General features: G+C 42.2%; 2 protein-coding genes across 3 annotated transcripts; both read left to right on the plus strand.

Moving 5' to 3' along the window:
* The first annotated feature begins 6,212 nt into the window (after positions 1 to 6,212).
* Positions 6,213 to 32,361, plus strand: LOC123929178 (myosin-2). Its single transcript, XM_045984546.1, has 39 exons — positions 6,213 to 6,253; positions 7,807 to 8,030; positions 8,122 to 8,265; positions 9,713 to 9,869; positions 10,958 to 10,985; positions 11,069 to 11,183; positions 11,268 to 11,360; positions 11,763 to 11,826; positions 11,947 to 12,045; positions 12,875 to 12,978; positions 13,534 to 13,672; positions 14,031 to 14,149; positions 14,238 to 14,387; positions 15,505 to 15,675; positions 15,777 to 16,086; positions 16,705 to 16,778; positions 17,619 to 17,706; positions 17,800 to 17,917; positions 19,167 to 19,290; positions 19,379 to 19,515; positions 20,924 to 21,179; positions 22,729 to 22,971; positions 23,065 to 23,241; positions 23,324 to 23,469; positions 23,554 to 23,644; positions 23,730 to 24,119; positions 24,958 to 25,084; positions 25,763 to 25,881; positions 26,022 to 26,218; positions 26,915 to 27,098; positions 27,176 to 27,341; positions 27,442 to 27,566; positions 27,739 to 28,047; positions 28,134 to 28,337; positions 28,978 to 29,103; positions 29,194 to 29,364; positions 29,448 to 29,552; positions 29,668 to 29,763; positions 32,156 to 32,361. Exons 2-39 carry the CDS (start codon positions 7,827 to 7,829, stop codon positions 32,306 to 32,308), a joined length of 5,823 nt encoding a protein of 1,940 aa, XP_045840502.1. The 5' UTR covers positions 6,213 to 6,253; positions 7,807 to 7,826; the 3' UTR covers positions 32,309 to 32,361.
* Positions 32,362 to 37,527: 5,166 nt separating this feature from the next.
* Positions 37,528 to 60,279, plus strand: LOC123929179 (myosin-1). 2 transcript variants are annotated; one of them, XM_045984547.1, is made up of 38 exons: positions 37,528 to 37,731; positions 37,823 to 37,966; positions 38,084 to 38,240; positions 39,551 to 39,578; positions 40,330 to 40,444; positions 40,529 to 40,621; positions 40,756 to 40,819; positions 41,495 to 41,593; positions 41,686 to 41,789; positions 41,939 to 42,077; positions 42,258 to 42,376; positions 42,467 to 42,616; positions 42,729 to 42,899; positions 43,664 to 43,973; positions 44,070 to 44,140; positions 45,301 to 45,388; positions 45,471 to 45,588; positions 45,888 to 46,011; positions 46,100 to 46,236; positions 46,329 to 46,584; positions 48,938 to 49,180; positions 49,275 to 49,451; positions 50,282 to 50,427; positions 50,507 to 50,597; positions 50,685 to 51,074; positions 51,672 to 51,798; positions 53,447 to 53,565; positions 53,710 to 53,906; positions 55,176 to 55,359; positions 55,635 to 55,800; positions 55,889 to 56,013; positions 56,432 to 56,740; positions 56,827 to 57,030; positions 57,333 to 57,458; positions 57,549 to 57,719; positions 57,986 to 58,090; positions 58,214 to 58,309; positions 60,127 to 60,279. In XM_045984547.1, the coding sequence occupies exons 1-38, from the start codon at positions 37,528 to 37,530 to the stop codon at positions 60,277 to 60,279; spliced, it is 5,820 nt and encodes a 1,939-aa protein (XP_045840503.1). The 2 variants fall into 2 exon arrangements, with proteins under 2 accessions (XP_045840503.1, XP_045840504.1); XM_045984548.1 differs by having other exon boundaries at positions 43,664 to 43,970; positions 44,061 to 44,140.
* Positions 60,280 to 67,001: the final 6,722 nt, after the last annotated feature.

A 67,001-nucleotide genomic window follows, 5' to 3' on the forward strand; every position in this document is an offset into this window, starting at 1 on the left:
CTAGCTTTTTCTTTCTTGAGTTGTTTTTGTTTGTTGGCTTGTTTTTGAGAGGGGGATGATTTTGGCATAACAGAATAAACATTATTTTTTATTTAATTTTTATTCTTGCCACTAGGATAAAGAAATCAGGATTTGCTTAACTGCATGCTTTTTTTCTTTCCTAAAAATTGACTTTAAATCTCATTACAATTGAGTAAAAGAAAATTTTCTGAGACAAACATTAGATAGATTTTATTTTAAATCATGTGCGTGATGATTTTAGTGCTCAATGGTATAGCATGAATTCTAAATTCAAGGCCATGTTGTTTTGGTCAGTAGCCCCCAATCTGGGGAGCTAAATATTGATTCAATCCAAGTCAAACTCTTGCGCCCGGCATTCAAGGCCCTTTGCTATCATGTGCTGTGTGTGGGCTTCGGAAGGCTGCACCGGAGCTGGTGGAAGACATAGTTGTTTCCAGTCTCAACAGGGTCACTGGGAGGAAGGACCATGTTCAAGGGAGAGGGTGAAGGGTTAGATGCCCTGACAGTATGATTTAGTGAGGTCAGGGTAGGGAGGGATCAAGGACAGAGGAGGAGCCCAGCAGTGGATACGGGGATAGAAAACCAATCAGAGTTCAGATCGAAGGGAAAATAAGGAAACTTGGTTGAGGGGGGGTGGTGGGATGGGTTAACGGTCCAAGAAAAAAAGCAAAAAGCTCATATAGTAGGTGCTCTGGTCAGCCTTGTTTGCAGTTTGGGGACAGAATATTTGGTTCCTAATGAGTTTGTCATAGAAACAGCTTTTGACATGTGTGGCTTCAGTCTGTCCCTCTTTACTTGTCCCTTACACAGGGGTTGACTCCAGTCAGACCAGACCACCCCCACTTTCTCACACAGACTTCAGACTTCCCCTCTTTCCACCTCTGCCCATTCTGTCTCTGTTCTTTGCACCTCACCTAGAACTCCTTTCTTCCTGAACTTGCTCCTGTCAAATCCAACCCATTCCTTACAAACCATCGGAGATGTCATTTTTATGAAGTCTGATCCCTCAACAGATGCCATCCCCTCACTAAAGAAATCTGCGTGTTCTGTCACTGTCAGTGCAAAGGGGTGGGGGAGAGCAGAGCAGCTACTCCATCTCCTCTCCTCAGGGGCTCTATACTTAAAATTTTCCTGCATTCAGGAATAGCTATAGCTATATTATTGGTACATCAGTTCACCTTCTGCACAATGTTGCAGGACACCTGCTTGAAGTTAGCAGGAAGCTTACTAACCTATGTCTTAATGGTCAACCTAAAGGAGTCAGGGTAATTCTGGAATGAGCAACAGTCAGAGTTACATATATTAGGCATTAAAACCAGTGGGGAGTGGAGCAGAAAATCTTTACTTCAGTTCCACTGTGATTCTTCAAGCCATTTCACACCCCCTCTGGATCATGGTTTCTTCAAATGTAAAATGAGAAGAGTTTATCTGCCCTGTCCATGTTCCAGAAGTTGGGAAGAAAAAAAGTGAGCTAATGCTTAGAAGACACTTACAGGCTGTACAATGCTATGTACATAGGGACATTAGCAAAATAATGTTCTTTTATCCTTTAGGTATTCAACTAACACGTATTGATGCCTACTATGTGATAAGCAGGAAGAAAACAGAGACCATACACATACTGAATATACCTCTTAATTAACCTGATACAACTTGGTAAGTGAATGCTAAGATATGCATAAGTGCATTTTCCTCCACATCTACCATTAAGAGATAAGTTCTCGTCTTTCATTCTTTTGTTGTTCTTTTTCCAAATTTCTAGACTACCCCTTTACCTATATTATTTTTGTAATTAGAAAAAGCAATAGTTTAGCCTTAAGGGAGTTCTTTTTGCTTCTCCCAGATTTCACCATGAAAGCTCACCAAATTCCCTTACTTACCCAGAGATTATGTGCTCTGTGCTTGAAGAACTATGGGATGATTGGCACCAAGTGTGGTCCACACTTCCTTGTTCCCAAGGGCTAAACTTGGATGCTTTGTATGCAACAAGCCTTGGGATTTTTATATTTTAGTGCAGCACATTCCCAGAAACTTCCTGAACAATTCCACCCCTGAGTGCTCACAGACTCAGGCTTTCCCTCTTTCTATTTCAAATTCTGACTGAGTAATTAATGTATGATTTGAAAGCTCAATGCAACTACTGAGAAGAGCCATGTAATAGCTGACAAAATCACATTCTAAACGGCTTATGAATGATCCTCATCATTTCTCTCAAAAACTTTAAATTATGAGCGCTCCTCTAGGCCCTTTTGCTAACCATTTGCCATTTTTCTTTTATTAAGCATATTTTCAGAAAATTCTACAGGTGACACTTGGAAGTACAGATTCCTGCTGATGGGACGTTGAACATAGGGGCTGCTGGGGCAAAGGTATCAAGTTCAGACCAGAAGACAAACACTACTGGAAAACATCATCAACGCCCACGGTTTTCAACAGGCGAGCTGCTCCGTCTGGGATCCAATCTCTGGAAAAGAGAGGGAAATGGCCAATGGAATACTGTCTTCTTGGATTCTGACTCTTCTGAGACTTAATCTCTCATCTCTTTAATTCTGGGGTCATGGGGTCATGCGTCTTTCAGTCTCATCTGTTCTTTTTTTTTTTTTTAAGACTTTATTTATTTAGTTGAGAAAGCGAGAACACAGAGGGAGAGGGAGAAGCAGATTCCCCGCTGAGCTGGGAACCTGATGCAGAGCTTGATCCCAGGACCCTGAGATCATGAACTGAGCCGAAGGCAGATGCTTAACCGACTGAGCCACCCAGGCACTCCAATCTGGATTTTAATATACATAAGACATACAAATGATACAAAAGAGAGGAGGGTATTCCCTGGTGGCAGTGGGAGCTCACCTAAGAGCCTTGTGTGTGGTAACACTCTGCAAATATTTTCTGGGTAACCAAAATGATCATGAAACAAGCAATGAAGGAAACCACGTCACCGCCACCAAGTTCAGAGTAAGAATAAACAAAAGATGGGGGCCATCATAACCACAATGGTTAATACCTGTTGAGTTAGTAATGGGTGCCATATACTTTTCTAAGCTTCTAAGCATGTTATTATCTTATTTATTCCTCAAAAACCCTTATGGGGTATTATTTCATCATCCATTTTATAGATCTGGAAACAGAGCTTTGGAAAGGTTTAGTAAATTTCTAAGGCTACTTGGTTGGTGTGTAGGCAGAAGTCAAATCCAGGATCCAATTCCAGTTGACAGGGACAAGAATGATCAGGATAAAGAAACCTGGGGCATCTGAAATTTGTAAACCATAATGTGGGGGATGCCTTCCATAGGTTCCTACCATTCTAGGTGTTGATAAGAGTCAAATAGATGCATAAAATATGGCTCCCTCCCTGCAAAGAACTTGTACACTGCATTTTTTTCAAGCTGCGATCCCCCGTTCTGAAGGTGACCTTCACTGAAGGAGCCACTTCACTGGGGCTTTCTTCAGTTCTCAGTTATATTATAACCTCCTGAAGACGGGGTCAGTTGCTACTCTTCCCTTTGAACTTCCTTGCCCTACACAGATCAGCACTCATTCTTCAAATCCTTCTGTTACTGAGCTGTCAATAGACATAAACATGACAGATATCCCAAAGGGTAAGTAAGCACTGGAAAGCAGAAATCCCCTAACTCATTAGAGCAAGGGTCAAAATTTTGGTGAAGTCAAGAAAAATGACGGAAGTGAATGTATATCTTTGATTTATTCATAGAGTGTAAAAGCAGATTGTCCTGACTGACATATTCTTTAGGCTCTGGTTCTCAGGCAACATTTACCAGTCACAAATCATGAGCCAGTTGGCACAGGGAACAATGGAGGTGTATTTCTCCCCCATTGAGAATAAGGCTTCTCATTTTCTTTTTTTTACATCAAAAAAGTAATATATTAGACAGCCTCTGTCTGTAAATATGGTACTCACCAAAGGATTTTACCAAGTGGGGAAGCAGAATATATCATTGTGAGGTGAATGGGAAGTGATGGACATTTTGCAAAGAACACAAAATAAAAAAGAGTTAATGATGCATAAAGATAACGTGCAGGGGCAGCAGGAATGGAGTAAGAAAATATCAAAATATTGGTCTGGGAACTACAAATTGCTGCTGAGTATAAGGCAAGAGAACCACAGTTCATCTGAAAGCAGAGGTGTCCAAGCAATGTGTCTTGGCATCAGAAAGTTACAGATGTGCCATGAAATGTTGATCCCTTCGGTCTAGAGGTGGCTGGATGGGCCAGGAGGCCAGAACACCGGGAGGTGGTCTCTGGCTATGAGAAACCTACCCGGGGGAGCCAAAAAGTGTGGCCTGGGCTGAGCGAGAGTCTGAAAGTGTACCCTACAATCTCCAAAGGAGGCAAGCACAATGGTGGTGTTTGCCATGTGCTGAGTGGAACCAAGGAGGACATGGATTTTAACAGCCAGCTGAGAGTGTGACCCAGCTACAGGCAAGAGACCCCTGGAGACGCTGGGAAGGTTGGTGTTCCAGGATGCCTGGGATAGGGCACGCAGCCCAGAGTGCAGCCAGCCAGGGCACTGGAAGGCCAAGTAGGTTGTCCTGGTGGAGGGAGCTCTAGACCTTACACTTTAATACAGCAGACACTTCTGTGTGTTCCTGGCTGATGTGCCATTTGAGTGGTGACCAACTTAGCAGCATGGTGACCCTTTTAACACATAGACTTTGGAAAACCAGAACTTCAACATCTTTGGAAATACTTGATACAAAAGTGAAAGAGTTCAAGTGGATTCAGAATTTATTCTCACTGTGCTAGAAATTTCAACATCGTATTTGTCGGTAAAGAAGAAAGAAGAGCTGGGAAAATGTTAAGATATCATTTCAGTAGTTGCAAAAAATACATATATGTGGTTTTACATTTTGATTGCCTTCCTGCACAAACTTTCCCCACGATGATAATATGTATATCATATGCTATCATTTTCAAAGTTTTGATTGGGAAGTGTGTGTCATAATTTCAAGTATAAAGTCACATATAATCAATTTTTGTTCATGGAATCTAGCTGAAATTTCTCCTTGAAAGTTTAAGAAAGATCTTATTTGGAAGTTTTAGAGGCACTCAGTATTTAATATTTTCCTTATGTATCTCATCCTTATATCACACAAAGAAATGTAAAGAAATATAAAGAAATGTTCTTATCAAGCCCTTTACAGATAGAACCAAATCACATCCATCATTATTATTCTAGTGTAACTACACTAACATATCACTACTTTCTGGCGGTGTTGACATGGAAAATGTTGGGAAGTAGTCCCCAAAGCACCTTTTACTACTAGAAAATCTTCAACCTTTCTCCCCAGAGCCAAGCCACACGAGTAAGCAGACTGGAGAAATGTACTGTATGGAGGACCAGTTTGGGCCAAAGCAAAACAGCTAAAGAGTCAGGATATTCCCCCAAACCGCAAGAATATTGGAACAAGGAGAGGACCGTCTTTCCTTTTAAACTCTAGAAGACATGTAACCTAATTTTGCAGGGCTGGGAAGGAAAGATCGACAGGTGAAAATTCACCCCCACAAAATCAAAACAAACATTGTGTTTTATTTCTACCGTCGAATATGTGAAATATGAAAGGTGACGCAAGGCAAACCTGAATGGCGTGCCCAGCTAGGCCAGAAAGAATTTATGAGAGAAGCCAGTAATTCTGGCTGCCTTGCCACTGCCGTTATCCACCAGCCTGAACCTTCCTTTCAGATCATCTTCTCAAATTATCCATAGGAGATTTATTCACATACTCAATAAGAAAAATATTTCTAATTATATCCAGCCATTCTTAAGATGAATGAGAATTATGCCGGGGTGCAAGGCTGCCAAGACTTTTTCTGCCAAACAATTCCTTTTGACTTGAGAAAGAACAGGCAGCTGCATTGTTTCCATAGCTATCCATATAAAAGAGCCCTTGGAATGAGGCTGACTCGTCCTGCTTTAAAAAGCTCCAAGGTAAGTGGGAAAGGGCAACGGGCTTTCAAGAGGGACACTGACCACGCTGCCCAGCGTCAGCTCCGGCTCCTCGCTCGGGTACAGCTCCTTTAGATACTACACGTTTTTACAACAGTGACTTTTTGTAGCCTTCTATTGACAACAGCCAACAAGCCACAGATGGGATTTTGTATGTGTGTATGTGTGTTGGGGGAGAGGGGCACTTTTGGTTAACTAATACAGTGCTTTCCCTCCGTTTTTTATAGAACTGTCTTGTTTCCAGGCTACGTCTTCTCACTTGCTAACAAGGTAAGGTTTGGACTAAGCAGTCCCTGGAGGAGAAGGTGAGAGGTTCTGGGATGGAACTGTGTCACTTAGCAACCTTTGAGAAAGTGCTGGTCCCAGGAAATACCTTAATAACTGTACTTCAGGAAAGGTGCTGGAAAGAGAGGGAAGGAGGACTTGCCTTTCAGAACAATGCACTTAGAGTCATTCAGAATGCAATCATTAACATTAACCATTTCTTGCTTAACAAGGAAACGGTTAATGGAGTACTAGTTTGTCGACAGAATATCATTCTGTAGGGAAAAGAGATCTGCAATAAGAGTCTCTTGCCAAAAATCTCAACTTTGATAAAAACATATCCTGCTATTACAATTCATTAAGTAAACATGATATCCAACAAATAGGCAAGAAGGTACATAGGGAAAAAGCCTCCTTAAGCTGCTTAAAAACCTGTAAAATGTTCCCTTGCCCGGTGTTGACTGTTGCATGAAGTTAAAATGCTGTGAGCCTTTTGTTAGGCACATAAAGGTATTAATATGGCCAACAACTACACCCCGCGTTTCTGGAGGGAGACACCAGTGGGTAGCAGATCAAAAATGACTTTCAAGTAACTGGATCCTGTGATGACGGAGCGGCCAAATCTTTCATTCTACTGATGCCGCTGGCAACCTGCAGATAACAGAGAATGGAGCAGTCCAAGACTGCCTTCTCCTCCAGGAAATTTGAAAGGGCAAAGGTAGCCCTTCAATGCAGAAGAATTAGGATAATATACTGCATGTCAACTAAACATCAATAAAATAAATTTAAAATAAAAATAATAATATGAGGATAACATTTGCTATGGCTTTTACCCTCAGTTAACTTAACCGATTAATTGGATGATAATATGCCAATTATAAGATATAATAAGCAAAGAAATTCTGTTAGGCAAACACTGATTAGCACACAACCCAAGAATAAGAGGTAAACAAAATTATCATCCCCCAAAACGCCTGACCTTGGGCACTTCTGGCTAAGTATCTAAAGGAGGAAATGAAGTTCTCTTGCAATCTAGGACAAGAAATGGAATTTTCTTCCATTACAGTAAATGGCACTTTCCATCGAGATAGGAGCCTGCACTATTTGAGACTGCTTTCTCAGTCATCATGTAACTTTGTTCCCAAAGTAGCTGTCCAGGATCTCACAGGCTGTGAATTAAGAAAGGCAGTTGCTGTAATCCCTCTTCTAGGAGGGAGCCACCATTTCTCAACAAGTTCAAGGGATCAAGGGTCACCAGCTCCTCAGCAGCACGCGGAGACCATGCCCAGCTCCCGGAGGAGGATGCTAGTCTTGGATGTTGAAAGAAAATAGTGCGTGCCAAGCCTTGAGTACAGGGCTGGTTATAGAGTGACCCTCAATGCATTTGAGGCTTGGGATTAAGTTTGTTTCAGTAATGACAGCATGGTGAACAGGGCGCCTGCCTGGGGGAGATTTCCAGATAGGGCAGTTTCCATGAACTATCCCCACCAATATATAGAGATATACTGATACACATGACAGTCCAGAATCTCTAATGTGAAATGCTTCGTCTCCATTAGGACCTCTGAGTTCAGCAGCCATGAGTTCAGACCAGGAAATGGCCGTTTTTGGGGAGGCGGCTCCATATCTCCGGAAGTCTGAAAAAGAGCGCATTGAGGCCCAGAATAGGCCCTTTGATGCCAAGACGTCTGTCTTTGTGGCGGAGCCCAAGGAATCCTTTGTGAAAGGGACCGTCCAGAGCAGAGAAGGAGGGAAAGTGACCGTGAAGACCGAAGCTGGAGCGGTGAGTGGAGCCCCTGGAGCTGGCCCCTTTCTATCAGTTCTTGTGTTTGGTCTCCCCACCGACCTGAACCGTTATCGTCCCCGTTTGCCAGACTCTGACAGTGAAAGATGATCAAGTCTTCCCCATGAACCCTCCCAAGTACGACAAGATCGAGGACATGGCCATGATGACCCACCTGCACGAGCCCGCCGTGCTGTACAACCTCAAAGAGCGTTATGCAGCCTGGATGATCTACGTGAGTGCCTCCTCTCCCGCCCAAGTGGTTTTTATCGCCATATCTTGGACCTGCCAGCCCGTTACTTCCACTGTCATATAAATGGATCAAAAGCAGTGACCCATTTTGCTTTCACTAGTGCTGTAACTAGTCTCGCACACGTTAACTAGCTAGCACAGCAGTTAGTTAATGAGTTACAAGGTTCACTAGTGCTGTTGTAAGGTATAACACAAGAGCCAGTACTTGATCCTTTGTCTTCCCATCCAAAGCTGGGCAAGGCCATTGTCCATGCGGAGTGGGTTGGCCACACATCCTCTGAGCAAACACGGGAGCAGCTACTGTTTATACCTCAGCAACCCCCCACCCCATTCTAGTTGTAGAATCATCCAGGGGGAAATGATACACTTATACTTTAATGCATAAAAATTTTTTTAAAGACCAAATTTTGCTCATTTTCAGAAAGCTTCCAAAAGGACAGCAATTTGTATCTGTGTGTAAGGGTCCCCTGTACACGAAGGCTACCCCCTGGAGGAAGCCTCCCATCTTCCCCAGGGGGAGTGGGGTGTCCTAGTCAAATGGTCTCTGCCGCAGGCCCAGCTCTGATGGTGGCTGTCCTGCACCATCCATTCACACGTCTTCCCCTAACACCGACTGTAGACCGGGAGCTTCCCAAGGAATGTACCTCACCCTTCATTCCGGGTGCCCTGCAGTGTTGTGGCACATAGTACACACCCGGTAAACGTCTTAGAATTGAACTTATTACATCACGTTGACATTTTTGTGTAGTTCAGCCTGTGCTGACGCTCAGCCAGACATCACCCACCCAGGTGTCCCTGGAGATTAGGGTTAGCATCCGTTCTGACTGGTCCATGCCCGTTTTACCCCAGTTGTTTAAGATTTTGAAAAGTTCCCTGTTTAATCATGATGTATTTACATCATTTTGGGTTCTGCGTCTTTATAGCTTAATAGTATTCTGCAAATGTTGCCCCAGGATTGCTGGATTCTTAATTACATGCCTGTATCATACTGTCTTAGGATTGCCACAGTTCCCCTAAACAACTCCTTATCATTGGGCACTTAGGTTGTGTCCAAACTTCTGTTTTCATGCACCTGAACGATCTTAATGCTGCAAAGGAAATACACACATATCTCCTAAAACACAGTAAAAATGTCTCACCCTACACATAAAAAAAAAATCCTCAAAAACAAAAAATCAAAAAAATCTTTGGAGCTCCTATTGTCCGAAAATCATTATGGTTAGTCCCAAGAGGAACAATAAAAAGTCAAAACTGTGAGCCCTTCCCTCAAGGATTTTGCTATCTCACTGTTCAAAGTTCCAACTAATTTTCATGCCAATGCCTTCAGGAAATGTAGGGTGCTTCCTTAAAGTGCTCCTTTGAGTCAGAATTCGTTTAACAAGTGAATTGCACACCTGACAGGAAAAGCTCTTTCTCATTCCCTTGGGTAGACCTACTCGGGCCTCTTCTGCGTCACCGTGAACCCCTACAAGTGGCTGCCGGTGTACAACCCGGAGGTGGTGACTGCCTACCGAGGCAAGAAGCGCCAGGAGGCCCCGCCCCATATCTTCTCCATCTCGGACAACGCCTACCAGTTCATGCTGACGGGTGAGTTAAATGCTTTGTGTGTGCATAATCTTTTTGGAACCACAGGAGAGAGACACTAACAGTCTCAGGATGCTCTTTGAGCCCCTCGGTTGAGCTGATGTATCGGTGAGGGAGGCGGTCCAGGAAGGAAGGGGTGTAAAAGATGATTTGCAATCCTTACCATCACGCAATTGCTCATGGTCTCTTCCACTTCTAAAAGGCAACAGGGGTTGGCTGTAGTGAGAGAATTTGTTTTTGAATGACTCAGAAACTAGAAAAGCTTGAGCACAAATGACAAACATTGTTTATGTGTGTGCACACATGCAATCACACGTACAAACTGTGCTCCCATTGCCAAGAGCCGAAAACCGAAGAGTACAATCTGCCCTTGTGGTCTTATCCTCAATATCAGAAACTGTGACCAACGAATGCCCTCTCTGTTAGGGAGGGCATAAATGTTCCTGTCCTGAGCCAGCCTCCACGCGCTCCAGATTTTAAGGTGTATTTGGTTTTAAAACAGCTTTTCTATGAATCTTCTCCCTGGAAGACTGCCTCAGCCAGCCCAGTCTTAGCTAATTGGGAAAAGGACTTAGAGAACTTGTCTTCCAAGAGAGTAGAACAGTAAAACAAACCTTTCCCTCACACTATGACTAAAGCCGTGATTACTTCCAAAGCTACCAGCTGTGCTGTATTTACCCCATCCCGCATGTTAAAATGCCTACTTTTCATGACTTCTTACACCTACAATAAACACTCACTGTTCACTGCTAGAGTTGTCATCTAAACCCGAGTGAAGCCTCAGTCCACTTCTGGTATGTCCTCAGTGACAGAATATTACAAAAAAAAGAAAAAGGCCTGGTGTTTTGTTGCAGTGTTCTGTTTAAACAGATGTACGTGTGCTGAAGTCAGGGGTGGGGGGTGGGGAGGTACCGGGGTACATGGAAGGGGCACTGGAAAAGCCCTAGGGATTGCAAAGGCCAGTCTGAAAAATACTAAGTTTATTCCATTTTACTTTACTCACTGTTTACAAAAATACAAAAACAAACAAACAAAAAACCCCCCAAACCGCCAAAACCCAGTATTAAATGTCTATGATTTCTCTTTTGTAGACCGAGAGAATCAGTCTATCCTGATCACGTAAGTAAATTTTATGCTTTCTTCTCACGGCTGCAATGGTTGCCAGGTTTGGAACTTCATCTCACTTAGTTTTTGTTTGACAGCGGAGAATCTGGTGCAGGGAAGACTGTGAACACCAAGCGTGTCATCCAGTACTTTGCAACAATTGCAGTCACTGGGGACAAGAAGAAGGAGGAACCTACCTCTGGCAAAATGCAGGTGGGTCTGCGGGCAGACTCTAGATTCTCAGGGCTCTTGGGAAGTCTGGAGCCCCAGAGGTAAGGACCACTCTTGCCTTTGCAGGGGACCCTTGAAGATCAAATCATCAGTGCCAACCCCCTACTGGAGGCCTTTGGCAATGCCAAGACCGTGAGGAATGACAACTCCTCTCGCTTTGTAAGTTGCAGACACAAGTACAGACACTGTTCACTCTTCATGGTGTGTGGGGTGTTTGTGAATACGTTCTTTGAATCTTTTTCATTCACATTATACTGCATAGGGCTTCTCCTTTCCCTCTGAGCATGTAATAACATGGATTCGAGTCCCATCTAAAAAGATATGTGACCCTATCTATATCTGAGTTCTTTCTCATCTGTCATTACCGACAATTATTTATAATATGAAAATCAAAGGTAAAATTCTTTTACCTGAAGAAACAGGAGATATACCTTTTCTGCCTCATACAATTAGTCTCTGGATTGATTTAATATCAACCCATTAGCAGTCCAAGTACATTGAGTCTTCCAAAGATTTTATATGATTTGAAAGCAAAGTAGTAATGTTAGTTTTCCTTTTAAGGGTAAATTCATCAGAATCCACTTTGGCACCACAGGGAAGCTGGCTTCTGCTGATATTGAAACATGTGAGTGCTTGGATCTCCCTTACAGTCACTTCTGCTTCCTATAACCTACAAAGTCAACCCAAAGTAAAATGTACATCCCACGTGAATTTTTGTATTGCCCTGTTGGTTATTTCCTTTCAGATCTGCTAGAGAAGTCTAGAGTTGTTTTCCAGCTTAAGGCTGAAAGGAGCTATCATATTTTTTATCAGATCACATCGAACAAGAAACCAGAACTAATTGGTAAGAAATGTCATTATCCCTTTCTAGAATGATTGCACCAGCCCCTCTCCATGCATGGTCCAGCCTAGTATTCCATGACTGAATTTTGTCAAGTTTATCACCTTGATTTCAAAAGTAGTTTTGTGAGTTTATTGTGATTATAGAAATGAAAAGCAAAAATTGAAGATAACACCTTCAAATCCTATCACTATGAAATAACCACTGTGAACACTTGGGTGAATATCATTTTACTCATTTTCTGTACATACAGATACTCAGACATACAGTAACTGGACTCCTACTTCAATGTTCTTCTGTGATATACTTTTTTCATCGAGCAATACCGTATCATGGTTTTTTTTCCATGTCACCAACTATAGCTCCACATTATTATTTCTAGTGGTTGCATTGTGTTATATTCTAAAGATAAGCATAACTTATTTAACCATACCTTTTTTTTTAATATTTTATTTATTTGACAGAGAGAAATCACAACTAGGCAGAGAGGCAGGCAGAGAGAGAGGAGGAAGCAGGCTCCCTGCGGAGCAGAGAGCCTGATGTGGGGCTCGATCCCAGGACCCTGGGATCATGACCCGAGCCGAAGGCAGAGGCTTTAACCCACTGAGCCACCCAGGTGCCCCTTAGCCATACCTTTTAAAGGATATTTAGGTTGTTTCCAATTCTGGATTTTAAATAGTCAGCACTGTGCTAATCATTCTTATAGCTATAACTTCTCCTGTATGTGATAATCTTTTTTTGCTTCACAGAGTGTCTTAGACTTTGTCTAGACATCTCTTGTTTTAATGAAATGGATCATTCTGTGTACCTTTTCTCTGTTCCATGTACTTAGAAATGCTTCTGATCACCACCAACCCATATGACTACCCATTTGTCAGTCAAGGGGAGATCAGTGTGGCTAGCATTGATGATCAAGAAGAACTGATGGCCACGGATGTAAGTGCAACACAACAAACTCAGAATGATGATGTTGGGTTAGAGCAATGGTCCCTCCAGATAAATATTCAGTTTCTAGTAGAAATAGCAAAAGAGGGTTCAAAGATGAACACGGATGTGCCACCTGAAGTCAGCCAAAAAGATGAATATGTGCCCCCACAACACGTGACTTTTAAAGATCTATCATTTCTGAATTTATCTAAACCACATGTTTTTGGTAATCTACATGAATGAGATCCATACCACTTCTCAAAAACAATAAGTTCCTTAAGTTTACTATCTTGTTCTCTATCTTAAGTTTCCTTCTTCAATCTGGTAGGGTTTGCAGATATAGGGTCTGCACCTATAATTCTAAAGCTCAGTGCTGACATTTGGTTGATCAACTCCCACTAGCCTTTGGTTAAACAACAGCCCTCTCTAAAGTGTTCCTTGCACCCCCATCAGCAATGATAATTTCCTCAATTTGACCAACATGTCAGGAATCAGAATGTAAACAATGCATAGTAAGCGTGTGGATCATACACCTAACAGTTATTCTCTTGGTTATATTGGCAGAGCGCTATTGATATTCTGGGCTTCACTAATGATGAGAAAGTCTCCATCTACAAACTCACAGGGTCTGTGATGCATTACGGGAACTTGAAGTTCAAGCAAAAGCAGCGGGAAGAGCAGGCAGAGCCAGATGGCACCGAAGGTAACCAACTAAGTCATCCCCGATTTTTTGTTTGAAAATCACATTCTTAACTTGTTACCCTTGAGTTTTTCAAGGAAAACAAAGTCATTTTTAAGAACTGAGTTTTAAAGTATACCCAGATAATATAGCATGTGAAGCATTGTGTTAGATAGATGTTCTCTATCATCTATGAAGGTCCTTAGGGCACACTACCCACAATGAAAGTCTTGAACTTAGTGAAAAAGAAATGGGCAAGAATGCTCAAAGAGATATTCTGAAAACACTGCACAAAATGTCTGTAGCTTAAAAACAATTTTTTTTTGAGAAAATGTGTTGCTCTGGGCCATAATAACATTGTTTTATCCCTTCTTCCTTTCAGTTGCTGACAAGGCGGCCTATCTCCAGGGTCTGAACTCTGCTGACCTGCTCAAAGCCCTCTGCTACCCCAGGGTCAAGGTCGGCAATGAGTTCGTCACCAAAGGCCAGACTGTAGAGCAGGTAGGTGCATAATTCAAATTCACCAGCAGGAATCAAGCATTTTTACAGTCCTCTGATAACCTCAAGAGATATATTTTTGTTTTTCAAGGTGACCAATGCTGTGGGTGCTCTGGCCAAAGCCATCTATGACAAGATGTTCCTGTGGATGGTCACCCGTATCAACCAGCAGCTGGACACCAAGCAGCCCAGGCAGTACTTCATCGGGGTGTTGGACATCGCTGGCTTTGAGATCTTTGACGTGAGTTGGTAGCTGGTTGGTAAGGGGATTTTACAGTGAGGCAACAGAAATATCAATAAGAAGAAATCTGTGAATATTATAACCCTCTCTCACTACTCCCAAAAAGCTATGCTGAACCTTAGAAGAGAATGATGGGGTAACTACTAAGCATTTGCTGCAGTGGCAGTCCCCCTTCTATGAGAGACCATGCACTTGATGAGCACTCTGAGTTGTTATGGGACCCAAAGAGGGTCAGGAGCTAGCTTAGTGTCAGGGGGAGGAGGGAGCCCTAAAACTCCCACAGCACCAAATGAAGTTAACATAAAATGTCAAAGTAATCCTGTGAAACATAGAACATGTTCTGAATATATGGTGGGGGAAGTGATTGAAAAATAGTTAGACAAGATAAGAAGAACAGAGAAAAAAGAATAGTAACTTATAAAGTCAGCATTTATTCTCATTAATGGGATATTGTAAGATAAAAAATTCCTATTTGATGAAATATAGTTTTCCTGCTTATAGTTTTAGGAAGTTTATCTCTTTCTCATTATAACAGCAAAAGTCGGACATTGTAGAAAATACGCCAAATCAAGGGGAAGGGTCGCTTATTAACACCACTATTTATATCAAGCTAATGTTAACATTTTGGTGTCTGTTTTTTTTTTTTTAACACTAGTGTGTTATCGCACTGTATATGATAGCTGGTATCTTGATTTTGTTTTAATTTCCAATGAAGAAGAACAACAGTGTCAATTATTGTCCACTTGCAAAGCAGACACTGGTGATTTCCATACAACGGAGACCCCTCAAAGCCAACTCCTAATGGGTTGCCCATTAGCTCTTAATTTTGTCAATGGAAAATGGAGAAGAAATGTAATAAACATGAAATGATGAAGTGGGAATTCAGAAAAATCCCTGAGTGAGCTTAAGCCAGTGCAGGGCAAGAGCATTAATATGATCTAGGATTCTGTAGTAAAATGGCAGCAGAGGAAACAGTAGATTTCATAGTGCTCTCCTGCACCATGATTTTGATATCTGTAATCTAAAGTCTATTTGACATAAATTTTTAAATTAAGAAGTCCTACATTTAAAATGCTCAACTTGCTCAAGAGAAAAGCGAACACATGTATTTATTTAGTACAACAGCCTGGAGCAGCTGTGCATCAACTTCACCAACGAGAAGCTACAACAGTTCTTCAACCACCACATGTTCGTGCTGGAGCAGGAGGAGTACAAGAAGGAGGGCATCGAGTGGACCTTCATCGACTTCGGGATGGACCTGGCTGCCTGCATCGAGCTCATCGAGAAGGTCTCCTGAACTGTCCACTCAGTAACGTCTTTTCGTAAACTCCCTGGCTCATCTTACAGCTCATATTTACCCTAAACACATTTTATTTTGCTTTAATCCAGCCCATGGGAATCTTCTCCATCCTGGAAGAGGAGTGCATGTTCCCCAAGGCCACAGACACCTCCTTCAAAAACAAGCTGTATGAACAGCATCTTGGAAAGTCGGCCAACTTCCAGAAGCCCAAGGTTGTCAAAGGCAAGGCTGAGGCTCACTTCTCACTGATCCACTACGCTGGCACCGTGGACTACAACATCACCGGCTGGCTGGACAAGAACAAGGACCCGCTGAATGAGACCGTGGTTGGGCTGTACCAAAAGTCTTCGGTGAAAACCCTAGCTTTCCTCTTCTCTGGGGCTCAAACTGCTGAAGCAGGTAACATTCAAGAAATCTAACACTTTCTCTAGGTATTCCAAAAAGTGCTGTTAGTTCAAGGCTGATCTCATAACCCTGCCAGAAGGATTGCAGAGCCAGATCCATTGTTCTTCCAAGTTTTGACTAAGTAGGCTGCGTTGCAATCATACATTTGTGTCTCACTTACTGCAAAGGGTTAGAGAGGAACTGTTATGATCTCAACTAATGAAAAGCCTCGGTTTCTATGAGTCTCTCCTACTTCTTCCTCCACATCTGCTGGATATTGAGTATCTGAGGATATTTAAGGCAATAGAATGACAACCTTCTGCCTATCTAGACTAGCTTCTATTGATAATTTTTGAAGTTATTTTGTCTCCATATGTCCTAACATTGAGGATCCATTTTTATATGGTGAAGTGAATGCCCTTTACTTCATCTTCTAATGGAAGAAAAAAATTACAAAAAGTGGATACAAGCTTAGTTGATAGCTAAGTGTCATTTGGGCTCCAGTGGAGAGGCCAGTAGTGTCCAAAAACTGCTCCATCAGATGCGTGCAGAAATTGGCAATAAACAAGCAAGAAATAGCCCTGTCAGTTCAAAACTACACTTGAATGACACCTTTTCTTATTTGCTCTCCAGAGGCGAGTGGTGGTGCCAAGAAAGGTGGCAAGAAGAAGGGCTCTTCTTTCCAGACCGTGTCTGCCCTTTTCAGAGTAAGGAAGAAACTGTTTTTGACACGCCCCACTTACTTTAGGAATTTGTTCTTAAAACCACAGAGATCTTTCCACAAGTCACTGAGGAAAAGACTGACACTGATTAATGGTACCTGTTAATCTAGTTTTGGAGAGAAGACGTTTAAATTACTCAGAAATTATTAGCTCATCTTTCATGCCAAGGAACACAATGCCAAATATTTTATAGGAAATTTCATAAAACGGAATATTCTACCATTCATAGTCTAGCTGAGTCATAAGACTAAGCAATGAATGACATGGTACTCAGAGAGATTAAATTAACAGTAAAGCTAATGAAAATTTAGCAGCTAGCCATAAGGAAATTTAATAGGGTATTCTTGTCCTTAATCTGGCCAGTCCTCAATTATAGCTGGTAAGATTGTTCCCCTTTAGATAACATTTATGCCCTAAGAGTTAACTGGTTTGGAAAGGGGAGCTATGTTTATGAGAAAAACTTTCAGTGTGGTGCAGGCTCACATGTCCTCCCTGGAGAACCATGGGGCTGGGTAGAAGAAAGTGTGGCCATCTTGTATAAGAAAGCAATGGCCTTGTAAGTGTATGTGGGAAGCCATGGACCAGGGAGGAAGTACGGTCTGTGTCAAGCTGCTTCCCATGTGTAACTCCTGCCAACTCAAGGGGAGAAAGAGGTAATGAGGAGAAACCTACATCTCTGGAGAAGGATAGCAAGCTATTACTTTACATGGAAATGATCCATACTGGTCATTCAACTCAGCCATAAATATTGAACTTATAGACATCGCCAAATGCCCACAGCCATGGCGAAATTTGGAGATAACAGGCTTTTTCCTGACCTTATAGGAGAACTTGAACAAACTGATGACCAACCTCAGGAGTACCCATCCTCATTTTGTGCGCTGTATCATCCCCAATGAAACAAAGACTCCCGGTAAGAAGCTCTAGAGTGAAGGCACAAAGCAGGACTGCCACGTCTCCTTTAAAAACAACAACTCTGCAGTGTAATTCATATGTATACTTTCAGGGGCCATGGAGCATGAACTTGTCCTGCACCAGCTGCGGTGCAACGGGGTGCTGGAAGGGATCCGCATCTGCAGGAAGGGGTTCCCGAGCAGGATCCTTTACGCAGACTTCAAACAGAGGTCAGACTCTCTGAATTATGGTACATCTTGAAGTTTAGTATAAATATATTTATTGCAAACAAAAATAATTTGGTGGGGCATCTGGGTAGCTCAGTGGGTTAAAGCCTCTGCCTTCAGCTCAGGTCATGATCCCAGGGTCCTGGGATCGAGCCCCACATTGGGCTGTCTGCTCCACAAGGAGCCTGCTTCCTCTTCTCTCTCTCTCTCTGCCTGCCTCTCTGCCTACTTGTGATCTCTGTCTGTCAAATAAATAAAATAATAATAATAATAATAATAATAATAATAACTTGGTGAAAAAATATGCCTCTATTCATGTTTAATTTGCCACAGAAAAGAATGAAAAGTCATAAGCCTCAAAAACACCCTTATAATATAGATATACCACCTATTTTGCACTCCAGACTTTTCATGGGATTTATTGAGCTCCTGGTACAGCTCGTAGATAAACACATTAACCTCAGTAATTAGGAGAACTACCATTTTTTTTTCATGTGTAACATGTAAGTACTATTAACACCTCCTCTTATAGATGAATAAACTGAGGCTCATGAAATTAAACTATCTGTCCAAAGTCACATGGGTGCTGGTAGCTAGGCTAGGAAACTCTGAGGCATTTTCTGTTACTTCCTTTCTCCCTGGTTTCCCAGGGTTTCCAGAACCATCACAATACAAGCTCCTCAGCAACTCTTTCCCCTTCCTAGATAAGCCCATCTTGGGAATCAAATAAGAGGCAAAGGGACAAGAGGCTGGTGGCAGTTCCAGGGAGCTGCCCTCTCCTAAGGCTGGGCCTGATGGAGTGGGCAGAGAACTTCAGTGTGTAAAACCCAAAGCACCATTACACATTTATTGGAGTGATCAGGACAGTTTCTCCTACCTGAACTGGACCTTCCTACCCAATTCCTCGTAAAAATTTTCTTTCTGGGATTCAGGATCATAAAAATCAAATGAATCTAGCCAGGAAAACATGTCACATTTCATTGGTCATCTACACCTAGATGCGAACAAGATTTCCTGAGAACAAGTTCTAATGACGCAGAAAGGAAAGTCTGCAACTGTGCAGGAGGGTGGAATGGAATGAAAACTATTGGTGCTAGCCTGACCATCCATGTACCTAAAGTCCTCCCTGAGAACAAAGAAGGATACTTTTCTTTAAAGCTCTGATTTTCTAAATAGAGGTCATTTAATGTTTATCTGCTATTAGTGTCATCATAAATCAACTTTTTTAAAAAAACTGTATTTACTTAAACAGGTACAAGGTATTAAATGCAAGTGCTATCCCCGAAGGACAGTTCATCGACAGCAAGAAGGCTTCTGAGAAGCTTCTTGCATCCATCGACATTGACCACACCCAGTATAAATTTGGTCACACCAAGGTAATGGTCTCTAAAGCTTACTTGATGCTGTCTGTGTCCCTATGAAGTTTCTGTATAGTGTCTGATCTGCAACTCCTTCCACGCATAGGTCTTTTTCAAAGCTGGTCTTCTGGGGCTCCTAGAGGAGATGCGAGATGACAAGCTGGCCCAGCTGATTACTAGAACCCAGGCCAGGTGCAGAGGGTTCTTGGCAAGAGTGGAGTACCAGAAGATGGTGGAGAGAAGGTATAAACATAATTTGTTTCCTTATTCCCATATTTCTGCTCCAGAAACACATTAAATTGGCATCACCCAGATATGATAAGGCCATAAACATAAGTAAGAATGAATAAAGGATCCTATACTGAAGTGGGGATAGAGATATACCAGAAAATTGAAGTTAGGGATCATTACCATGAAACATATTCTGACTATCCAGGTTAAACAAAGAGAGAGAAAGCATAGAGCGTGGCCAGTTCCTATCTCACAAGAAAAAAGACACCAGTAAAAAATATACCAGTGTGAATTTAGTGGGTAGATCATTAAATTAGATATACTGAGCTGAACAGCAGACAGTGTTTTCAACAGTGATTTTATACAAGATGCAGAAACAACTTCTTCCCTCTGATCATTTCTATTATCAAGCTATTATGATGTAAAATATTAAGGGCATTTATCTGTGAAAGATTTTTTTTCAGTAAGTTAACACAATGTCATCAAGGTATGTGGCTTTCTGGTGATCTGATCTGATGCAGGGAAAGAGTTCTAAATCTAAAGATCCAGGTGTCACAGACTGCGGAATGCATGTGAATGGGCCCCACAGTGAGAAATGCATTTTATATGGGCATATACACATTCATATGTTTGTGTATGTAAATATATATGTAATTTATATCAAACAAATTTTATTTCTCTATCCTGTAGTTATGTTAATATTTTATATTGTAATCTATTTTTATTAAAAATAGTATGGTCATAACCCACTGTGTGTGTGTGTGTGTATATATATACACATATATATATACATATGTATGTATTTGGGCAGTTGATTGCCTATCTAGGTGGTAATTAATCTTTTAAATAAATTAGATTTTTTAATGTGATAATATTACAGAGTAGAATGCAAAATTCACACAACACATAAAATGCAAAACCAGAGATTCTTCACAGCAGTTCTGTTTTTAATGAATCCCTTTGTTCCGTGCCCTCATCCATCAGGAGTCTTGAAAGTGATTTCACCACTGCTCTTAGTGGTGTTCCAGAAGGAAAGCTTGAGAAACACTGATCTACAGAAGTAGTTCTCAAAGGGTGGTCCTTAGACCTACGTCACCAGCATCTCTTGCAAACTTGTTACAAATGCAAATTTTAGACCGCCTCTCAGATCTTCTGAGGGAATCTCTGGGGATAATGTTTAGGAACTAGCATTTTATCAAGTCTGTCATGATCTTTATGCATATCAAAAGTTTGAGGGGCACTGATGTAGAGAAAGGAGTGATTACAGAGTCCTTGGCCATCATCCCCAAATAGAATTTCTTGCATCTGTGCTTTTGAAGGTAGGAGAAGCACATGGTGGGGGCAGAACCTCCAGCTCCTGCTGCCAAGACTTCAATTTCTTTATCCACACAATATCTAATTTTCATTAATTAAATTTCAGGGAGTCCATCTTCTGCATCCAGTACAACATCCGGGCCTTCATGAACGTCAAGCACTGGCCCTGGATGAAGCTCTTCTTCAAGATCAAGCCGCTCCTCAAGAGCGCAGAGACCGAGAAGGAGATGGCCACCATGAAGGAAGAGTTTCAGAAAACCAAAGACGAGCTTGCCAAGTCAGAGGCCAAAAGGAAGGAACTGGAGGAAAAAATGGTCACTCTCTTAAAAGAGAAAAATGACCTGCAGCTCCAGGTTCAGGCTGTAAGTAGTGTGGTCATGGTGGGTGCTGCTCATCGGGATGCAAGCGCCTGAACTCTGGGCACTGGTGGTGGTGTGTGCTGGGTAGTCAGTGTGGGGACACTCACTGGAAAGGGAAGGTCAGAGCACTCTGATGGTTCTAGTACAGTCCATATATCCCTTCATCGCCCAAACCAGGACTGGGGCAATAAGGTAGAACCGACCACTGTCACCCGTTCTCCACTACTTCATCAAACTATAGGACTTATGACTTATTTTCCCTTTGACATCAGTCCTTGAAAGTGATTTTCACACAGAACTATCCCAAATGAAATATTTAGGGGTGGATAGCATGTAGAGATTGATTTTTTTTTTTAATCTCCGAAACTTCCTTTAACTTCTCAATATCCAGGAGTTTTAAATCATGATATGTACAGCTGACAGATGTCAGTGTTCTCCATCACATTTTACAGAAGTGTTGTTTGTCACTGACCTCCAAAATTCAGATTCACTCTTTCCAGTCCATGTGAATAGTCAATGCCCCATGGCACGCAGACCGCTGCCTTGGCACCCCCAATGCTCTGCCTGTTCCCAGCTCTCCCTCCATCCAGCCCGCTCACTGCTCATTCCTGCACCAGTCATTTGAGAAGTGCCTCCATAACTCTGAAATGTAATTTATAAGACTGTCTTTCATTCAGAGTGAACTAAATTGGTCTGGTATCATCTACTCAACACAAAATCATATATTTCTCCTGTTGATTAAAGTAAGTTTCTTCTGTCAAGTTTGGGCAGTGTAATAATTCTTTCTTCTAGATGACGGAAGGAAAAAGAGCTGTTTTTCTGACCCAGCCCCTTCCAATCTATCCAGAATGCACTTCTGTTGTCCCTGGAGAATTACTTAGAATCTGTCCTATACCGCTATATCCACTACATGAGCACATTGTGCATTTTACTCTTACGTATTCAAAGGCTGGTATGGAGGCTCACTGATGAATGTATTTATCAGTTTCTCGCTCACATTCTGTCCACTCCCAACCCTCGTAATTGGAAACATGGCAGGTTGTCAGGAATTTCTTGATTACTTTATGCCTCAACTTGAATGTCGAAAAATATTATAACCACAATCTTCCTCCAGTACTACAAAGAGAAGCAGTTCATTAACAGCTGCATCCTGAATTCCCCACTGGAATGCCTTCTCTCTTTCTGCTCCATCCCCCAGTGACTCGATTTCTACAAAATGAAATCCTGCCCACCTCTCAAAGTGTAGTTCAAATGTCACTTTATTCAAGAAACCACCTCTAAAAGAATTTCTCTGATCTCTTCCATCACAAATGCTTTCTGAATTCATGACAGTTTTTGGGGGGTAGGGGGAGGCTTTCTAATCTACTAGAGAATATACTATTCTAAAAGAACAGGACATTTTGTTTTCCTACAATGTATCCTGGATTTCACACAGGAGGTGGTTCAAAACCTAAATCCAAAGAACCAACAGCAGAGATTGACATTGTGACACTGTGACACTGTGAAATATTTCATTCTTTCTTTCCAATTTTGATTTTGTTTCCAACTCAAGGAAGCTGAAGGTTTGGCTGATGCAGAGGAAAGATGTGACCAGCTGATCAAAACCAAAATCCAGCTGGAGGCCAAGATCAAGGAGGTGACTGAGAGAGCAGAAGATGAGGAAGAGATCAACGCTGAGCTGACAGCCAAGAAAAGAAAACTGGAAGATGAGTGTTCAGAGCTCAAGAAAGATATTGATGACCTTGAGCTGACCCTGGCCAAGGTTGAAAAGGAGAAGCATGCCACGGAGAACAAGGTATGCGTCATATTCTGTTCTACCATACAGACGTTCTGCCACCCTACTAACATGCTTTAGCACAGCTATCATTTCTTTTTTTAATTTTTTAAGGTGAAAAACCTCACGGAAGAGATGGCAGGTCTGGACGAAACCATCGCAAAGCTGACCAAGGAGAAGAAAGCCCTCCAAGAGGCCCACCAGCAGACCCTGGATGACCTGCAGGCAGAAGAGGACAAAGTCAACACCCTGACCAAGGCTAAAATCAAGCTAGAGCAGCAAGTGGATGACGTAAGTCTAAGATTATCAAGGAAATTATTTTCTTCGAAAGGAGGCTAAGCATTCCTTTAGACTAAATATTATTTATATTTAGCTTGAAGGGTCCTTGGAGCAAGAAAAGAAACTTCGCATGGACCTAGAAAGAGCTAAGAGGAAACTTGAAGGTGACCTCAAGTTGGCCCAAGAATCCATAATGGACATTGAAAATGAAAAACAACAACTTGATGAAAAGCTCAAGAAGTAAGTGTCAAAGAATTGCTTATGACTTTGTTTTCAATGGGCGGATATACACTCAATTGTTATTTTTTGCCATTTTCCAAAAAGGAAAGAGTTTGAAATGAGTAATCTGCAAAGCAAGATTGAAGACGAGCAAGCACTTGGCATTCAGCTGCAGAAGAAGATCAAAGAGCTGCAAGTACGCTCAGATTTCTATCAGTCTGGCTCAGAGAGGCATAGTTATGACACAGAGAAGCTAAGTGTGTGCTTTTCACCACCCCCAGGCCCGCATCGAGGAGCTGGAGGAGGAAATCGAGGCAGAGCGGGCCTCCCGGGCCAAAGCAGAGAAGCAGCGCTCTGACCTCTCCCGGGAACTGGAGGAGATCAGCGAGCGCCTGGAGGAAGCCGGTGGGGCCACTTCCGCCCAGATTGAGATGAACAAGAAGCGCGAGGCCGAGTTCCAGAAGATGCGCAGGGACCTGGAGGAGGCCACTCTGCAGCACGAAGCCACGGCGGCCACCCTGAGGAAGAAGCACGCAGACAGCGTGGCCGAGCTTGGGGAGCAGATAGACAACCTGCAGAGGGTGAAGCAGAAGCTGGAGAAGGAGAAGAGCGAGATGAAGATGGAGATCGATGACCTCGCCAGTAACGTAGAAACAGTCTCTAAAGCCAAGGTACCAGAATCTGGAAAATTGTTATTAGTGACAATGATCAGGGTACTTTACACACATTATGTCATTTGTGTTTTTTTTTACAATAATCTAGGAGATAAGCAAGAAAGATACTAGTATTTGTATTATTTCTACTTAACATATGAAGAAACTGCAATTTAAAGAAGTTAAGCACACTGGCCCCATCACATCAGACCAGCTTTTAAACAAAGGTCACCTGCATTCTCTCAGGCTCCAGATGGAGAACTAGGTCTCCAACATTCTCAGTTAAAGGATATGCTAAGTTTCACTACACACAAAGGCAATCATGTACATATAAACATGCTTTTATTTTTTTAAAATATTTTATCCATTTATTTGACAGAGAGAGAGATCACAAGTAGGCAGAGGCAGGCAGAGGGGGAGGGGGAGGTAGCCTCTCTACTGAGCAGAGAGCCCAATGCAGGGCTCGATCCCAGGACTCTGAGATCATGACCAGAGCCGAAGGCAGAGGCTTAACCCACTGAGCCACTCGGGCGCCCCTAAATATGTTTTTAGAAATATACACCATGCAATTCTTACAAAATCTTAAATTTTAGAACACAGGCTTTAAATTTTTTGTGGGTTAACAGGGCACAGAACTTCACAGTTTTTTAAAAATCCCGACATATATTTTCTACTGAGGACAGCGATCAAAATACAAGGAAAACAATTCTTGTGTATCACATTAGACAAGATAATTTGATTTTATGCCAAAAGTATTGATTTATACTTTATTTTATGTATTTATCTGTATGTTTATGTATATTTTTAAATTGTATCACAGCATCTTTATTTCTTTCTTTTGCCTTTTTGAACATAGGGGAACCTGGAGAAAATGTGCCGCACGCTGGAGGACCAAGTGAGCGAGCTGAAATCAAAGGAGGAGGAGCAGCAGCGGCTCATCAATGACCTGACAGCCCAGAGGGGACGCCTGCAGACGGAATCTGGTAACTCTCCTCTTCTGGGCACTAAGAATGAAGATGATGTGGTTGAAAACAACTGATTTGGTAACGCGAGAGCCTAATAAAAACAGCTGAGGACATGTGTCATTTACTGAACAGCTTAGACTTTCAACTTACTTGCCAGGTCACTTGGGGACAAAGTTGGAGATAAAGACTTCAATAGTACTGGATCGAGCTCTGCTCCAGAAAAGCCTGGATAGTTGGTCACACTGAGGGGACACTTGGGCTTAGGAGTCACTCTAGCCTGGGCCCAGGACTCCTGTTGCAGACCGAGTTTCTGTCTCTGTACATCGGAATGAACCAGACTTCTGAATGAGGAGTGGATAACCCTGTCTCTCAGAAGTCCGATAAAACTGGGACCATGTAGAATTCAGTGTCTTGGTTCCTACAACCAGGTTTTGCACACTATCATATACCCAGAAAGAATTAGTTATGGAGAGAACAAAAAGGATTTCAGCTGTATTTATTCATTCAGATTCACACATGAGTTTCACCATAAAAATCAGAAACTTGAATTAAGCATGAAAGGCAGCAATACAGAATTCAATCTTTCGAGCACTCAGTGGGTGGGGGGGTAGTCAAGAGTTAAAAGTTATTTCTACTATGGGCTAGCAAAACTGTTTCTTTACTTTAAAAAATGGTGCCATTTCTTTTGTCTATCAGGTGAATTTTCACGACAGCTAGATGAGAAAGAAGCTCTGGTGTCTCAGTTGTCGAGAGGCAAACAAGCATTCACACAACAGATTGAGGAATTAAAGAGGCAGCTGGAGGAAGAGATAAAGGTAAATAATAATATTGTCAGACTCACTATTTTTTGTATGACCTAACCCTAACTGGAGTCCATTTACACCAACTTGCAAAGGGTTTTGAAACTCAATAGTTAAACCCAGCCAGTAAAACGAAGTTGTAACTATCTCCACAGGCCAAAAACGCCCTGGCCCACGCCCTGCAGTCCTCCCGCCACGACTGCGACCTGCTGCGGGAACAGTATGAGGAGGAGCAGGAGTCCAAGGCCGAGCTGCAGAGGGCCCTGTCCAAGGCCAACAGCGAGGTGGCCCAGTGGAGGACCAAATACGAGACGGACGCCATCCAGCGCACGGAGGAGCTGGAGGAGGCCAAGTACGTGTGCAGATGTGAGAGAACGTGCAGACAACTTTGCATGTTGAATCATTAAGATAAAGACCTTCAGTGAATTAGCCCTCAAACATTCATTAATTAGCTCCTCTTTGCCAGGCACTATCAGGCCCTGAGAATAAGTCCTGAGTAAAACAAACAGGATACCTGCCCCCCATGCTAAACTCTACTTAAGGAAACGAGTAACAAACAATTATCCAGATAGTCAGGCCTTATTGCTGTTTGTCCAGCACAGCAAGCTCATTGCCGCTTCAAGGCTCTGCACGTGCTGGTCCCTCCATCTGGAGTACTCTCCCTGCGACCTCCCTCTGGCTTGCTCTGACTTTATAGACCTTGACTCGAACGCTATCTCCTCAGAGGAGGTATCTAGAATATCTAGAATAGCCGCCCACCGCTTACTCTCTTTTACTTTTCACTGCATTTATATCTGTAGTATGTTGTCAGGCGTTTTCTCACCTGCCTATTATTTCTCTCTTGGAAGAGAAATGAGTCAGGGCCCTTTTTGTCACCTTACTCACTGCTGTGTACCCAATGTCTGGTTCATAAAAGGAGCTCATCAGTATCTGTTGAATGGATGAATGGATATTTTTCATATGAAGCTTCCAGTACTTCTCAGCGTGGCCACAGCTCTTAATTCTTATTCTGGTTCGCTCCCTTCTACAAACATATATAACCTTCAAGGAAGAAGCTGGCCCAGCGGCTGCAGGCGGCCGAGGAGCACGTAGAAGCCGTGAACGCCAAATGCGCTTCTCTAGAAAAGACGAAGCAGCGGCTCCAGAATGAGGTGGAGGACCTCATGTTGGACGTGGAGAGAACCAACGCGGCCTGCGCCGCCCTGGACAAGAAGCAGAGAAACTTCGACAAGGTAACTCGTGCAGCAGTCTCTGCTAGCCACTGTCTTCCTCTGTCCTTTACAACATGTAACCCCTCTGGGTTTTTCAGATCCTGGCAGAGTGGAAACAGAAGTATGAGGAAACCCACGCCGAGCTGGAGGCCTCCCAGAAGGAGTCCCGCTCTCTCGGCACCGAGCTGTTCAAGATGAAGAATGCCTACGAGGAATCCTTGGATCAGCTGGAAACTTTGAAACGAGAGAACAAAAACTTGCAACGTGAGTCCCTTTCCCTTGCAATAATATTCATGTCTTGGGAATCAGTCCCTTAGGTCCTCTGTCCGATCAAATCTCTACTTGTCTTTTACCCAAACAACAGAGGAGATTTCTGACCTCACGGAGCAGATTGCAGAAGGAGGGAAACGTATCCATGAACTGGAGAAGATAAAGAAACAAGTGGAACAAGAAAAGTGTGAACTTCAAGCCGCTTTAGAGGAGGCAGAGGTATAGGTCCAATTGTGCATTATAAACAAATCAGGTCAGAAAAAACTCTGGTCCATCTACATAGATTGAATTAAAAAAATAAGCAGCACAAAATTAACAGAAGGAAAGGTATGCAGAAAAACTTCCGAATGTTTCCATTCTCTACTAATGTCACCCTCTGCTGTCATTAAAGGCATCTCTTGAACATGAAGAGGGAAAGATCCTGCGCATCCAGCTGGAGTTGAACCAAGTCAAGTCTGAGGTCGACAGGAAAATTGCTGAGAAGGATGAGGAAATTGACCAGCTGAAGAGAAACCACATCAGGGTTGTGGAGTCGATGCAGACCATGCTGGATGCTGAGATCAGGAGCAGGAATGATGCCATCAGGCTCAAGAAGAAGATGGAGGGAGATCTCAATGAGATGGAAATCCAGCTGAACCATGCCAATCGCATGGCTGCAGAGGCCCTGAGGAACTACAGGAACACCCAAGGCATCCTCAAAGTAAGTGCGTTCAAAAGATGGCCCCAAGTGGCTGGGGTGACTGCAGCCCCGAGAACAAGGTGTCCCAGTGATCGTTCATCCCACAGGACACCCAGCTGCACCTGGATGACGCCCTGCGGGGCCAGGAGGACCTGAAGGAGCAGCTGGCCATGGTGGAGCGCAGAGCCAACCTGCTGCAGGCCGAGATCGAGGAGCTGCGGGCCACTCTGGAGCAGACGGAGAGGAGCAGGAAAATGGCAGAACAGGAGCTCCTGGATGCCAGTGAGCGCGTCCAGCTCCTGCACACCCAGGTGGGGTTTGGCACAAAGAACTCACCTTCAGTAAATGCTTATGTGTCCCAAACAATACAAGCTTACATGCTTTATATAACAGCCAGTTTTATACTTCTACCGAGTTTTCACTGTATTATTGAGAGATCTTTTACTGTTATATTTTCACATAAATTTCACATAAATTATTGGTTCACTTCCTAAAATATTCTAAATATTGATCCTTATCAATATTGGCATTTTTATTTTGGAGAAATGGGATGTTTGAACATCTGCTATAATTCTGACCCTGTGAATAGTCTCATTGATAAATAGCAGTTATGAAATTATAGAACTATTTTGAATAGTTATATAGTTATATATATTAGCCATATATATATTAGCCATATATATAACTACATATAATAGTTATATATATTCTATATATGAAATATATAGAACTAATATAGAACTACAAGTCTAATTATGGACTGTACTTGAAGATGCTGAATATTCTCTAACATTTCTATTTTATTTACTATATATCATATAGTACTATATAACAAAATAATATCGAAGGGCATCAGACTTGTAACCTTTTATCTGAAATTATTTTTTAAAATAGCTACAAAGGAGTACTTTGGTAACATGATAAAAAAAATTGTAACTTAATTTTAAACAGAATACCAGCCTGATCAACACCAAGAAGAAGCTAGAGACAGATATATCCCAAATGCAAGGAGAAATGGAGGACATTGTCCAGGAAGCCCGCAACGCAGAGGAGAAGGCCAAGAAGGCCATCACTGATGTGAGCAGAGGGCAATGCCATAATGGCCACATTTGAATTCTGATGTGCTAGCTCAGCTCTCTCGATTGATTTTGTTTTACTACTCATCAGGCGGCCATGATGGCCGAGGAGCTGAAGAAGGAGCAGGACACCAGTGCCCACCTGGAGCGCATGAAAAAGAACATGGAGCAGACGGTGAAGGACCTGCAGCACCGTCTGGACGAGGCTGAACAGCTGGCCCTGAAGGGTGGAAAGAAGCAGATCCAGAAACTGGAAGCCAGGGTGGGCCTCTCAATCTCTGTCTACTTCCATTTCCTCCCAGTGTCTTATTAGTTCAAAGTTCTTAAGAGTCTACTTATTTGCAGGTGCGTGAGCTGGAAGGAGAGGTTGAGAGTGAGCAAAAGCGTAATGTGGAAGCTGTGAAAGGTCTGCGCAAACATGAAAGAAGAGTGAAGGAACTCACTTACCAGGTATGGCAACGGTTTTGATCAGCTAAGTGCTCCCCATACATACATGAAACACATACAAAGAAACAACAGTCAAGTGCTTTTGAAGTGAGATCCTGTGGTTTTCATTATCTTTTAGACGGAAGAAGATCGGAAAAATATTCTCAGACTTCAGGATTTGGTAGATAAACTTCAGGCCAAAGTGAAGTCTTATAAGAGACAAGCTGAGGAGGCTGTAAGTATCCTTAACATGGAAGGGAAGAGAGAAGTCCCTTGTTAAAAAAAGCTAATGAACAAATTATTAGATTTACCACTTTTTGTAGTAAATAAGCCATTTGCTTTTCAGAAGGCTGTACTTCTTAAAAATATTTGCACATTTTTGTACTTATTGCTTATTGTTTGTAATATTAATAGCTTGACTTTAAAGTAAATTTTCAATACACAAAGAAACCTCAAAAAATTTCAAAGCAGAGGGGCGCCTGGGTGGCTCAGTGGGTTAAAGCCTCTGCCTTCGGCTCAGGTCATGATCCCAGGGTCCTGGGATCGAGCCCCACATCGGGCTCTCTGCTCTGTGGGGAGCCTGCTTCCTCCTCTCTCTCTCTGCCTGCCCCTCTGCCTACTTGTGATCTCTGTCTGTCAAATAAATAAATAAAATCTTTAAAAAAAAAAAAAATTTCAAAGCAGAAAATGTGAAGGCCACGTTTTCTAGCCATAGTGTGATAAAATTGTAAAGTGGTTAGAAAATATAAGCACAAATTCCCAAATGGTTAAATATTAAAAAAACCAACTTTCCTAAATAATTTTTGGGTTAAATTGGAAAGGAAAAAAACTACTGAATACTTATGTTATAAATAAAATTTCAAGGAAGATGCCACTTTTACAAACCTAAAGAATGTAGTCAAAGCCATCCTTGGAGGACCATTCATTGCCTTATGAATCAAAATTTTTAAAAACTTGACAGTCCAATAAAGAAATTAAAAATAATAGTGAAAGAAGTACTGTTAAAGATAAAGGCAGGAATTGATAAATGAGAGTATCTTATTTTCTAATATAATTTTAGTAATATCTGAAAATTTCTGGGGAGTTAATAAAATAAAAACACTTAATCAAGGAAAAGGAGAAAAAATACAAACTCACAATAGAAATGAGAAAGGAGTGCTGGGAAGGCTCAGTCAGAAGAGCATGTGACTTTTTTTTTTTAAAGATTTTACTTATTTGGAAAAGAGAGAGAGAAAGCATGAGCAGGGGGAGGAGCAGAGGGAGAGGGGAGCCCAGTCCCATGACTCTGAGATCATGACCTGAGCCAAAACCAAGAGTCAGACACTTAACTGACTAAGGTACCCAGGGTTCCCAGGGATGTGACTCTTGAGCTTAATGTCATGAGTTCAAGCCCCATGTTGGGTGTAGAGATAAGGAAAGAAAAAGAAAAGAAAGGAAAGAGAAAAGGAAAGGAAAAGAAAGGAAAGGAAAAAGAAATAAAAAAAGAAGGGAAAGGGGACAAACCACAAGTAGAAAATTATTTTTTAATGTAAAATATAAATCTGTGAACAAAGGTGAAATCTTTGAGATTGATTATTTTTTATAGGAGGTCATAAATTACTAAGTTGGCTGAATAACTTGAGAATTACTTCTGAAAAGGGACTGAGGTCCAGACAGGTCTTTCAAAATTTCAAGTAACAGATAATCCCTGAGCTATGTAAGCCATTCCAGAGCATGGGAAAAGACGGAAAGCTTTCCAAATCATTTTAAGAAGCTCATGTAACCCTCATACCAAAACGTGTCCAAGAGAGAATGGGGGTGGGGGGGAGGATGGAACTAAAGGCAGTTTTGCTCATGAGTGTAATTTCAGAAAAGATAAACAACCAAGTCTCTGAAACCCTTTATTAAGGGGATTGTCATCAGTGATTGAACAGGTTAATTCCTTCAATGCAAGGATTACTTAATATTAAGGAATTTGTCAGTAGAATCATTACATCCAAAACAGGAGAGAAATGATCGTTTTGAAATGTTCCAAAATGATATATAAAATTCCAAGTTTATTTCAATTTAAAGAGACCTTTAAGAAATTCATCCTTAATATGACATAGAATATCTACTTTGAACCCAGTCATCTTTTAGTAAGCATTAACAAGAAGAAAGATTTCAGTACTCTTGCCTTTTTTAAAAAAAGATTTTATTTATTTATTTGAGAGAGCGAGAGATCACAAGCAGGGAGGAAGGGCAGAGGGAGAAGCCTCCTGAGGAGGGAGCCCAGTGTGGGACTTGATACAAGGACCCTGGGATCATGACCTGAGTGGAAGGCAGACATTTAACCAACTGAGTCCTCCAGGTGCCCTGTACTCCTGCCTTCTCTGCTCTTATATTTTTTCTTGCTTTACTTGTGCTACATATCATTTAATAGGTTTTTGTTCCAAAAATAGATATGCAATTATTTATGGGACATCAAGCCCCAAATAAATCATAATGTTCACTTCAATGATAACCCAAATCCAGGAGGTGATAAGACAACAATATCCCCTGCTCGGTATTTTAAGTTCTCCACAGACACCAAGTCCTTTCTTCCCTTAAGCCCAGAGTCTAGAAAGATGCACAGTATGGGTTCCTTACAATTCCATTTTTATTCTCAGGAGGAACAATCCAACACTAATCTTGCTAAATTCCGCAAGCTCCAGCATGAGCTGGAGGAGGCTGAGGAACGGGCTGACATCGCCGAGTCCCAGGTCAACAAGCTGCGGGTGAAGAGCCGGGAGGTCCACACAAAAGTCATAAGTGAAGAGTGATCATGTCCGGATGCTATGGGGTGACTGAAGAAATGCACAAAATGTGAAGTCTTTGGTCATCTCCCTCTGTAATTATTGTCCATTCTACCCTACTACAAGGAAATAAAGAGCACAGGGTATTTTGCAAACAACATCCTTAGACTGGTCTTTCTAAAAGTGGTGTCAAAGCTAGAATAATCATAAGGCTATCAAACAATTACACTCAACCTGCCACTAAGAAGCAGCATTCACTTTTATTTTAAGTCTACAGGAATACTTTATGACTATAAAACTGTCGCCTACCAGGGAAGCCCATTCTGGAAGAAATCTGGAAGTCACCTTTTCTTTCTAACCTTTCCTTAATACCAGGATATAATAGAATCCTAGAAAACTCCTGATCCCCCCGACATGTACTTAATTTTCCAGGTCTATGCAAAAAAAATGGCACTGGCTATATTCTCAAATAGGGGACTCAGACTACACTGTATCATTACTTCTCCTTGATGTTATCAAGAACACAAATCCAAAGTATTATTAATAACCCATAAAGGTTTTCATCATAAATACCCATACACCATATAGTCAGAGAATGCACACCAGGTAATGGGTATGACATGAGTGAGATGTGACCTTTCTCCCTATGAAAGCTACAAGGTGGCTCTCAAGTCTGGGGCCAAGAGAATATTATTCCATATACTATTATGTATTATCAATAAGCTATTGGCCTATGTTTCCAGACTTGATGGCTGCCTTCATAATCATGTGAAAGGCCAAAATAAATTATCAGGAGTTTCCATAAAATACGAGTCCTGAAATAGATAATTTGGGTGTAAATCCAACACACATAACCATCGGTATGACTGTGGTGCAAAACCCGGGAATGATAGCAATCTGAATTACTCAGAGACGTTTTCCTAGATGATCAAGATTTTCTAATCTGGATTCCACTGAGATGCATAGCCCAAGGTATAACCTTCCCGGACAGCATAAAGGAAAAGCTAAGTGGTAACTATCCACCTGATGAGAAGCAAGAGTGTACGGGTTTAAATTGCACTGTGGGAGAATGACTTACATCAGACATGTGGGAAGAGCTTAGCAGGTACTTAGAATTCCCATTGTCCGAATGGCCCAGGGAAGAGTGTGGGATCACCTTTCTCCCTGCTTGACCCATCTTTCCCTTTGTTCCACATCACTGTAAATGCTCAAGTACCTCATAGCTTGGTAGTAATAAGCAAAAAACAACATCTTATAACAAGCTTACTACAAAGCCCATCCAGCACAGGTCAAAAGGAGATCTTAAAATGCCTATCAAATTCTACTGAGAACATTATGAAAATGTCCTCTGTTCCCAAGAAGCATTGCCCCCGTTTTTCGGATGGCTGCTAAAGAAAATGGATTTGGGTGGGGGGGGCAAACAACAAGGATTGTAAGAAAGTAAAATGCTATACCTGTGGTCAGAAAGCGGGTTGAGGGTTGGCTAGGAAGGATCCCATCAGACGCAGGTCTCCTGGAAGACCCTTCCTGATGGCTTTAATCTACCCCAGGTAGAAGACTGGTAGCAGCAAGCATGCTGGGCTGCGTGCTAATCAGGGGCCCGGGGTCTAGGCTGCTGTGTGATTTGTGATCACTGTCTTCTGTTCTTTGGATCGCAGCTGTTTTCGTAGTCCAATGAGGAATATGGGTTAGATAGTCCCTTCCAGGCAGTAAGATACCACGTGACCACTGCACCCAGTATCTCCAGATATCTGCCTTCCTATGGCTATCTATTTCATTAAATCGATTCAAATGTATGTATAATAATACAGGAACTGTTGCAAAACGGGATATGAAGAAAATTTGGTCTCTGTCGCAGACAGACAAGGCCGACATAGAGAGACCCAAGACAAGAGATAATGAAACAAATCGTTTTTTAAAAAATTAAAAGTTAGAATAGAAAACAACATTCAGGTGTCATTGGTAAGCAAAGTGAGAAATGTATGCCACCGGCAGCTGATGGAGAAGCTCTGGGTGCTGCGTATTTAGACAGAGAAATGCCCTGTTTTCTAATATCTTCCTATCCCAAGTTTCAAAGAGGAAACAGGATTTCACAAGCAACTTGCATTTTTTCAAAGCAGAGAGAAGCAGAACCTCTAAGCTTGGCGAGGCAAAACAGTGAGGAGCATGCCTGAGGTGGGAGTGGTCTGATCTGACTATGAATGGGGGGGCGCAGTTGACCAGAGGCAACACAAGCAGCTGTGTGTGGCTGCTCTTTACGAAGCAAGTTTTAAAATCACATTTCCAGGCACCCTCAGCAAAGCACAGTACATTGCACTGCGCCCCCCCCCCCCCCACAAAACTCATGCCTTCTGGGGAGGGAAGGACAATCTTTTTCTGACACTGTTAAAGAGCAGCGACTTCCCTTCCCAGTCTAGTATCCGCAATTGTGCGGGCAGTTGAAAAGACTTCACAGGCAGGCGACTGGACGAAAACAGAACAGTGGCGGCAACAAAAGCGCAGGGACTGCGGAACGTAGCCCTCTCTGAAACACCACCTTACATTATTCCAGCCAGATCGCTTTCACGTGGCTAACCTCTCGAATTATTTATAGGAGATTGATTCATATACTTAACCAAATGTGAGAGGAAATACTTCTAATTATATCCAAACATCTTTAATATGAGGGGAATTATGCTTGGAGACCTTCATTGCCAAAAACATGTTTTGCCAAATACGTTTTAAGAAAGAGGAGGAGGCTACATGTTTTCCATATTTGACCCTATAAAAGGACCCTTGGAATGGGTAGGACTTGTCTTTCCTCATAAAGCTTCAAGGTGAGTGTGTGTGAGGACAGGGTCTGTCTGAGGACGGCAAGGGCTCTCTGGCAGCCCGCAGCCCTGCCTGCCCCACGTCCTGGCCCCCACCAGACCTGGCAACCCTTCCAGACAGGCTCAAACTTACTCCGTAGCAATTTTAATTAGCTGTTTGAGTGTTCCCAGTCATTTCCTGATTCTCACGTAAGAATTGCGCTATTATTGGGAATGGTTAGAGTCTAACCAGAAGAAATTTGCTTTTTCTTACAGCTCTGACCCACTTCCAGGTTGCATTTCTAAGGTAAGGCACTGATATTTTTTTCCCCTCATTCTTCACAGGGTGCAAGAAATCTTCCACAGTGGTTGGAGAGTGCTCAGGGGGCTATAAAATAAAAGCATTTTCATTTCATGGTTGATCATGTTTCCCTTGAAGAATTCTGAAAGGGATTTTAGAAACTTGTTCTCATTAAGTTATATCCTCTGCAATACCTGAAAATGCTTTCTTAGAATTTTGAGTTTTATATACAATTTTTTTCCTATTTTTAGCGTTGCAGTCTGTCTTTTAAATAACTTATGACATGCAATACAACATTTTGGTGTTAGTTACAGAGAAAATATAAATTTCCTATATTATAGATTTTCCTCAGCACCATATACTGCAAAAAAACAAAAACAAAAACAAAAACAAAACAAAACAAAACAAAACCAGATGCTGTCTGGATGAATTGAGTCCTTGCACCTTGGAAAAGTAGCTTCAATCCTCATGTTGTTTCACAGTCTATAAAATGGAAAAAAAATTTAAATGCTCTGAAAAATGATTATGAGCATTTTTAACAACACAAAGGATTTTGTGTTATCCAAATCACTGCAGTTTGGGAAAATGTAGAAAAGTTCACACAAATGCTTTGAGTTTTTCTGGAAAGAATATCTTTATTATTATAAAACAAATTACCTCTGATCATTATTGACAGGATTAATGAATATTAAAGTGGCAAGAGATGGAAGGATCCTGAAAAGAAAGTTTTGCGAAATTTTTATGAGAATCTCAGTAATAAGGAAAACATAATAATATTTTATAAGTCTTTTAAAAATATTAAGGACAACTGAAAAAGCCAAATTTGTCAGAAGTGTGGAAACAAGAGAAACTGATGTAAAATAGAATTTATTTATTTATTTATTATTATTTTTTAAAATATTTTATTTATTTATTTGACAGACAGAGATCACAAGTAGGCAGAGAGGCAGGCAGAAAGAGAGGAGGAAGCAGACTCCCCGTGGAGCAGAGAGCCCGATGTGGGGCTCCATCCCAGGACCCTGGGATCATGAACTGAGCCGAAGGCAGAGGCTTAACCCACTGAGCCACCCAGGCGCCCTAGAATTTATTTTTTTAAAGATTGTATTTATTTGATAGAGACATCACAAGTAGGCAGAGAGGCAGGCAGCCAGAGGGGGAAGCAGGCTCCCTGCCGAGCAGAGAGCCCGCTGTGGGCCTCGATCCCAGGACCCTGAGATCATGACCAGAGCTGAAGGCAGAGGCTTAATTCACTTAGCCACTCAGGCGCCCCAGAATTTTTTTTTTTTAACAAAACAATGTAAAGCAAAGCTCCCTACAGTTCTGCTTTCCTTTATCAGGTAGCCTTTGTAAATCTATAATGAATCCAAATCTATAATGAAAAGATTTTCACTACACACAAAATAGTTCCCAGAATTTTTACAACATAAACCTATTGTACTTTTAATTCACAAAGCCAGCTTTGAGCCCTTCCCTGAATACATTCAGCATGTATCCTAAGAGGCAGGAAGGATGCCTTGAAAGAGAGGTGCTCCCCGCCTGCAGGGTGCTTATAATCCATCTGGAAGATAGGAGCTATCAATGAAAGAGCCGGAGGACACCTGCCATCATCTTCGCTTTGTGCTCTGTATAAGCTAATCACAGCCCACATAGAGAAATTAACATGCATACCAAATACAACAGAGAACGCAGCTAAAATATCATATGGCAGGTGAACCAGAAACCACAGTCTCTTTGCAAATGCTCGATTAAGTACCTATCAACTTTGGCACAGAACACAAACGCTGACATTTCACCTCCAGCCAAGCCAGGGAGGTCATACTCCACACGATGCTAAGTGCTCAGTTCCTCAGTGATTCAAAAATGTTTTCTTGGGGCACCTGGGTGGCTCGGTGGGTTAGGCCGCTGCCTTCGGCTCAGGTCATGATCCCAGGGTCCAGGGATGGAGCCCCACATCGGGCTCTCTGCTCAGCAGGGAGCCTGCTTCCTCCTCTCTCTCTGCCTGCCTGCTTGTGATCTCTATCTGTCAAATAAATAAATAAAATCTTTACCAAAAAAATGTTTTCTTTTTCTAAATGTGACATCGAATATCTGAATTTCCAGAATATCTTCTCTTTCCCTCCCTGTCAGGGTCTTTGACTGGGCTGAGTTCAGCAGCCATGAGTTCAGACCAGGAAATGGCCATTTTCGGGGAGGCGGCTCCGTACCTCCGGAAGTCTGAAAAGGAGCGCATTGAGGCCCAGAATAGGCCCTTTGATGCCAAGACGTCTGTCTTTGTGGCGGAGCCCAAGGAATCCTTTGTGAAAGGGACCGTCCAGAGCAGAGAAGGAGGGAAAGTGACCGTGAAGACCGAAGCTGGAGCGGTGAGTGGAGCCCCTGGAGCTGGCCCCTTTCTATCAGTTCTTGTGTTTGGTCTCCCCACCGACCTGAACCGTTATCGTCCCCGTTTGCCAGACTCTGACAGTGAAAGACGATCAAGTCTTCCCCATGAACCCTCCCAAGTACGACAAGATCGAGGACATGGCCATGATGACCCACCTGCACGAGCCCGCCGTGCTGTACAACCTCAAAGAGCGTTATGCAGCCTGGATGATCTACGTGAGTTCATTCTCATGGCCTTCTGCTCAGACAGCTGGTTAACAGTTTTGAAAAACAGTAGATTATTAAGGTCCCCATGAGATGATTATACTTTTTTTTCCCTCATTTTTGGTGTAGACTTACTCGGGCCTCTTCTGCGTCACCGTGAACCCCTACAAGTGGCTGCCGGTGTACAATGCAGAGGTGGTGACCGCCTACCGAGGCAAAAAGCGCCAGGAGGCCCCGCCCCACATCTTCTCCATCTCTGACAACGCCTACCAGTTCATGCTGACGGGTCAGTGGCTCAAGTGTTTCTCATACAAAGTATTTAACCACCTCGAGTCACACGGTGTTAAAGCTAAACAGATCTTCAGAGATAATCTAATCTAAGCCCCTGGTTGTACAGAAGAGTTAACTGAAGCACAGAGAGGGACATGCTGTCAGAGCTGGAGCTAAAACCGAGCTCTTCAGACCCCACCTCCATGACTTTACCAGGCCACGCCTCTGCTCTATCCTTTGAAATTTAACTTGCTTGTATTCTCCACGGAAATACATAATTTATGGTATAGATTTAAGTAACAATAGTTAAGATTAAGTAACTACGGAATCATATTGTCTGAATGGAAATGAAAAATACACGTTCAATCCTTCTGTGCTCAAGTTCCTTGTTGACTATCACTCTGATGCTTTCAGGAGTACTGTTACCTCTAACATCATCAGAGACCATCCCACAGAAGATAGCCTCTTGAATGAATGAATGAATGAATTGAATGAAGATGGTGTTTGGGGGCTACATGCACAGAAACAGAAGTTGTTTTCTGCCCCCTTAAAAACATTTTTGTTCTGACTGAGGCACTCTCCTCACCTGATCTTTCTTTGCCCTGAGAGCACACTTTTTTTTTTTTTAAGATTTTTGTTTATTTGACAGAGAGATATCACAGGTAGGCAGAGAGGCAGGCAGAGAGAGAGAGGAGAAAGCAGGCTCCCTGCCAAGCAGAGAGCCCGATGCGGGGCTCGATCCCAGGAACCTGGGATCATGACCTGAGCCGAAGGCAGAGGCCCAACCCACCGAGCCACCCCGGCGCCCCTGATAGCACACTTTTGACAGGACTGATCAGAGTTAGGGTTATGGGCTATGGCCCTACGATACTTCCCCCCCCCCCCCACTCTGTGAGGCCAACTGACTAATTTAGAAACCAAATCTCAACTTTGGCTTGATAAGCACTATTTAAACCTATTAAACTACCATTCAAATCCTTCATATATTCTGCATTTTTCACTCCTTTATGCATGAATCAGCAGAAAGTATGCTTCTGAAACCCACAGCGGACAACTACAGGCTTTGGAAAGTACTGCTCTTTCTTTTAAACCGGAAGGACACACTTAACTATGAGGACTTAAGAAATTTCAGATATAACAACATTTTATGTTTCTCTTCAACTTAAGAGGTTTAAGAATAATATCATATATAACTTTACAGTAATATATTTCAAAACTCCGTTTAAAATGACACAGTATTTATTTTCAATGCCCCAGGTGTTTCCCTATAGAAAGTTCTGTTTGCGTAACTAGTGTGATGCTGATTGTCCACTGTTTTTCTCTTAGATCGGGAGAATCAGTCCATCTTAATCACGTATGTATTACTATTCTGGGATGTATTGGTATTTCATTCACACGGGGGGAATGCCAAACTAAAACAAATTAGTTAGTGCTCATGCTGAAGCAATGCTGTTCAGTCTGGAATGGAATACAGTTTGTGCTGTGTCGTAGGGTTTAGACTGCATCAGAATGTAAAATAACAATGGTCTAAACTTTGTCATTTGCTAGTCCAGTCTTAAAAGCTGCCCAGAACTTTCCTAAGAGTGGGGGTTATAAACCCTTTCTCTGTGCATGGCCAGGACCTGGTACACGGCAGTGAACAACACAGAGCCATCTGAACACTGAGCCATTTGGGAATGTTCCCAGTGGCCCACTGTTTAAGGGCTACTTGAGAAACATCTAGTCCTTCAAAGACTTCACTTGAGCCATGTCTTTTGTCTAAGGAAACTGAGGAACTACATGCATTGCTTTTTATGGTTTCATTTTCCACATAGCCTTTGGGTGGCCGCCTCTTGGACCCCAAGCCCAGGCCACAGCACCTGGAAAAGAGACTGGCACATTTTTTAAGAATTATGTGTTAGATGATTAATGAATGAATTCCCCTACTTCTTGTCAGTGCAAAGCAACAGAAATAATATGAGCTATAGTAGGCTGAAGAGGAAGAGTGGGGAGAAACTGACAAAGACATATAAAGATGGGTGTGTAAGACAGTAAATGTTGATGATGGAGCTTCTTTCATTTGTCACACAGCTTAATTCCTCATGTATGTTTGGTCTCTGTGACAGCGGAGAATCTGGTGCAGGGAAGACCGTGAACACCAAGCGTGTCATCCAGTACTTTGCAACAATTGCAGTCACTGGAGAGAAGAAGAAGGAGGAACCTACCTCTGGCAAAATGCAGGTGGATCTGCGGGCAGACTCTAGATTCTCAGGGCTCTTGGGAAGTCTGGAGCCCCAGAGGTAAGGACCACTCTTGCCTTTGCAGGGGACTCTTGAAGATCAAATCATCAGTGCCAACCCCTTACTGGAGGCCTTTGGCAACGCGAAGACCGTGAGGAATGACAACTCCTCTCGCTTTGTAAGTCTCCTGGTCACAGAGAAATCTTCTCAGTCCTTCCATGCCAGAGAAAGCATGTTTGAATTATCATTTCCATCTCATTTTTCTTGAGTGCTTCAAGTTTTGTATGTAACATCATCATTTTTATTTGCAAGGGTAAATTCATCAGGATCCACTTCGGTACCACAGGAAAACTGGCTTCTGCTGATATTGAAACATGTGAGTAACAGGACCTCCTAAACAGAATCCACGAATGACAAATGATGGTCTGGAGGAACATTTTGCAGTTCCTGCTGAGCCCAGGGCCTGTGAAACACCAGTCTGCTGCCAAACATGCCGATAGTTAATGCCAGTCCTATCCATGGCCCACATTGTGCTTTATCCCAGTCATGAACTAATGACTCTATAGGAACTGCCAGGAGCCATGGGGCTTGTCTGAGATATTCCAACCTCAGAACAGATTTCAGTTTTCTCTAAGAAAACACTAACACTAGGGTAAATGAGTTGCCTTCAAGTTGAGAATAGGTGATTTCTTCCTAGCAGGAGGCTTGATAAATGTTGCTCTCAGTGGTCCCTCTATTATAAAGTAAGAAAAGACCCTGAGGAGGGAGCGGTTCTCCAGAATCAATTATATCCCAAATGTCAATGATCTTCTTCATGAGAAATGTCTACGTCTTGGGCCAGGCATGCTTTAGTCTCTTTAGTTTCTGGAGGTGGTAAGAGCACCTGTGATGGTGTTTGTAGAGGCACAATATGTAGCCTATGTTGTAGAGGCACAACACTCAGCTGAGATCACAATAGGCCAGGGAGATTTTTTAGTTAATTATCCCAAATTCCAAAATCACTTCAGGAACTTTGCAATTCCTCCTGACCAGTGTCTACTTTTCATTGCAGATCTTCTGGAGAAGTCTAGAGTTACTTTCCAGCTGAAGGCGGAAAGAAGCTACCACATCTTCTATCAAATCATGTCTAACAAGAAGCCAGACCTAATTGGTAAGAAGGGGCTTAGATTTATAAGCTAGAAGTTAATCATTTTATTAACAACTTCTGATGGAAAACACATACCCTGAATTCTATGTACCCAGAAATGCTCCTGATCACCACTAACCCATATGACTATGCCTATGTCAGTCAAGGGGAGATCACAGTCCCCAGCATTGATGACCAGGAAGAGCTGATGGCCACGGATGTAAGTCACATATACAGTTTTTTTTAATCCATTATGTATGAAATGACAATAACACTCCTCTATAGGTGTGGTTAAGGATAAGGTATAAATTCACCTGAATAAGTTAGTGTCTTCTGCCCTAACATTTGTCCTCTCATCTTTCCTGGTAGAGTGCTATTGACATACTGGGCTTCACCTCTGATGAAAGAGTCTCCATCTACAAGCTCACAGGTGCGGTAATGCATTATGGGAACATGAAGTTCAAGCAGAAGCAGCGTGAGGAGCAGGCTGAGCCAGATGGCACCGAAGGTAATACAGACAAAAAGATCATTCCAAATTCATGTCTTCTTTATAGCTGAGCTTCTGATGAATATATGCAAATTCACCACCATACAGATTTTCTATAGAGTAGTTCACTCATCACTCTGCCCCCATGAATTGTGGGACCCACAGTAGGTCACACAGGGTGCCTGAATTTTGTCTCTGTAGTTGCTGACAAGGCAGCCTATCTCCAGAGCCTGAACTCTGCTGACCTACTCAAAGCCCTCTGCTACCCCAGGGTCAAGGTTGGCAACGAGTATGTCACCAAAGGCCAGACTGTGCAGCAGGTGAGTGTGTGACCTCAATGAATGACACCTGTCCCAGGCCTTCACAGCATGTCTTCAGTAGTGCCAATAATCACTACCCTGTCCACAAAGGTGTACAATGCCGTGGGCGCTCTGGCCAAGGCCGTCTATGACAAGATGTTCCTGTGGATGGTCACCCGCATCAACCAGCAGCTCGACACAAAGCAGCCCAGGCAGTACTTCATCGGGGTCTTGGACATTGCCGGCTTTGAGATCTTTGATGTGAGTTGTTTGAATAAATGCCTCTTAAGGCCCTTCCGCTTTGAGTCTTCTCTGCGGAGTCCCCACTGGACTTTCCAGACTCACTCCAACTCTTGCTCTTTGCAACACCCAGTTCAACAGCCTGGAGCAGCTGTGCATCAACTTCACCAACGAGAAGCTGCAACAGTTCTTCAACCACCACATGTTCGTGCTGGAGCAGGAGGAGTACAAGAAGGAGGGCATCGAGTGGGAGTTCATTGACTTTGGGATGGACCTGGCTGCCTGTATCGAGCTCATTGAGAAGGTTCGCTTCCTTTTTTCAGGTCACAGATTATACCACTGAGAAAAATCTTAGAAGACTTCAACTCATAAATAAAATCAGGAAAAGTCCTTCTTTTGCTAATTCTGAGGGAGATATTCTGGTAAAAGGAGAGTGAATATTTTCTCTAGCAACCAGAACTCTCCATTTCCCAATAGTTGGCAAGGCAAGACCTTATTTTTAAAACCACCTTTCCCTATAAAAGCATACTATAAAGAGTATTTTTCACTCACTTTCCCTTTGTCATCCTTAGATTCATTTTTATTGGCAACTGAAATGTGAATTTCTAATACTTAAAGCAGAGGCTTTCAAACTTCAGTTTGAGACTCATCACAAGTGCTTAATAAAACTGCAGAATTCCCTAATCTCACCCCTGGGAAAACTCTTCAGGAAGTGTGGGATGGATCCTTAGAATATGCATTTTCACCAAGGGTTTCTGATCCAACCAGTTTTCAAGTCACACTTGGAGAAATGCAGCTGTGGAGCCGTGGGGCAAGACATAAACTCCAGGAGAGTGTGGCCTTTGTTCCTCTCCCTCACCACCACATCCCAGAGCCCAACACAGAACTTGGATCTCAATAGGCACTCCATAAATATTTGCAAATGTAATGACGTATGAACCAAGGGATGAGTTTTCATTAATTGTAAGAAATTAAAGGATGAATTTACTCAAATAGGAACAAGATGTCACATATTATTTCTACAAGCAGACAAAATTGAAAGGCATTTATTTCTTTTCATCTTTTCAGCCTATGGGCATCTTCTCCATCCTGGAAGAGGAGTGCATGTTCCCCAAGGCCACAGACACGTCCTTCAAGAACAAGCTCTATGAGCAGCACCTGGGGAAGTCCAACAACTTCCAGAAGCCCAAGCCTGCCAAAGGCAAGGTTGAGGCCCACTTCTCCCTGATCCACTACGCTGGCACCGTGGACTATAACATCACTGGCTGGCTGGACAAGAACAAGGACCCCCTGAACGAGACTGTGGTCGGGCTGTACCAGAAGTCTGCAATGAAGACTCTGGCTTTCCTCTTCTCCGGGGCAGCAGCTGCTGAAGCAGGTAAATTCCAGTAGAAGTCATCTGTTATTTTATGTGTCAAACACACACTAAGGAAGTCTGTGCAATGATTGCTTGTGCTCTCTCTACCCCCCTTAGAGTCTGGCGGTGGCAAGAAAGGTGGCAAGAAGAAGGGTTCTTCTTTCCAGACTGTGTCTGCTCTCTTCAGGGTACAAAATGCCTTTGCTATGTCTTATTAGATTCAGGGGCTTAAATTTTACTGTATTTGTGGGGAAAGGGAAGTAATCTTGCAAGGATTCCAGAACTGGACATGACTCTAGAGACAAGTCAGTGGGTGGTGGTAGAGCAGTTTAGAGACTTCGGGGTTGTTTGGAAGAGACATGTCAGTATATAGGAGACAAGGTGTCAAGAGGGATGAGAGTAAATTGCACAAGTCAGCATCAGATGGTAAAATTAAATTGGGGAGGCCAGGAAATAAGGTCATTGACATTTAAAAGGTCCTGCTGGGATAGGATTAGGCAAAACATGAGACTTGCTGGAGGCTGTGAGAGCCTCCAAATGATATATGTGCCTTGGTATATACTGGCTCAGAACTGAAGTGAGTGGACTTTGAAAGCTGATGACAGAAGATCCCTGCTGGGAATTGGAGACTGAATTTAAACAAAGGAATTAAAAAACCAGATGTGATAAGAAATAGCTCTTGAAGGAAAATTTACCTTTCTTAGGACAATCCCATCTGTAATAATGAAAACTTTCGTTATTCTGAAAAACCAGGATTTCCACAAGTTGGAAGACTTCTTCTCATACCTGGTAACATGGCTGTTGGTGTTCTGCCAATTCCCAGAGTGAGGCACTAAAGGCCACGTTCTATGGAATGAGCAGGAGGACACAGCTCTGTAATTAGAATAAGGAATAAGAATGTGATAGAGAAGCAGATACAATTGAAAATAAGGTAAAGAAAGAAATTAGAGATTTGGAAGAAGACACTGAATTATTTGTAACGCTCAATCACACAGCTAGACCAGAGAGTCTGGGTGGAGTGTTTCCCTACATTTAGAATATCATACTCGAGCTACAATACACGCTAGGAAATTCAGCAGCAGTGACTACTTCAATGACTAACAGAAAAATATGTTTATCATGCACGAAAACGGGAAAAAGAAGGACATTTTGAGAATGTGGAAATTCCAACTCCTCATTTTCAAATCTGGATACTATTCAGGTAGTATCTGAATTAGATATTATTGGATCCTATAACTAGATACTATTAGAACTGAGCCAATATCACGGATGTCACAATGATTATGTCTGTGAATATGAATGTACGGAAACAGTGCTTTTTAAAATCAAATATTCATAAATTCCACAGGAGAATTTGAATAAGCTGATGACCAACCTGAGGAGCACTCACCCCCACTTTGTACGCTGCATCATCCCCAACGAAACCAAGACTCCAGGTAAGACCCACATGTTGCCTGAACAAGCTCCAGGATGCTTGCTTTAGACCATGAAATGAGGCATGTGTGCTCTTCCTCTCAGGGGCCATGGAGCATGAACTTGTCCTGCACCAGCTGCGGTGCAACGGGGTGCTGGAAGGGATCCGCATCTGCAGGAAGGGGTTCCCAAGCAGGATCCTTTACGCAGACTTCAAACAGAGGTCAGACTCTCTCGCTGCAAATTATCTTAAGAGGTTCTTTTATTTATTTTAATTGTTTCAATATAAAAATCCTTTATACTTTCTATTATAATTGAAGAAAAGAAAAACACATTTGGCAGACTCTGTATTGACAGGCCAAAATTTGACACCCTCTGATATACACAGAGAATGAAGACATGAATATGATTTCTTGTTTATGTTTGCTAGACTACCCAGAGTCTACATCATTTCTATAGTAAGTCAAGAAGATGTCTTGTTGGTGACAACAGCTCTATCATTTATTTTCTTGGCCTAAACAGATACAAGGTATTAAATGCAAGTGCTATCCCTGAAGGACAGTTCATTGACAGCAAGAAGGCTTCTGAGAAGCTTCTTGGGTCCATCGACATTGACCACACCCAGTATAAATTTGGTCACACCAAGGTAATGGTTTCTAAAGCCTACCTGATGCTATTCTTGTCCCTGTGAAGTTTCTGTATAGTGTCTGATCTGTAACTCCTCCCACGCATAGGTCTTTTTCAAAGCTGGTCTTCTGGGGCTCCTAGAGGAGATGCGAGATGACAAGCTGGCCCAGCTGATTACTAGAACCCAGGCCAGGTGCAGAGGGTTCTTGGCAAGAGTGGAGTACCAGAAGATGGTGGAGAGAAGGTATTAGCAGAGATACTCTATGAGTCCTCTTGGCCCTTCTAACTCTACTTCCTGTTGGAACCTGACTTTGACCCCTTCTGCTCCCATCACAGAGAGTCCATCTTCTGCATCCAGTACAACATCCGTGCTTTCATGAACGTCAAGCACTGGCCCTGGATGAAGCTGTATTTCAAGATCAAGCCGCTCCTCAAGAGTGCAGAAACAGAAAAGGAGATGGCCAACATGAAGGAAGAGTTTGAGAAGACCAAGGAAAACCTTGCAAAGGCTGAGGCTAAGAGGAAAGAGCTGGAGGAGAAAATGGTTGCTCTCATGCAAGAGAAAAATGACCTGCAGCTCCAGGTCCAAGCTGTGAGTATCAGAGCCCATTTCTTGCAGTCAGATGCTAACATTTTGGCTCAGCAGTTGCTGGAGAAAGGTCTAGATTCCACCGCACTAAGGGACTATCAATCTTTCCAAATTCACAACTCCTTAGAAGTTCTACACAATCCCAGACAGAACATTACTACCAGGCACTGTGGTAGGATCCCTTGCTGTAGAAAAGGAAAAAACAAAAGCACTTCCCTTTTCCCCCTAATGTTTTTCCTAGCAAAATGTGAGCAAAAAGTGAGGTGACCTTTGCTCCATTAGACACTCCCTACTGAAAAAAGCACATAAGACCAGGGAAAAGAAAAACAGTATTTACAGTGGGGAGGGAGGAGACATTGTGATGGAAATGGATCAACTTGAAACCAGTATGAAACCAATTGGCAACTTCCCTCTCAACTCTGTCTTTAGATACTCTCCAGTTCCTGAAAGAATAGAGTCATTGCAAGGATAATGGCAATACTTTCTACAGAGTGTGTCAGTTTTTAGGCAAAGCATGAGATACTCTCATATGGGTTGATATGGGTTGATATTCTTGTTCCAATGTTCCAATAAACATCCAGAAGATTGGGAAGAAATATTTGATCAAACACAACTGTCTAACCCACTTTTGTGATTCAAATGACAAGAGACTTTCAGTTTGCTACTAAGTTCAACAACCTAAGCCCTGAGAGTGACCCTGTAGTCCTCTGAATTCAGAAGAAAACTGACACTGGTCCAGTTGGGTATTTACACTTGGAACACTCAACTGGAAAATTTAAAGAAAAATGAACTATCTGTACATACCTAGGTTGGCATTGTGTCTTTCCCTGTAGTTCATGTACAACAGGGTTTTCTAAATTGAGGAGAGGTTCATCATACCTTATTATGGTAGCCAGTTAGCTACCATAGGACATACATAGGAGATGTTAGATCATCTCTACGGTTAGCCACCATAGGGCATATCTAAGTTTGGTCTGAGCATACTCCCCTCCTTCGAGAATAGTATGACCACTTTTCAGCACCATTCTCTCAACTCTCCACATTTAGTAAATACATGAGGACATTCCAAGTGCTAGGGGTACAACTTGAAGGAGACATGGTCCCTGCTCCTATAGAGTTTCTATTCCAACCCTTATTCCTTCTCGTGAGAAACATGCTCACTACTTCTCTATGCACCACCTTTGAACATATTCAGTTCCCCTTATTCCTTCCATGTGTTCCCTGTAATTCCCAGTTACTCTGTAGGACATCTTCCCTTTAAGACACTTTCTTGATATTACCCCTCCCTCTGGGCAATCCACTGGATACTCAATCATTTTGTTTTCATACACTAAGCTTTCCTGGAAATAAATATTAAATAAAGAAAGGTGGGCACCTGGGTGGCTCAGTTGGTTGAGCGACTGCCTTGGGCTCAGGTCATGATCCCAGACTTCGAGTCCAGGATCGGGCATCCCAGCTCTGTGGGGAGTCTGCTTCTCCCTCTGACCTTCTCCTCTCTCATGTCCTCTCTCACTCATTCTCTCTCAAATAAATAAATAAAATCTTTAAAAAAAAAGAAAGAAAGGTGACTAATCTGAAATTATATACCAACACATTAAATGTAGGTGACATCATGCAAGGGAGGAAAAAGTTTTCCTGGACCCTCTTAATAAGGTCCCTGGGTGGGTCTGAAAATTTAAAAACAGATCAACAGGAGAGAAGCATGAATATATGTTGATTTTTACACATGTATATGAGTCTTTACAAGAGACTGGAGACCCAAAGAAGTAAGCAGAGCAGGAAGCTTCTATATCCTTTAGACAAATGATAGATTTGTAAAGAACTGACGAGAAAGGGGTTTGAGGTAGAGTAGTAAATGGTGAAGATGTAACTAAAGAAGATAAATGTTAGTTTAACAAGGATTGTTTATGCAGCCTTCTTGGTGCCCAGTTCCCATCTCTGGTGATAAGAATGTCTTGTTTCCTCCTAGTACAGGAAGGTACTTTTCACATGTTTCAGGGAAGAAGGATGAGTGGAGGAGGTCAGAATGGGCTTCCTACTTTAACCATTTTTCTCAAACGCCCTCAGTTTATGGCACGCAATATGCCAAGCTGCCGTATTTAGGGACAGTGTGTCCTGAACATCATCATTAGCAAATAAAAGTGTATCCTAATTTCACCAGGAACCCTGGCTTAAATTCTTTAAAAAAATGTGCAGTCTCATAAGTGCCCAATAAATATCTCCTAGATGATGGAAAGCTTATAAAAATTAACTCAAAGATTTAAAACACAATTTACTTGTTTGGCTTCAAAACATTAATAAAATCTGAAAATGTCCAAAGAACTAAAATCTAAAAGTGTCTATTATCCCTTTTCAGGAAGCAGATAGCTTGGCTGATGCAGAGGAAAGATGTGACCAGCTGATCAAAACCAAAATCCAGCTGGAGGCTAAGATCAAAGAGGTGACTGAGAGAGCAGAGGATGAGGAGGAGATCAATGCCGAGCTGACGGCCAAGAAGAGGAAACTGGAGGATGAGTGTTCAGAGCTCAAGAAAGACATTGATGACCTTGAGCTGACCCTGGCCAAGGTTGAAAAGGAGAAGCATGCCACAGAGAACAAGGTATGAGTTATATTCTCTTCTACCATATAGATTTTCTGCCACCCTACTAACATGCTTTAGCACAGCTACCATTTCTATTTTTAATTTTTTTAAGGTGAAAAACCTCACAGAAGAGATGGCAGGTCTGGACGAAACCATCGCAAAGCTGACCAAGGAGAAGAAAGCCCTCCAAGAGGCCCACCAGCAGACCCTGGATGACCTGCAGGCAGAAGAGGACAAAGTCAACACCCTGACCAAGGCTAAAATCAAGCTTGAACAACAAGTAGATGATGTAAGCCTAACATCATGTAAAAAAATAATTTTTTTATTTAGTAACAAACTCAGCCTGAGTTTACATTCTAATGATGTAATGAGTACTTTTCAAGAGCTTGCAATGAATAAGGAGCATAGAACATTATCCCTGATTCAAGGTCTAAGATGGACATCCATGGAGTCAAAAAAATCAATAAAGAACGTTGTAGGTAACAGTATGGGTAAAAAGAAACAGGGGAAAGGAAGGTTATTCCGTTTACCAGGAAAAGCTGTACAAACAAAATGGGTTTTGGTTGGGATCAAAAAGAAAGTGGCCATGGGAAGAAGCAGACACAGTGCTCTAAGTGGCGAGCAGAGCAAGAGCAAAGTAGTAGTAAGTATCTAGAAGGTTTTCTCTCACAGTGAGGAAGGAGATTCCAAATAAGGAATGTGCAAGATGAATTCAGGGTTAAATGTGATCTTATAGCGAGTAGAAAACCCACTGTAAATATGTGAGTAAGGGAGGGCCTGGAAGAAGTCATGGTTTAGAAACATTGCTGCAGTGTCTAGAGGTATGGTGAAACACTAATAACAGTGATTTCCAGTGGGGGGGGGATTCCGAAGGGATGGTATTTCCCTAGCAGTTTACTGTAATCATACGATAATGAGGTATGGTTCACCTTCTAAATGATGACTTCTCAGACTAAGTAAATAGTAAAGGGAATGGAATGGATGGAACAAATTAGTCTTGTGAATAGAAAAATCAAAAATAAGCTGTAGATTAGACAGGAGTCAAATGTTTACAAGGCCAACCCTCGATGAAAAGTGGTAACATTCCAGGAACTGTATTCATGCATTATTAACTTTTAGCTTGAAGGATCCTTGGAACAAGAAAAGAAAATCCGAATGGATCTAGAAAGAGCAAAGAGGAAACTAGAGGGAGACCTAAAATTGGCTCAAGAATCCACAATGGATGTCGAAAATGATAAGCAGCAACTCGATGAGAAACTCAAAAAGTAAGCAATGAGGACAAAACTTTCATGTGGAAATTACTATTATTATATCTGTGACTGACATAAAATGCTCCTTCAACAGGAAAGAGTTTGAAATGAGCAATCTGCAAAGCAAGATTGAAGACGAGCAGGCCCTTGCGATGCAGCTACAGAAGAAGATCAAGGAGTTACAGGTGAGTCGGACCCCCTCCACCTCTTCTGTGCATTCCAGGAATCAAAACTGTCATGAGTCAGCATTCACGTTGATGTGTCACCCCCAGGCCCGCATCGAGGAGCTGGAGGAGGAAATCGAGGCAGAGCGGGCCTCCCGGGCCAAAGCAGAGAAGCAGCGCTCTGACCTCTCCCGGGAACTGGAGGAGATCAGCGAGCGCCTGGAGGAAGCCGGTGGGGCCACTTCCGCCCAGATTGAGATGAACAAGAAGCGCGAGGCCGAGTTCCAGAAGATGCGCAGGGACCTGGAGGAGGCCACCCTGCAGCATGAAGCCACGGCGGCCACCCTGAGGAAGAAGCATGCAGACAGCGTGGCCGAGCTTGGGGAGCAGATAGACAACCTGCAGAGGGTGAAGCAGAAGCTGGAGAAGGAGAAGAGTGAGATGAAGATGGAGATTGATGACCTCGCCAGTAACATGGAGACAGTATCCAAAGCCAAGGTGAAATCATGGTTTAAGTCTTAAAGAGATTTCTGTGAGACAGGTGTGAGTGAGAGGCTCAGGAATCCTTAGTAACTGGCAGGAGACTACAGACAGTGCAAGCAGGAGACAGGGGGGAGCAAGGGCACTTGGGTGTGATAGGCCAAGCACTCAATCTTTGTTGTGAGAACAGCCATACCCAAAGAACAGTAGGGTGGAAAGTTAAGCTCTTCCAAATAAAAAAATACCATTCGACCATACATTCTGGGATTTTAAAAACATCTCACCTTGATAAGGTTTCTGTTTTTCCCTTTAAGCACAAATAAATAAATTGCTCCTCAAAAAAATTGCCCAGAATTAAATGAAGTACCATTATTCTCCCATCAGAGACAAACCAGTTGAGTACAGACTTGAATTCACAAAGCAGTTCAGTAGTGGCATGTTTGGACTATGTCACTTATTACTCTTTCCTTCATAATCTTAGGCCTCTGTAGTGTGTGTTTGTAAAGATAGTACATTATCACAGGGCCCACAGCCCCTGTGGAGTGCTCAGATTATGAAAAATTCCTGTGGTCCAAATGCTTGCTTGAGAAGCTTTTTACCACCTTCTGAATGCAGGGGAATCTGGAAAAGATGTGTCGTACTCTAGAAGACCAGGTGAGTGAACTTAAGACCAAAGAAGAGGAGCAGCAGCGGCTGATCAATGACCTGACGGCTCAGAGAGCGCGTCTGCAGACAGAATCAGGTGGGCCATTTATCAGTGCTGACCTTGAATGACAAATTTCCTTTGGATGCTTAATTCGCTGGAAAACTCTGCACTGACTTATCGAGATCACATATTACCCCCCTGGGAGACACCTGTCACCACCACTATGAACAAATCACTGACAACTGTCATAGATTGCTTTCTTTTTTGTTATAGTTGTGACTTTCGTCAAAGAGATCCAAGCTCTCCTGTTTTTACAAATTTTAAAGCACATTTGACTTTCATCAAGTTATCAAATTAAAAGTGTAGCTTCACAGTATTTATTTGCACTTTTCAAAATGCTTACACAAGTTATTTATTACTTTATTACCCTCAACAGTCTGTGTAATGTAATCCACATATTAAAGATGACAGGCGATGGCAGTGATGAAGTGACTGTCCAGGAATGCTTACTCCTCTCTTCTTCCTGAAGTCTGGCCAAATGCTACTAGCTCGCACAGTCACGCAGGGAAATTCAGTACTACAACCCAGCCCAAGAGCCTTAAGTGATGTTTGTAGAGTTTTGATTATCCAAATTGGAGAGTCTCTGTATTTCCTCTGTCCCCTAATCAAACCATCCAATGTTTACCAAATTTCCACCTCCCCAAGTGAGAGGTAATAAGATGGAAATTATTTTATGGGTCATCTAGACTACTAAAGTGATAGGCAGGTCAAAGTGTTGAAGACCCACTTTATTCTTTCACATGCATTCAAATATTGCTCTTTCTAGAACAAAGTTCAAAGTCAGGCTTTTATTATTGTTATACGGGTAGTTCGTAAACTTCACAAAAAAAAAAAACAACAACTATATTCTCAGGGCACCTGGATGGTTCAGTCACTAAAGCATCTTCCTTAGGCTTCGGTCATGGCCCCAGAGTCCTGGGATTGAGCCCCATGTCAGGCCCCCTCCTCTGTCGAGAGCCTGCTTCTCCCTATTCCTCTCCCCCTGTTTGTGTTCCCTCTCTTGCTGTCTCTCTCTCTCTGTGTCAAATAAATATATAAAATCTTTTTTTAAAAAGTCTGTATTCTCAAAGTATCAAAATCCTCCTTGTAGACTCTTTTCTAAGTTCCTTCTTCAACTTAGTGGCATGGAAAAAAAAGAAAGTTGTGATTCTTATTAAATATTAACATCTCTTGTTACATGCTTCTTGACCAATTTCTACTGTGATAAATAATCTTCTTTTAAAGTTTTATTTATTTGACAGACAGAGCGTAAGTAGGCAGAGTGCTAGATAGAGCGAGAGGGAGAAGCAGGCTCCCTGCTGAGCAGAGGGCCTGATGCACAGCTGGATCCCAGGACACTGGAATCATGACCTGAGGCGAAGGCAGCCTCTTAACCAACTGAGCCACCCGAGGCGAAGGCAGCCTCTTAACCAACTGAACCACCCAGGCTCCCCTGTGATATATAATCTTATATACCTTTCAAAATGTCTTGCGTTGTTCCTAAGTATGTAATCAGCCTCCAAGCTTTCCATATTTCTCATTTTTACATAGATTCGCTCAACAGAACTGAAGTAGAGCTTGGTCTCTTGCTGTAATCTATGCTCTCCAGTGTATTTCAAACTTAGGTCCCTTTCCCTGCACCAGTTTTTAATCCAGAGCTGATTTCCAAAGTGAGGTTGAGTTTTCTCCATCTTGGTCTTAACAGGTGAATATTCACGCCAGCTAGATGAAAAGGACTCGTTAGTTTCTCAGCTCTCAAGAGGCAAACAAGCATTCACACAACAGATCGAGGAACTGAAAAGGCAGCTTGAAGAAGAGATAAAAGTAAGCCCTACTTGTCACTATCCTTATTTTTCAGGTTTTATTTCTCTTACTCCTATAGATTGTCTTCTGATGGCTTATAGGAGCCTAGGGACTCAATGTCACTTTAAAGATATCAAATTAGGTATCTGATCTCTATGTTTTCAGGCCAAGAGTGCTCTGGCCCACGCCCTGCAATCAGCCCGCCATGACTGTGACCTGCTGCGGGAGCAGTATGAGGAGGAGCAGGAGGGCAAGGCCGAGCTGCAAAGAGCAATGTCCAAGGCCAACAGTGAGGTGGCCCAGTGGAGGACCAAATACGAGACAGATGCCATCCAGCGCACAGAGGAGCTGGAGGAGGCCAAGTATGTCCTAAACTTAGCTGAAATGAAAACATCTCTGTTAACGAAGCATATCTGCCGTAAGCTCTGTATGGGAAAGCGTCGGTTATGCCCCAAACAAATTTGAAAAACCAAGGAAAAAACGTGCATGATCATAAACCAAAGCAAGACAAACATTCTAGGCAGGCAGGAAAAGAAATTAAGCTAGAAGGCAGAAAAAAGAAAGCAAACAAGGCAAGAGGAACCTGAAGGACTGCTTTTAAAAAGGGGGACTTTTGACATCTTTCTATCCACAAAGGTGTAGACAGAGTTAAGTGTTAACTATACTCCCCTGTGCCCTTCCTCCCTCTCAGCCACTAATGGGAAAATCAGTTCAAGGTGTTAAACGTGTAAGGGAAAAAAATAAAATCAGAACACGGCTCCTCCTTCTGAGATGTAAAAACATGGCTATTGGTAGGGGAACAAAGACATACATTGTTAAAGACTTTAAAAAAATCTTCTGCAATAAGAAAGGAAACACATCATTTCATAAGGGACCAAATATTCAGTGCAATCAAACAGTTCAAGATTGAACTGTAAAGACAGAGAATCTGGACGAGAAGAAACCTATTCATTCAACAGAAGTTTCAGGAGAGACCTAGTTGTTTATCCTGTGACCTATGTACAACTATGTAGTTGGAATCATGGTGGCTGGATGCCTTAGAAGAACATCTGAGTGGAGCTCACAAAACAAAATTGATATTGATTTGGAAAAGTTTATTTTTATTAAATGATTACCGAAAAGCCAGGAAAAATAAGGGACACTATTAGCCAAAATCAAGTATATTTGATTTGAGATCAAATTCATTCATTTAAATTCAATTCACCAACATTTGAGCATTTAATATGTGTGACAGCCTACAATAAAACAAAGATGAGCAACATACACACTCTACCCTCTGGAGATGAAAATTCAGTGGAGATAAGACATAAATAACAGTAATTCAAGGCAGATATTATTATTCTACAGAGGAGAAGTAAACCATCCACCTTGATGGGGAAAATGTTGCTTGGGCTGATCACAGACAGCCTTAAAGCAAGAGTATGAAGTACAGCAGTGTTGAAATTTAGACTGTTTTCAGTATTTGGTTCATAGGAGAGTAACAATGAGTTAACACAGAACTGGGCCTACAAAACAAGCTGGAAACCCAAAGTATTGGGTGTCTGGCTGTGGAAATCACTCTTTTGTACCTACTTTGAAACATCCAATTCTACTATTGTCCATTCACGTCTCTTGTCCTCATTTCTTTTTAGAAAGAAGCTGGCTCAGCGTCTACAGGATGCCGAGGAGCATGTAGAAGCCGTGAACGCCAAATGTGCTTCCCTTGAGAAGACGAAGCAGCGGCTCCAGAATGAGGTGGAGGACCTCATGATTGATGTGGAGAGAACCAACGCGGCCTGCGCCGCCCTGGACAAGAAGCAGAGGAACTTCGACAAGGTGACTCATATATTAGCCTCTGGCTCAGTATTCAACACAGGATGGAAGCCAGCCTGTTACTTTCAGTGTACATTATTCAGACTACGTGAGTGCTGTTCTCAGTAGCTCCTACTCCACAGGAGGCAGTGGAGGGTAACAATGCCTATGGTTTCTACTCTTCTCATAATGACTTGACAGTCCCAGATCACCTCAACTCTGACAAGTGCCAGAATACATGGTGCCCCCAACCCATCAACTTTATCCGTTAAATTTCTGAACCATTCTTTGCCCCTCAGATCCTGGCAGAATGGAAACAGAAGTATGAAGAAACTCATGCTGAACTTGAAGCTTCACAAAAGGAGTCCCGCTCCCTTAGCACAGAGTTGTTCAAGATTAAGAATGCTTATGAAGAATCTTTAGACCAACTTGAAACCTTGAAGCGGGAAAATAAGAATTTACAACGTGAGTACATCTCACCTTTTCTTTAACAAAAGATTTGAAAAAATGTTTTCCCTCACTGAACCAACTTTTATATTTTTTTCACCAACAGAGGAGATTTCTGACCTCACAGAGCAGATTGCAGAAGGAGGGAAACGTATCCATGAACTGGAGAAGATAAAGAAACAAGTGGAACAAGAGAAGTCTGAACTTCAGGCCGCTTTAGAGGAGGCAGAGGTAAACAATTTATTGTACATTCTAAAACAATTATAAGAGGAATTAGAGTCCATTGCATGCAAAAATTGATGCAATTCTTGAATTAAGAAGAAAAAAAGTAAATCTGACTCTGTGTACTCGGCATAAGGATGGAGAATCGACAATGCAAGCAAATAACACACCTGTATGTCAGGAACTGTGCTAGACACTGAAAAAAAAAACTAAGATGAATAAGTTAAGGTCCCTGCCCCCTGCCCTCAAGGGCATTATCTAGCTGGGGAGACAAAAATATATAAAACCAACAACAACTCATTATAGAAATTTCCAGAACAATGGAAAAATATGTGTTATGGCAGCACAAGAGCAAGAACTAATTCCTATTTTTAGAATACTGTAAACTCCCATTCCCTGCTAATGTCACCCCCTGCTGTCATTAAAGGCATCTCTTGAACATGAAGAGGGAAAGATCCTGCGCATCCAGCTGGAGTTGAACCAAGTCAAGTCTGAGGTCGACAGGAAAATTGCTGAGAAGGATGAGGAAATTGACCAGCTGAAGAGAAACCACATCAGGATTGTGGAGTCGATGCAGAGTACCCTGGATGCGGAGATCAGGAGCAGAAATGATGCCATCAGGCTCAAGAAGAAGATGGAAGGAGACCTCAATGAGATGGAAATCCAGCTGAACCATGCCAATCGCATGGCTGCAGAGGCCCTGAGGAACTACAGGAACACCCAAGGCATCCTCAAAGTAAGTGCATTCAAAAGATGGCCCCAAGTGGCTGGGGTGACTGCAGCCCTAAGAACAAGGTGTCCCAGTGATCGTTCATCCCACAGGACACCCAGCTGCACCTGGATGACGCCCTGCGGGGCCAGGAGGACCTGAAGGAGCAGCTGGCCATGGTGGAGCGCAGAGCCAACCTGCTGCAGGCCGAGATCGAGGAGCTGCGGGCCACTCTGGAGCAGACGGAGAGGAGCAGGAAAATGGCAGAACAGGAGCTCCTGGATGCCAGTGAGCGTGTCCAGCTCCTGCACACCCAGGTGAGTATAACACAATAGTGAAAAATACAAAGGAATGAAAACGAAATTCCTGCTCATAACTTGGCATTACCTAAAAATGTATTCATAATGTTTCATGTAGGATGAAATTTAAAATGCTTAATATTTGTGGGTTAACAATATCTATACTGTGACATCCAGTCACATTAAAAACATAGTGTCATCTCAGATAATTCATGAAACAAGGAGGGATACTAATAACTAGTTTGTGACTTCATTAAAAATCTGGCATCTTAATTTTTCTCTCAAGTACTAAATATTTCTAAATTTGATATTTTAACCAGAACACGAGCTTGATCAACACCAAGAAGAAGCTGGAGACAGACATTTCCCAGATCCAGGGAGAGATGGAGGACATTGTCCAGGAAGCCCGCAACGCAGAGGAGAAAGCCAAGAAGGCCATCACTGATGTGAGCAGAGGGCAGTATGGTGGTGGTCAAATCTGAATCCTGATGATCCCCTTCAGCTCTCTCAACTGGTTTTGTTTTACTACTCTTCAGGCAGCCATGATGGCTGAGGAGCTGAAGAAGGAGCAGGACACCAGTGCCCACCTGGAGCGCATGAAGAAGAACTTGGAGCAGACGGTGAAGGACCTGCAGCACCGTCTGGATGAGGCTGAGCAGCTGGCCCTGAAGGGTGGGAAGAAGCAGATCCAGAAACTGGAGGCCAGGGTGGGTCTTCTGATCAGCATATTTCCCACCTCATTCCAATCCAGTTCTTGATTTTGAGTACCTTATACCGCTGAATGATTGGGACATACAGAATGAATAAAAATGTTCCTTCCTGCCCAAGAGCTTTTAAGGGTACAACTAGACTAGGGCATCAAAATACGTATAAAGCAGAGTAAAAGAAGCATGGTAAGTCATTTGAAGAAGCAGAAATCCACTGAGTGAATGGATCACTATAAATGTTTTTTAAAATACCTATCTTCTTGCAGGTCCGTGAACTTGAAGGAGAAGTTGAAAGTGAACAGAAGCGCAATGTTGAAACTGTCAAGAGTCTACGCAAACATGAGAGGAGAGTGAAGGAACTCACTTACCAGGTAAAGAAAATGGCCTGTCTAGGTTTTCACCCTAGTCTGTAAGGGCTCAAAAAGCTAATGTACAACAAAATGTTCATGGTATTTGAACTTTCAAGAGACCCACCCTCCAAAATATTATTTCAGACTGAGGAAGACCGCAAGAATGTGCTCAGACTCCAAGATCTGGTGGATAAACTGCAAGCAAAGGTGAAAGCTTACAAGAGACAAGCTGAGGAAGCGGTGAGTTCTGAACCCCTTGGAGTCACCATGCAATCCCCCTCCAGCCCCAGACTTCAGTATGGCCAAGCCAGCTTAGTTATGGGAATGAAAGGAGAGGAAAGAAGGATATAATGAGGAAGGATCAAAGGAAAAGGGTCAACAATGTTCTGAAGAATGATAAGAAACCAACCACTTGATGAGCGAGGGAACACTTCCAGGAAAGGAGAAGAGCAACACAATGCTCTTGAGAGGACAAGAGTCTGGTTCAAGGAGCAGAAAGAAGCACAGACAGAGCAGTAGAGAAGGGGCCGAGGAGCAAAAGAGGAGGCAGATCACAGGGTCTTCTAGGTCTTGGTAAGAAGTCTGGATCACATTCTAAGTACAATGGAACAGCAGGAAGCCACAGGAGGGTTCTAAATTACTCAGTCATGCCCTGGTTTATACTTTTTAAAAAGAATATTCTGGATACATTGTGGAGAATAGATTGCCCAATAACATAGATAGGTACAGGATGACATTCTAGGAAGTTTTTCAGGTAGGTCCATGGCTTGCCTGAGGGTAGTAGTGAAGCAGATAGAGAAGAGGGGAGAGATTCAGGATACATTCTGGAGGGAGAAACTATAGGATGTGCCAACTGGTTGCCCTGGGAGGTGACAGAAACGAAATCAGGGGTACTTCATCAAGTTCACAGTTTGAGAAACCAGTTGGATGGTGCAACAAAGACTACAGTGGGGAACTAAGGGAGGGACAGATTCACAGGGCAAGAAAGAAACAGGAATTCTGTTATGGAAACACTCTTTGAAATGCCAACATATACATAAGTGAAGGTGACAAGTGAACAGTTAAGTCTGGAGCTCAGACTGTCTTGCTCATGTTCAGACCAATAGGTTCTTGGCACTCCACCTTATCTCATTTCCCCAACCTATGATTTATTTAAAATAATAAATTCAAATTTTCTAAATATGCAAGTATGGTTATATATACCTACTCATCACAAATTAGTTTCTCTGTTCATTAGTGGTTTTCATGATTTGGCTGACCTCTAAGGTCTGGGGTGGGAAGCAGGACATAAGGGGGACAGAGAGAGAGACATAATGTGTCTCTAACCCCTACTTCTCTCATCTGTAACAGGAAGATCTGAGGTTTTATTCACACTCTATTATTTAGTAATCCTAAGTTTTATTAATTTCTGAATTTGAATGGCATATTTTGAACTGTTGTCAATGAGCCTTTTAAAAAAGAATAATTACTAAAGACTAAACCCAAACCGGCCTTCCCAAATTCACTGCGTATCTGTTCGAACATCATCAGAGACTACTGAAGAGTATTCTGGGAAACAAATTTTGTTTCATTTCTGAATTGCATTAAGTGGCAATAATTTACACTCAAATACTCAAGGGGCAATAATTAATATTCAAGGCTAATAGCTTAATATAATGTAGATTTTTTTAAAAGGTTTTGTTTTGTGTTTTAGAAGCTTTGGTTCATTCACCAAACTCTGGTGGGGGGGCGGGGGGAGAAGAGGTTGGAAACCTGACATATTTAGTAGTGGCTCTAAGATGCTTACATGTTAAAAAGGAGAACTTTTAGGAATGTTGATAGCAAATGTCACCTGTCCCTCCTTCCTATCCATGAGTTCAAGAAGCATGAGAGGAGTTAATACCAAAAAAAAAAAAAAAACAAAAAAAACAAGAGCTTTTGTCTAGTTGTTTTTTTTTTTTTTAAGGTTTACTAGAGTGAAGCATTTTTAAGTAAAAAGAAATTTGAGACCAACTGACCTAAGAAACCAGAAATTCTTAACTCTTTTCCCTCCTAAATGCATCTCCATTCATTCTCAGGAGGAACAATCCAATGTCAACCTTGCTAAATTCCGCAAGCTCCAGCACGAGCTGGAGGAGGCCGAGGAGCGGGCTGACATTGCCGAGTCCCAGGTCAACAAGCTGCGGGTGAAGAGCCGGGAGGTCCACACGAAAATCATAAGTGAAGAGTAATTCAACGAAATGCTAAACAGTGACCAAGGAAATGCACAAAATGTGAACATCTTTGTCACTCTGTTTTCTACATTGTTTTTTTGCAGATAAAAAATTTATCCGCAAATAACTTGTGAGACTCTTCCCCTGCCCAACTGTGTCAATTAATCTTTTTCTGCATCAAGAAAAGAAAGAAAGAAAGAGAGGGAAGGAGGGAGGGAGGAAAAGAGAGAGAGAAAGAAAGATTTTTGGCTTTTATTTTATGGATCAGGATTTAGTCACCAAGAATAAACCATGATAGGAGCAGCCAGGCCAATCCCTGATAGTGAATGCCCTCAGCCACACTTGTCCCTGTGGGGAGCAAATGAGGCCTAGAGGTAGGCATGAGGCATGTAGAACATAGCATATGATAAATCTCACTGGGTGAAACACCAGCTAGTTATCAGAAAAGGCTGATTTCTGTTAATGAAGTAATTTATTTTAATCTCAAGATTGAGTAAAAATAAAATAGTAATTACCTACATAAGATAAATGAAACTGTAAAATATTTGGATTGGACACTCAAAAATGCTCCAAATGCAAAATCTCCACTATAAATATATCAACTACTAAGTCAGGATTAGGATCCCTTGAGAAGGAAATGCATTCTGTGGATTTTCTAGTTCTTTTTCAATGTAAGAGATTTTTAGTGTTTTGTTCCCTGCAATAGGTTTAAGTGGTTTTCCTGGGCATCCTCCCTTGCTGTCACATTAGAATAGGAAACAGGATGGAGTTAAGAATGAATACATTGGCAGTGTCTATGCTCTCTCTGGAAAGTTCTGTGACTCTTACAAGGCTTTCTCCCAGTCTTGTTCACAGCAGTGGAAGGCCAATGAATTGTTTCCCGTCAGTTCCCTACTCTCATTATTTGGTCTCTGGACTGTGACACTGTGCCTTTCTACAGAACTGTAGCAAACCACCATCCTGATTATAACTGGTATCACTACTTCAGAGCAACATGGCTGAGAGTAGCCCGGGCCTCCTGCTTACCTCATTTTTAATAGATGGGGAGCAGGTAAAATAGCAAGTATCTTGTCAGCTAGCAAGGTAACAAAGATCTTACAGGAATCATACACCTATTTCAAAAGAACAATATAAGACTCCATGTTTTAAATGGTACCATCTGGTGGGTTAAATTATCCAGCTGCCCTCATCCAGACCTCAGCTCCTGGGGAAGATCCCCGTGGGTTGTTAGGTGCCTTCACTTGTATTCTGTGGATCCTTGGAGACAACTGTTTATTCTAACTTGACATCTGGACCTGCACTTTACACTGAAATCTTTCGCTTCCTAATCACAGCACTTCCCAGGAAACTCTCCTGTGAGTAGACCTACCCTCTCACAGGACTTTCAGAACTTAAGTTCTGCTGCTTATCCTCTTGTAGAAAGCTCTTCTTCTCTGAGATTCATGCTCTTCTGCTATTCCCCATACCTACTGCTGTCCTCCACTGACCTCCTTCATTACAATTCTGGCTCCTCTTCTCTATCCACCCAACTCTTATGACATTCCTGGCAGATGTCAATGTCCATATGGATGATGCCTCCAATATACTGACTCCAGTGCTCTGGTGCTTTCTCCTCCCCTCCACTTTGTTCATTGCCTCCCTCTGGAAAATCCCCAAACTACTCACATTCACTCATCAAGTCAAGCAACTCCCTTCTGATCTTCTGGCTTTTCTTATTTAACCATATGGGACCTCCAGTACTCTGATCTTTTATTTCTTCCATATACATTAGCCCCTACTTCCCTCCCAAGGAAACAAAAATTCATAATCTATCTTTTTGTCCACTCTCTTCACACCACTCTAAGCTTCTTTGCCATCTCCTGTTCCCTGTCACCCTTGAGTGGAAAGAAACAACCTGAACGAACCCAACATCTCACTACTCCACACTTGCAAGAAGATGGTACCACTATAAATTCCCAACCATAGCCCTACTGGGCCTTTGGAGCTGGAGTTATGCAGTCAACTTGCTCACTCTCTATATTTCATTTCATATTTTCTCTGCTCTCCTCAAATCTTGATTCACTGCCTTTTGGCCCTAGAAGATCACCTCCTATCCTGCTTAAAAGAAAAACTAGATGCCACCAGATGGAAATGGCCTCCTATTCCTGTTGCCAAGCCATATTCATCCTTCCAATGCAGAGGTGCTCCTCCAATCTAATTTCAGGGCCACCTCCTCAGCCCAGTTTTAAGTACCATCCCCTCCCTTCTTAGAACAGTTATACAGTGGACTCCTTTTCTCCCACTTTATCCCCAATATCTCCCATTCTACTGCATCCTTTCTTAAAACTGTCTCTTGACCCTATTTCTTTCTTCTAGTTCCTTTCTCACTTCTCCACTTTCCTCTGCAACAAAATCTCTTGGAAGTATTGCATATACACACTGTCTTCATCTCCTCACCTCCCATCTACTTACTCCTCAACTCACTCCAGTCTGGCTTTTGTCCCCTCCACTCCACCTAAATGGGTCTCACTGTGATCCTCAATGACCTCTTCATTGATGATCAAATGGACACTTCCAAATCTTTAATCAACTTGACCTTTCAACTGCATGTTATACATCTGACCATTCTCTCTAGGTGGAAATGTTCTCTCCCCTTGATTTCCAAAACTCAGACCTGCTTTGGTATTCATCACAACTGAGGCTCTCCAGGCTATTTCTCTCTCTCCTCTGTCAGCTCACCTGCCTCTGCCTATCCATCACGTGTTTCTGTGAGCTCAGTGCAATGGGGCCCACATCCCTATTGTAGGTCCCTTCTCCCCTCTGTTGACATTTCCTCCTTGGAGGATCTCGTTCACTCTCTTGGTTTCATCCATAACCTATGAGCTCTAAATTTATATCCCAACTCCAGTTCTCTCCTCTGAGATCCAAGCTTGATGTTCCTACTAACAGAAATTCTAAACCCAACACGGTCAAAATTAATCCATGACTATAGCCCCTAATCCTTAAGCTTCTCTTATATTCCTATACTGTTCCTCATCACAGTGGATGGCAACAGTGCTCATTTAGTTGCTCAAACTACTCAGAAAATCAAGCCTTGAAACTGACCTGTCCTCACTCACCCATATTCAATCAGTCATCATGATTTTTTTTCTTTACTACTCCTAAATACCTTTCAAAACCATCAACTTCTCTGCCCCTTCTGCCATATCCCCCACCCAAATGGCCATTGTCTACTGCCTGGACTCCCACACTCTACTCTTCCGTCCTGAGTCTAACCCATTCTAATAGAATCTTTAAAGTGCAGCCAGAGAAATCTTTCTAAAAATAATGAACTGATCATGTCACTGTCCAGTTCAAAACTACCCTCTTTGCTCTTATCATAGAGACTAAAACCCTGAAGATGGCTCTTGCCCACCCTCAAGCTCCATCTTGTGATACTCTCTTCCTCCCTGTGTGTGTCTCAGCCTCATGACCTCCCTTCAGTTCCAGGAAGGTACTGTGAGCCTTCGCACATCACAGACTTAGCACTATTGCTGCCTCAGCTTCAAGGATTCTCTCACTTCTCATCTCTATACTTAGACTAGCTAATTGCACTACTTTAAGAAAAAGACCTGGGCCCTCCAGAATAGGTCCGATTTTCCTGTTATATGTTCTCTTTACTTAGCACTTATAAAACTGCAAATAATGTCTTTCTCCCTCATTAAAAATGTAAGCTACATGAAGTACAGGTTTGGGATCTTACTCATTCATCCCTATATCCCTCCACTTGGCATTGGGCCTTGAATAGAGTACACACTCAGTTACTACATTCTGAAGTATGAATGAATGAATGCTTCTGAATCTTTGGATTTACTTTCTGTGTGCCTTCCAACCCTTCCCCATCTGGCAAATGTTTACCCACTCCTCAAGTCTTTGCTTACACATGGCTCCTTTTCATGCCTTCTTTCGGCACCAAAGCATCTATTCTCATATGTTCTAGGACATCCTTTCCTGTATTTTAATATCACTATCATGCTTTCCTTGCTCTTGCTGCCTCTGACCACAGTACCCTTTCCTCTTCTTTGTGAGTCCACCCTCCTCATCTTTCAAGGGCACTGGCTCCAAGCAGCCTTCCCGAGCAGGAGGGAAAATCTCTCTCAAGCATTCGCCTGTACCTTCTCCTATTCCATGATTCCTTTGTGTCTTATCTTTCCCACTCAGTTTTTGCATCCCATCTTCTCTCCCCCCTCACCTTGATTGCATGCTTCCCTGTCTCTCCCCTTCAATTCCTATATCTTGTTTTAGCTCCTCTATTCAGATATTCTATCCTGTTCATGCCTCCTTCTTGATTAATGTGTCCTGCCTGACCTCTCCTGGTACTCAAGGAAAGTCCAGATTTTAGACTGCTTAGTCCGTTTTACTTGTTTAAAGAAAAATAGTTGTATTTATTCAAGTTTACTTCTGAACTGCCCCCATCTACAACATGTATTTAAGAAAAAAAAATCATTTTGTAATTTTTTCTCTTACTTTCAACACCTTCAAAACACACAGTGACCTTTACAGAAATGCAAAATATCCACCAACAACCAGCACAGGAATACTAAAACATTTACTCCCATTTTCCCTACACAAGTGCCTCTTATTTCTTTATAGTTACCTCGCCTTGATATCTTGCCACTCCGGAATGTAATATATTCTCTTCCTACCTCTACTTCCAATTCTGTAGAAGATACCAACTGTTGACATGGACACCAGCAATTTATTGGGATTTCTTTGCTAAAATAAAGGGAATTTAGCACCATACCTAAGACTTGACCAGAAAAAAAATCTTAAAACTATGTCTTGTTGTCTAACTGAAACTCAGAAGGAGAAAGAATTTTAAAAGATTTAAGTTAAATTTGTCCAATGATTTATTTTTATTATAGTTCATCAATACAGGGAACATTAGATTCTCAAATATTAATTGTTTCCCGAGTAATGGGGAAGACACATGACGTCTCACACCTAAGAGGTGAAATATCAGATACCAACTCGAGGAGAAAGTAAGAATGAGCCAGACAACCACATACCAACTCCCAGGAACCAGGAAGTCCCTAAAGAATAAAATAGAATAACTAGAAAGAGCTGAATGATTCTGTCTCCCCATTTTTTTCCCACGTAGACCTGCTTCTCTGGGAATCTATGTGCCTCTGAGTTAATTATAACACCTAGGAGACGCTTCTCTATTCACTCTATTCAAGTGAAAGGTGTAGACAGCCAGAGGGGGCAGCGGATGAGTGAGCAAAGCTGCTGTCTGTGAGTAGGGACAGATTACTGATATGCTACCAAGGCAGAATCTCTGAAGAACATTTTTAAGGTTCCAAAGAAACAAAGAAATGTAGCAAAGAAAATGTAAGTCTCTACATATCTCTGTCTTTTTAGCAGCATGTACTTCACACGGTTCTATGTGTCATGGGATAGTCTGTGGCATTCTGGTTTTCTGTGTACTGGCTTCTGGTGGGCAAGCATTATGGTGCGTCCAACAACAGGACACCATAATACCACATGCTGCCCTCATAAAAGGCAGCATTCACAAAATGTGAGTCATGTGATGGGAGGTCTCTCATTTATTATTCTGTTAGCTGTTTACTTCTGGCATAGCTTTTACTGTGTCAGTAACATCATTAGATAAACACAGCGTCTCTGAGTTGGAAGGGACCCTGGAGCTAGGAGCTGGGTGATGGCCGCTGAGGCTGCCCTGCCTGAGCTGAGTCTTTGCTCTACCACACACACCAGCTCTGTGATCCAGGGCAATTTATGTAACCAGACTGTGGTCTGATTCCTTTTCAGTATTCAGCAGTAGTAACATTTTCTACTCTTTAGGTTTGCATGAGGATAAAATGAAACAGTGTAAATCAAATACTTAGAATATACACAAGGCTCTTGGTAGGTACTCAAAATATAGACTTATTTTTCCTTCACTCACCTCCCCACAATTTTCCTTGCTTAGAATGTTCCTCATTCAGAGGTCTGCAGAGGTCATTCTTTTGCGTTATTCAAGTCTCGGTTCAAAGAAGCCTATCCTGCTTGCCAACCCAAATGTGGCCCCCTGACTACAATAATTACTACCTCATGACTCTAACTTTTTACTTCCCATAGCACATCATATAGAATAAGAAATATATCTTTCACTTTTTTTCCTAGGAATTCATTGTCTTCACCACCCCCTTCCATCAGAATGTCAAGTCCAAAAGGGCAAGGATTTCTTTTCTTAAAATCTTGTATGTCTTCCCGATAAATACCAATTAAATGAATGAGTACCAATATATGTACTATATACTTGTATATAGAGAAAATCACCCCCAGAAAGTAGTTTGAGGTAGCTGAGCATATAGTCATCACTGACCTTGCCATGATCAAGATTTTCACAAAAATCACAATCTCAAGCATTCCACTCAGATAACCTGAACAGGCCTACATCTATTAAAGAAACTAATCAATAATTAATAAGCTTCCAAAAAAGAAAGCATCAGGTCCAGATAATTTTGCTGGTGAATTCTACCAAACATTTAAGGAGAAATAACATCAATTCTCCACAATGTCTTCAAGAAAAAAAAGCACAGGAAAAATTTTCTAACTTAGTCTATGAGGCCAGAATGACCTTAATATCAAAATAAAGACATTACAACAAAGGAAAACTTCAGACTAATGTCTCTTATGAACATAAATGCAAAGTTCCCTAATAAGAAACTAGCCAATCCAACGCAACCATATATATAAAGTAGTGACACATCAACCAAGCA

Source organism: Meles meles, chromosome 18 (assembly GCF_922984935.1).
Source record: "Meles meles chromosome 18, mMelMel3.1 paternal haplotype, whole genome shotgun sequence".
Classification (NCBI taxonomy): domain Eukaryota; kingdom Metazoa; phylum Chordata; class Mammalia; order Carnivora; family Mustelidae; genus Meles; species Meles meles.

Bases quoted from the DNA above. Each gene is read 5' to 3' on its own strand.
- LOC123929178 (XM_045984546.1), top strand. From the start codon at position 7,827: ATGAGTTCAGACCAGGAAATGGCCGTTTTTGGGGAGGCGGCTCCATAT. The intron at 8,031-8,121 runs GTGAGTGGAGCC...CCCGTTTGCCAG, and splicing joins TGAAGACCGAAGCTGGAGCG to ACTCTGACAGTGAAAGATGA. The intron at 11,361-11,762 runs GTAAGTTGCAGA...TTTCCTTTTAAG, and splicing joins ATGACAACTCCTCTCGCTTT to GGTAAATTCATCAGAATCCA.
- LOC123929179 (XM_045984548.1), top strand. From the start codon at position 37,528: ATGAGTTCAGACCAGGAAATGGCCATTTTCGGGGAGGCGGCTCCGTAC. The intron at 50,428-50,506 runs GTAAGCAATGAG...CTCCTTCAACAG, and splicing joins CTCGATGAGAAACTCAAAAA to GAAAGAGTTTGAAATGAGCA. The intron at 53,907-55,175 runs GTATGTCCTAAA...ATTTCTTTTTAG, and splicing joins GAGGAGCTGGAGGAGGCCAA to AAAGAAGCTGGCTCAGCGTC.